We start from the raw sequence: 72,089 nt of genomic DNA, 5'->3' as shown, positions 1-72,089 counted from the left end.
ATACATATAGGGAAAAACAACCCCCCCCCCCCCTCCGGGCGGGTTAAATTTTGTCCACAGGGCTTTTATTTGAACAAACTTGGTAGTCACTCACTAGAAGATAGTTCATGCTTAATATCTAAACTCTAGCTCTTTGAGTTTTTTAAAAGAAGATTTTTTAAGTTTTTACTATATACATATAAGGAAAATCAATGATCCCCGGGGCGGGCCAACTTTAACCGCAATGCCCTTATTTGAACAAAAATGGTAGACACCCATTAGAAAATGTTTCATGCTAAATATCTAAGCTTTAGCTCTTAGGGTTTTTTTTTTAAAGAAGATATTTTAATTTTTTACTATATACATATAAGGAAAATCAATGATCCATGGGACGGGACGAATTTTGACCCCAGGGCCCTTATTTTAAAAAAAACTTGGTAGACACTTACTAGAAGATGTTTCATGCTAAATATCTTAGCTCTAACTCATAGTTTTTTTTTAAAGAAGATTTTTTAAGTTTTTACTATATACATAAAGGGAAAAACAATGACCCCCTGGGGTGGGGCCAATTTTGACCCTAGGGCTTTTATTTGAATAAACTTGGTAGACACTCACTAGAAGATGTTTCATGCTTGATATCTAAGCCCAACTATTTTTGCCTTTTAAAAGAAGATTTTTTAAGTTTTTACTATATACATATAAGGAAAATCAATGATCCATAAGGGCGGGGCCAATTTTAACCCCAGGGCCCTTATTTGAACAAAAATGGTAGACACCCATTAAAAGATGTTTCATGCTAAATATCTTAGCTTTAGCTCTTAGGGTTTTTTAAAAGAAGATATCTCAAGTTTTTACTATATACATTTAAGAAAAATCAATGATCCATTGGGCGAGGCCAATTTTGACCCTAGGGCCCTTATTTGAAAAAACTTGGTAGACACTTACTAGAAGATGTTTCATGCTAAATATCTTAGCTCTAGCTCATAGGGTTTTTTTAAGAAGATTTTTTAAGTTTTTACTATAAACATAAAGGGAAAAATGACCAACTGGGGTGGGCCAATTTTGACCACAGGGCTTTTATTTGAACAAGCTTGGTAGACACTCACTAGAAGATGTTTCATGCTTAATATCTAAGCTCTAGCTATTTGGGCTTTTTAAAAGAAGATTTTTTAAGTTTTACTATATACAAATAAGGAAAATCAATGACCCCCGGGGCGGGGCCAGTTTTGACCCCAGGACATTCATTTGAATAAACTAGGTAGACACTAACTAGATGATGTTTCATGCCAAATATTTAAGCTCTAGCTCTTTCGGTTTTCTAAAAGAAGATATTTTAAGTTTTTTCTTTCGGTTGCCATGGCAACCAGAGTTCTGCTTACATTTTTTTAAGTTGACTACCAAATGAACATTCTTGTGAACTTTGGATGGAATTGGCTTAGCGGTTTATGAGGAGGTGTCGTTTAAAGTAAAAGTTATCGGACGACGGACGGACGGACGGACGCCGGGCGAAAAGCGATCACAAAAGCTCACCCTGTCACTTTGTGACAGGTGAGCTAAAAATGGTATCTTAACAGATGATTTTCTTCAAATTTTACAGATGTGATTTATGTTCGACTTAAATATAAATAAACGAAAAAGTGTAATTGACTTTACCTTGTTATATACATATAGACAAAAGGCAAATAAAGATACAACGGTCACCAAACATTTATATACAATCGAATCTATTGCAAGAAAGTAAACATTGAGACAACAGATAAAGCATCACTTCTCTAGTTCTTTCTTCTATAATCTTATTCATAAAAATGACAAAATTTAAATAATATTATATAACGTTAAAGTTTTTTTTCCAAACAGCAAAACTTGTTTCATCTGTTTTCTTAAATACTAAATAAACTTCATGTATTTAAATATTTCAGAAGATTTGCTTTTTATACTGTTAATTCGTCTTATCGAAGCCGTTGTTTTCTAGGGCAAGAAATTTTACACGCATTGCTCAGTACTATAGTTTGTTCCAGGAACGAGTTCGAGAGTAATGTATAACTTTTGTCCTATTGAAAAGGTTCATACGTTGTCTAAGTCAAAACGTCTTTGTAACTTTATCTGTAGTTATATAATAAATGGAACATTTTATTTCGGCAGTAATAAGTACAAGAATAAATGTAATTATACTTTGTCATTAATTTGAATAAATTTGTCTAATTTAATATCTTGTATTTATTCAGAATTTTAAGAAAAAATAACTTACCATTCTGATTGGTCTTCTTCTCAACCGATCTCTGGCGAAAATATGCAAATCTTTCGCTTATTACAACTAGCGTAAACGTGGTTGAAATAGCTTCGATCGTGTCCTTTTATTAACATTATACCGGAAGTTGCCTTCTCACAGACGCACATGACTGTGTACTTTTGAATTAGTACTTTTTAACTAAAATGGAAAATCCAAATAGAAATGATACTTAAAAAATGCAACTCTCAGTTATACCTACTTCTCAGAATCAAGCAATACCTAGACTTACATGCAAGAAAACTATTCTAAGAAAAACAACGGCTGTTTGAAGTGTAATACATCTAACATTATTAGTCATACAATTGGAAAATGTTCTATTCTTGTTGTTTAAATATTTGTTTTGGTATCTTTCAAATTATCAATTTTGTGTTTCTTTTTTTTTTTTTGTCTAACTACAAAATGTATTTTGAAATTCGTCCAGCCGAAAATCATCATCCCATGGCTAGACTAGTTTGAAAGCATTGGATGAGCTATTTGCTTTTTTATACAATTTTTGATATGCAGGTTCATTAATGCAGGTCCTCTTATTTTTGTAGACGATTATAAACTATAGTTTCTTTGTTAAAAGCAAAATCCCTTTTGCTTTTAGGCCAGAGGTCTTCTATGGCAGACCTGATTTAACAAGATACCGAGCTAGACGCTCGAGATGTGCCAGCGTACAGTTTTGACGGAAGTGTAAAATTAACGTAGGCGAACATCTCTGATGAAAAAATGTTGTTCCAACAGTGAAAATGCTTCAAATCTCTTTAACGCGTCATGACTTTTGCTTCTCAGTCTTTTATATGATATTACAGGACGGAATCACACTTATTGCTTTATAAGTACAAACAATGGAGGTGTATGAGTTTCATTAAAAATTTTAAATGTATCTTGCCCGTGTACCCTTTCCTTTGTGGCGTTCTGCTGGGCGTCTTGCCGGTGGTTGCGGTCTTTGAACTCCTTGTTGATCTTGTTTTCATACTTTGCAACAACATTTTAAATGCACATTATGCCTTAGAATCGAATAAATTTTACTTCTTTAGAAAGGGCAAGCACTGGTTTTATAACATTTAAATTATGGTTTTAGAGCATGTTAGATGCTTGCGAAAGAAGTGCTAAATGTGAAGTTATTTGTCATGAAAATAGCAAAATGTGAACAAAATAGTATGTGTCTTCCATACAAAATACTTAACCACTATAACGGTACTAATTTCCAGAAAGCAACAAAAGTAAAATATAATTCAGGTAATTGGCCATTGAGTAACATTTAGAAACTATAACTGTACATGTACATCAAAAATGAAGAGTTTTGAGAAATAAAAGCATTTCTGGGATATAATGGGCCTTTAAGTAGCCTCTTCATCTATTTAATCTCAGTGATTGGGACATATTTACTATAAATTCATCTCAAGTATAAATTCATAAATATATTTCTTGTTACAAACTAAATTTAAACTGCTTAAGTAATGTGATTACAAAAGATTTACTTGGTATCTGCAGCAGTGCGATGAAATAACACACCATTAATTGTCGAGAACTTTTATATTACACGTGTTGAAATATTAGAAAATTGTGATTTTGTATTAGCCCAAAGGATCTTAGCCGTGATCGTTATATGTTTTTATGGAGACATCTTATTATTTAGAGGTAGATAGGACACAATGAACTAATTTATTCCCCAATAATTTAATGATAATGATATAATTGTCTCATTGGAATTCCTAATACATTTGCTACAATGTGAACCCAGTGATTTTTGTAAGAATATGCATTTGTTTTTAGGTAAAACGGTTAAAATGGAATTAAAACAAAAAATATTCAGAAAAAAATATAAAGACTTATGGAATAACACAGTCAATGTCTCCATTAAAAGCGAATCTATTTATTTTAAGCGAATTTATTTACATGTATTTATTTTATTCCACCCCTGACTGGCATATATAGGAATTATATCAAATATATTCATATTTATGTTACTGTCAACTAAATTGTTGCTCCTTTATACAGTATATATATCGACATTATAATTTAGTTATATTATTTAATATAACATTATAATTTATAGTGATATTATTTAATATAAAGATAATTTCAAAACACAGCGTATTATACTGATCACATAACCAATGATGTCATGTTTTAATGATGACATAACATATGATAATATCGATACAATACTTTAGCTCATACTATGAGAATTATGAAAAGATGTAGTGTTTAAAGCAGCATGTCTCCAGATTCATGCTGATTTTCATGAAAATTTTGAAAATGTCTTTAAAAGTAAAATACCGTGAAGTGAACAAAGAAAGTAATTTACACATTCCAGACGGCGCTTACAATCCACGTAAATTACCAAACAGAGGTCAATATATACATAAAATACCTCTTACTGCGTTAGTAACGCAGTAGAATTATAGTAATTTGAACTACAAAATCAGTCATTAATCGCACATAACATGTAAATAATCAATTTAATATTGAATCTTTTTACTTTTCTTAAGATCTTAAAACATTTTTTTCAAGATTGATTTTCTTGAAATATTTTGGCTGATCTGGAGGCGTGCAGCTTTAACAGAAATGTGATTCGGTTATAATTAATTATAGAACTATAGAATTCGCAATAAGAAGACATATAAAGTCAAAACTGTGACTGACAGAAGTACAATATAAAGAAACGAAAGACGAAATAATAACTTAACAAAATATAGATATATAATATAAAGAGGCTCTTTCGTTATTGAACCATTGAGAGCTTTCAAAAGTACGATAAGGGAAGTAGCACAATTAGTCCTATTTTAATGGTGTTGTAAACTAGTGATGGCTACCTTGTTTTGACTAAAGATAAGATAAGATATGATATAGTTTATTATCGTGACATGTGCATAAATGACATAGATACATAATATACAGATGAAAGAAAAGGCACCCGGCCCTTTGGGCCTATATGTCACCGGGAAATCAAAGATGTCATTATTTACATAATTCAATAAAGTTACTTCTTTTATACATAGGATGATCTGAAGTACATGTACAAAATACTGGTAATATATTTTCTTACGTTATCAAATATCAACAACTAATTAGTTACTATATAAAGGTACTTTGAGCGGCATATTACAATTATTGTGCTTATTATTATACATATATAATTTAGGCGACATATTACAAATATTGTAATTATCATAATACATATACAATGTATATACATTATTCAAGTACATAGCATTATATACATTTAAATTACATATACAACACTCGTTACTGAGAAGGTTGGGATTTGGAAAACAATTTACTTTTGAAAGTTTATATCACTTAGAATGTGTTACTGAACTGGTGAAAGAGTGATCACACTATTTAATATTCGAATAACAACAATATTACGTTACTGAACTTGCGTTAAATATATCGTGTATATGTATATAAAAAGAGGTATGGTTTCAATAATAGTACGGACACAGACGTATAGTGAAACAAAGAAAACTTTGAATTACAATATTACATAATTATATTATTCACACATTCATTGCAAAATGGGTTCATTTTAATTACATATACAAAACTATATGTATATAATGGTTTAAGTCAAAATTAGTTATCAAGGTTAATTGATTACTAAAAGAACAAGACACTTCTTCTGTTAAGGTATGCGGATATAAGAAATTTTGCAAGTTTTCTAGGGTAGTTTGAAACAATATGAGATAGTCTCTGATTCATGTCCATGAGAGGATCGTTAACGAAATCAAAAAGAGTTCTGAACGTATTTTCACGCAAGTCTTTATACTGTTCACACTGAAAAAGGAAGTGTTTCTCGTCTTCTACACGATTCGAGGTACAAAGTCTACATAATCTCTGATCAGGCTGTTCTCCAATGTAACGTCCTGTTTCAATTCTTAACGGTAGAATACCAGTTCTAAATTGACACAGTATCGATCTTTCGTTCTTGTTCAAGTTCAACAATACATAGTCTTCGCATTTAAAGCTGTCTTTAAATATTCGGTAAGTTCTTAGTTTTGGCACTGTTTGGACATCTTCTGACCAAATATTGGAATATTTGGTCACTATTAAACCGTTAGCATGTGATAAGTTGATAACTGTTCTATTGAGTTTAATCCAAGTGTAGTCATAACATGTTTTATGTCGGAAGACCAATTATTGTTGCATTTAGCGTAGTCAATATTGAACACTTTCTTTGTAATTCTCGAATCGTCCATCAATATTAATCTATTCCACAGTCGCAGAATATTTCCAAGTTTCAAGTTTCAAGTTTTCAAGTTACCATATATGGTTGAACCAAGACAGCGTCAATCTTAAATGGTTCTCACTCGCCTTCAAAAGAAACATTATAGATCAATATTTCCAAACCTGGAGCTCAACAGTTAATAACTCCACAAATTTCATGTATAAAACAATTAAGCATAACATACAACTAAATAAATACTTTACAATAATCCCAAACTATTACTGTCAAATAATAACACGATTCCGCACAAGAAACCACAAATGTCCCATTGAGGTGGGACGCTATCATAATATACCAATTAATGAAAGAATTTGCTTCCTATGTAATCACGGAATTGGGGATGAATATCATTATATTTTAGAATGCCATCACTTTAATGATAGTAGAATTAAGTTTATAAAGCCCTACTACTACAACAACCACAATACACTCAAATTTGACCAACTTTTCAATACTGAAAATAAAATAGAGCTAATTAAACTGAGTAAATTTATTGAAATTATCACCAAAACAGTAAAAACTTATTACACATGAAGTTTGATAATTACAACTAAATCAAATTAAGACATAAGATATGTTATATAAATAGGAAAATAAAAATAAACCATTTTATATGTACTTATTTCATACCCAGTCAGTAAGATCAAAGAAACTAACATATTACTATATATAAATAATATATGAATGTACTATATTATACATCAACATGTTAAATGTACTGTACAATATATGATGTAAAGTTATAAATTGTTTTAACATTATTAACTTACCTATATATGTATAATATTAAGATTGAAAACTCAATTTATAGACCTATGTATCCACAAAGCTGATTCAGATGTACATTTATATTGTTTTCTTTTTGCCTTGTTGCTATTTTACTGCATTTGCAGTATATTCTTTACACCTACATTATTATTACTAATTAATTAATTTTTTTTTGCACATAAGGATGTATGTTTTTTGTATTTTTTGTTTGTTTGTTTGTTTATTTTTTTTTTATTAATAGTTTTTATTTATTTATTTTTTTTTTTTACTCTTTATTGTTTAACATCCTTAACATTTATTTTATATTATTAACTCATAATGAGACATATTGTGCGAAACATTAATGAATAAATGAATAATTGAGTAAATGAATGAATAAATAAATAAACAATTTGAATTTTACATAATCATATTAATGTATGTGTTCATCTAATGTATATTTTTGCTATTGAGATTGTTCCTTACTTCAATACTGTATATACATAAATAAACAAGATAGTAGGTACTGTAAGTTGGTAAAATATTTGAAGGATGATGCTAAATTCTTCGGAATATCTTTTTATAATAGAACAATTCAAACACATGGAATCAATTTTGCATATTGCTGTAACATTTTTTTTTATGCACTTTATTGTAACTACTGTATTGTTTCTAACTTCTAAGTAAATAAAATTTATGATTAACCTTAGAAAAATATTTATACAATTCTTTACCATTTAATTTTCCATAATACTTTGGATATATATTTTTTTGCTGTCACTAACATGCATTATATTGTACAGGACAAAGTTTGTTTAAAAAACTTGAAGGAAATAAATTCATTTTCAATGTTAACAAATATTTACTGTAGTTTGGAATATGCATTTCAATTGAAAATTCGCCGTTTACTAGAAATTAAAATCCAAATTGTTGACAAGAAAACTGCCAGTTCAGCAGCCCTTCAAATTTCGCTTTCGTTTAAAGGACTGTACATAGTGGCCTGTTCACCAAATTGGACGGCCATGCACAATCCCTATACGTGTAAACAACTCAACAAAAATAATAAATAAAAATAAAATTCACTTACCTATTTCTACAGTTGTTATGCATGCCAACAGGAGATTGTGAGCATCTTATAATCGGACCCTCTTATAATTAATCCATCAAAAAAATTTCAAAATGACACAGTTCACTGATTTACATTTATTCCAAAAATGAATTACTGCCAGTTTCCACAGACCGCAGACAACATTTAATAACCCAGTACGAAGATGTCAACTTCTAATCCTTAATCTACGGAATTCCATAAACGACAGCCTACTGTTTACTGTCAACTGCCTACGGTCAACTGCTTACTGTCAACTGCTTACTCTTCAACTGCCTACTGTCAACTGCTTACTGTCAACTGCCTACTGTTCAACTGCTTACTTTCAACTGCTTAATGCTTACAGCGACTGTTTAATGCTTACTTGATGTTCATTGATGAATGCCAACTGTTACACCTGTCAAATACCCAAAACAGCCTGAAAGTAAATGTTGGCATTTTACGTACTTCTTCCAACATATAAACATATGTTATAGTGAGGCCGTTTGAAACAGTATTGGTCAAGGAATTACAGTACTCTGTATCATTAATGAAGACTTTGACTGAAAACCTTGGGACTCGTTACATTTATACATGTACATGTATAATTCTCGTTATACTAAGCAGAAATATAAGTATATATCTTTGCAGACATCTGGAACTTTTCCAAATCATAGACCTGTTAACTGTATAAAAATGTTATCAAACGAAATATTACATTTTGTTTCTGTCATTAAAATCTTGTTCGGTAATTTTGAGCTACCAAATAAAAACTGCTTGCTGAATTATTTATACATGTGTATCCCTGTTCAAGCTTGTAAAAGACAGTCATTTAGATACATCTACCATATAACATATATATTATTATATTTGTTCATTAGATATATTGACCCAGTATCCTAACTATATACTTAATGATATTTTTTAAAACGGAGGCCTTGTAATTTCAAGAACGTCGTTGATTTACATTTAAATTTACAACGGTCAGTTTTTATGTTCGCATTTTGAAATAATGCTATCATATTTTTTTTCGAAAATTATCTAGATAATGGTGCTCAAAACGATTTTCAGACAAAATTATATATACCAGTCACGTCTCGGATTACCAGTAGTTCATTTGATAACCGTTAAAGCGTACTGGAGAGTATACCAAATCATACATGGAACCGTTTAGTTGTATCTAAAAAGTTAATACTTGTTCTGGTGATTGTAGACCGTACATTTATACCTTAATTCTACAAAGCCTTAGATTTGACTCAAGAAATTGTTACTTTAGTAAGATGTTAAAAAAATATTCGACAGAAGCATGATGCCAAACATGTCAATTATTGTGTTATAATTGGAAAGTCGATGCATAATAAAATCATTGAAAGATCTTTGAGTTACGTGGACATTATTATTTAATACAAAGGAGTGTTAGTAATTGTTTAACGATATGATGAACTGCGGTATCCTAAATTTGAGGCCTTCCGCATGTAATTCTTTTAAGTTTTTGCAGTTTTGCCTGTGTTACATTCTGATTTTTATAACTTATTGATAAAGCATTAAAACCACAGGAAAGAAAACAGATCAATCAATATATTGCTGGACGGCTGTCTTTTTATTTCATTGTCTTTAGGTTAATTTGTAAAGCTGTTTTGAAGAGAAATATTCAGTTAACTTGCCAGATTTTGGAGCTTCAGGTGTATTTCTTATGGAACTAAAAATATAACTGTAATCTTCATCTTCCTAATACATACTTTTCGCGATCCTATGCATTTAAAATTGATGGACTAAGACACTATTGTGGACAATGTTGAATATCATTTTTTCCAACTTGGTCATTTTACAACATTCAACAAACAAACTTTGCTTTATGGTTAACATATATATAACATTTTCATTTCATTTTGTCATAATTTTGTTTTCCGGGAGAGCTAATCATGAACAAAATTACAAGAAAATTATGATATTTTATTTTTAAAGAATTTTTTTATTTACAATTAAAATGAAAAACAAAATACACTTATTGATTATAACACCAACATAAAAAAGTGTTTAGTCCCAATATATAAGACCAGTAAGCTAATATATTTTCTTGTATACACCGTTATTTAAAAATAAAATTATTACACGCCTGTAAAAAATCAAAATCTATATAACATATTTGTAAAGTTTCGGGGAAGTAATTAATATAAAAGCAGAATTATAAATTCAAAGTTCTGTTATGAATTATATAATTGTTATGAGATTAATCATATTAATGTAAATATACTCTGCAAATATTAATGATGTACATGTTGTAAGAAAATCTCTACACTTATCACGATGTCTTAGAACTGTTTACCTTAGTTGTCAAACTTCTAGAATAGTAATGACTTTCATTGGATGATTCTGGCAAATACGGAGGCAGATTTGCTCTATGGTTTTACTTGCGGTAATTGCAAAAAGAAGTAGAAAAGATAACCAACCTTAAAGTTCACTTTTAAGTGTGTTTGTTAACAAGATAATTATAAAAAATATATAAAAGATGGATTTTAAAACAAACACGTCAGAAAATATATTGTAACATCAACATGATCATTTTGTCTATCAGAAATTTTTAAGTAAATTTAAATAGTTAAGAATCTATTATTTTTCAGAGTTTTTCAATAGCACAATGGCTTTTTCATAAACGTAAAATAAGCTGATCCCAGCTGTAATTTATCACTTCATGTTTGCACTCTTTATGTCATTGAAATATTGAACGTTTTTGAAACAATTTGAATACAGTCAAGTTTGTCTTTGTTTATGCTTTCAGAAGGAAGCCAGTTAAACTCGTCTATAAGCACAAATACATTTATGTAGTCCTTTTCCTCTTCCATTGTAATTTCAATATTTTCATACAGGTGTATTGGTTCTGTTACTTGTCTGTGAAGTCAATGAAAGTATAGGCTGTTCCTCCATTGAAATGTTTCTGTCAGATTTATCATCCTCTGTACTGGAATAAAATTGATTCTATAATTAACCTTCAAAGCACATATCTTTGCAACATAAACTATCAAGAGTTGCAATCAACTTAACATAAATGCATAACATAACATCTAATAAGGAATTACACATTTATAAGCTATAACTAACAGCAAATGAAAACTGAACCAAAATGATCTTGTAAATGAACTCACACATGTTTGATTATGAGAGAATGTTTAGCCTAAATTCACCAGTGATTTCACCAGTATATTACAGATATTTGTTCTAGAAATGTTGTCAAATGAAAGTTAATAAACTATGAAAATTCTAAATAAAATAAGGGAGTGTTGACATAATGGTCCAGATCTCCGCCACTCAACCGAGGAATAGTGGGCTCAGGCCCGTCAATGTTGATTGTTTTGACACAGATTCTTTGTGAATAATGTATTATTAAGTTGATTTACCCTAAAATGAGTCCTATATTTGACAATTTATCAATTACCTGTGCAAGAGGCACGTGGAACCATTTCATAACATAATCAAAGCAGTGTGCAATGGTGGGACATACACAAGTCATTGCAATGAATTCGAAATTACAAATTATTAGGCTATAAAATAATCCTTTTTAATTTACTTACCATTGTTTTCCGCAAAGTTTACCTTCAACAAAATGGCGGGCGCACATGTGTGTACATTCGGAATACTTCTATTTGATCCATACATAAACTTAGACTGTCAATAAGCAGTTAGCAGTAGGCAGTGAGCAGCAGGCTGTCCAGTTAGCAGTAGGCAGTGAGCAGTAGGCTGTCGTTTATGGAATTCCGTATTAATCAGATTACATGTGATTAAGTCCGAGACAGACAAAATCCACGTTTTCCATGATATTAACCTCAACCTGACACAATGACACAATTTCTGCATAACCTGACTGACCTACATGACATAATTAATGGGTTTACACGGTGTGTAAATCAATCGACCAATCAAATAACCTGATTAAAATATCTACAGACCGGGTCGCGCATTATTAAAATCCATGAGTATGACTAGAATGGACTGGTATCAATATCATTAATTACGGAATAGATTTTTTTTTTCACTTTCGCATAAATTCCTTCAAGATCTTAAATAAAAGTTGTCCTCTGTGATTACGTGTATTATTAGAATTTGTTCTCATGTCTATGTTTATTACATACTGAGATATATTTAATAAAACTTGAGAATATTTCCCCATCGTCTGTGAACACTAGGTATCCACCCAGTGTCACCAACCATCGCAAGAATTGGCGTGAAGCGATGTAAACTAGTGATGGCTACCTTGTTTTGACTAATAGCCATCAAAATGTTATGTACAATGGAAAGGGGATTATATCACACATAAATAAAAGGTCAAACAGCCATCCACAAAAAAATCAAAATATTTGTGACTCGGAAGAAAATTAAAAAATGCATTGTTCACAATACTGAGGCTTTTGCCATTAAATCGTTCTATACGTTACACTAACATATATTTCGAAAGATTATTAGTTTAGCAAAAGGGCAATTATTATACTTTTAAGTCTTTTGTTTAAAATACAAAAAACTTAATATATTTTAAGTTATTATAATTACTTTTTCCTAGAATCACGGATTTATATTACATGTAATATAAATCCGTGCTAGAATTCAATGATGCAAGTTCCGCGTCTTCTCCTAATTGTTCCGTTCCTTACGCTTAAAGACAAATATGCCACATTTCATTAAAAGTTTATACTGTCATTTGAGTAAAATAAGAATTAGAACTGTATAAATGTAATTTCCCCCAATAAATACTTTTAGATGGGTTGTTTTAATTGAAAATGCAATTAATGCATTTACATCAATATTATTATTTCCTTAAAAGATTGATCATAATATTTACATTCATATGAGGAATCTATAATATTTCCGTCTGGTTGGAAATTGGAAATTAGAATACGACACCATTATTACAAAAACAAACAAGAATTTTCAGTATTTTTGAGAACCAATCAGTTTCTGAGCTTATAAACACATCAAATGAAATTAAAGCAGAGGATGAGCTTTTTTGCGAAACTCTAAAAAGTTAAACAATTGGCCTAGTGGTTAAGGCGTCCGCCTTCGGATCGGGGGGTCGAAGGTTCGAGCCCCACGGGCAGCGTTAATTCAATGATGAATGTTTCTCGTGGGACTCGTTCCGAAATGGCCGCTTCGTGAGCCGCGAGGTAGTTAAAATGAATGATTACCGATTTCTATCCACCTGTCGCCTGGCATAGTGGTAGGAGTTGGGAGGTACATGGTATGCAAAATGTGTCTCATAAGTCAGAAATGGCTGGCCCTTTCAGTAGGGGTGACACTATAATAAACAAGACCTTTACCTTTATAAAGTAATCATTTCATAAAAATAAGAGGCACTTGTTTCATATAGGAAGTGCTTCGTTACGTAAGTAAGTGTTTCAAAGAAACACTATGTAAAGTACAAATGGTCAAATAAAACATAGGTTAGTGAAACTAGTATTGACATGTGTTTATATATCATAAGTTATTTCTTCATTGACAATAATACAAATTTGCTTGTTCAAAGACAGTTTTTAGTGCATCTTAACAGAAACATGACATTTGTCAATTGGCAACAAAATAACCAATCAAATGAATTAAATTAATCATGCCAATACCTGCAGAATTTACCAACAGAACTATAGATATATCTTACGTATAAACACAAATATGACAAAAGTTTAATTGATTGGAGTTGCATAATTATTATGCTTTCGAACACCTGTTAAAATTTTGGATATTGCAATACTTAAAAAAAACTTTGAATAAATTAAACTTTATTTAGAAAAATATCATCTAATGTTTAAATCCATTCAATTGTCTACGTCTTCTTGATAGTTTTGACAGGAAAAGAAGAAAATATAACGAAGTAATTTACATCTATTTCTGATACAAGCATAAATCTCCAGAAAATAACATTTACTGCTATCCCCTTTTATTAATCAGTTTTATATACCAAATAACTGAATATTTTAAACAAAAATCTTGAAAATTAGAAATCCCTATGAAGAAATGAAGACATCAATGAAATGAAAATTGCAGACTCGGTTTAAATGAGTTTGTTCATTAGGGATAATGAAAAGGTGCAACATCCCCAGGCCCCCTAGCACCGGCTAAAGCGGTACTCAATCTTCAACACTTCATGTGTAGAGTCAATGATCCCGAAGGACCAGAAAAAAATAACAACACTTAAGAAAAGTACGGGCCAACTATTTACAGCTGTCACGTGTTATGCATGATAAATAAATTCATACTTTCAAAATCAAGTTCCATGACAAGCACATTTCTAGGGCGTATATCTGAATCCCTAATCATGTAGAACCTCATCCCTCTTCCTCCCCATCTAGATATCTTAACTAGTTTGTACGGTCTGAAGAACTAAAAAAAACTTTTGGAAGGGGACGGAACACTAACAACTTACAAAAATAAAAGTGTTTTAAATTCCTGGGGTTCTATATAGCTGTACGATATTGTTTGTCTGATGTGTAACTCACTAGTGCCCTGTCCTGGTTTTGTTTGGGGTCTTGCTGGGCTCTTGACCACTGGTCCTTGTTGCTGGGTCGTGTGGGGATTGCGTTCATTGAACTCCGCCTTTCCTTGTTGATCTTGTTTACCATATTTTTTTACTACACCTCTAGACACTTGATAGAAATCATGATCTTAAACTAGAAATAACGAGTTTTTAACTACATTTTTTATTTAACTTCATATAAAATTGTCGAAATACAATGTCTTTCATATTGCTTACACTTCATGTGAGAAAGCTTACCTAATTTTATCGAATTAGTCCTTTTGTCCAAATAAGAATTTTTTTATAATAAATATTTCAAAATATTTCTTTACTCTATTGCATTATGTGTACATATTTACAAATGTGTTTAACAGGCATTGTTAGGTTAACTTAACTGAAATATAGTCAGTATCGAGCATATGTAACTGTTAAATGCCGGGATTTTTGTGGTTGTTTTCAGAACAAAGTTTCAAGTTATCAAAAAATTTAATTTATAAATATTAATTTTTAGCTTCACTTCTCAGATTATTTAATAATACAGTAGCCTTTTTTTCAAAAAGTTACTGATAAGAGTGTAATTTCCGATAAAAAGGTATAAAGTACAATTCACATATTCGTGCGTTTTAACTTGTAAGCAACTTTATGCATGTGATTCTGATAACGCATGCCCAGTTGGTTCTTAAGATATCAATAAAAACTTGAAAACTGTAAACTTGCTTACATTCCGAGAAACGCTATCTTGAAAATGTACATTTTATATTCAATGATAAATTTATTGAAAGGGTCATTCGTAGACTTACGTGTTGTCTATAGCTCAAGTTATTTTATACATTTTTTAGGCAACTTTTATATAATTCTGATAACTCGGAAAACTGATATCAAAAAGTACATCTTATTAAAATCTTCTTAAAAGACAATAATGACTCATGTTTTATTTGTAATTCTTCAAACTGGAAACTACAGAATGCCAACCACTGCTCATTTTGATTGAGTTTGTTTATGGACCATAGTGGTACTGTCGACCCTCGTTAGCCCCGCCTTAACAGAACTCAACAGCTAATTATAATATGGTGCTATATTACCAAGATAAAAACATCTGCAGATGTGTTCGTTCATGAAAACTTCAATGTTACACTTCCACGACATTTAAATGACAAGCGGCGTCGGTTTCTAGTTGAGACTGTATTGATCATGGATCCTGTTCATATACGGTTTTTGTTTGTTTATAAAGTCTCTGATGCCTCTTCATGGCTAATGTAAAGCAGAAATGGGCATATGATAATCACAGCATTCCATAACCAAGCTGGGTAGCGTTCTCACACGAGAGTATTTAAAATCTGTTTTCGAGCTTCGAACCAACAGTAGTGACAGGCAAGTGGTTTAAAGTCAAACATCATAACCATTCACTCAAGGAAGGTACCGCCAGCATTAATATTATAAATCTGTACACAATCTACATCAAATAATTGAAATGTTATTTGCAATGTCCAAATAGTTCATGGTGGTGGTAGTTTTCACTCTGGATCACGACAGTATGCCACATTGAATTCACAAGAGCACAGTTCAGCCACCGCATCGTTCCTGGGCAGGCTGTCAAGCAGTTTACCAGTACTAGTTGCCTTCACTTTCGCAAGAAACTGAAACCTTCCCAGATAGCATTCTATATGGGACCCATGTGGGGCCCATATGGGCACCTATATGGGTCCCATTTGGGCTGCCCATATGGGCCCCATATAGGAAGTGCAACCGGGTTCCAAATGGGCCCCATCTGGGCGCCTTTATACCAAATATGGTTTCCAGGGCCCCCCACTGGGAGCCCATTTACACAAAAAGGGCCACAGGCCCATATGGCCCTTGTATAAATAGGGTTTTCAAAGGCACCCCAATATTTCCCATTGGGGTAGATTTGAATTCTGGGGTAATGTTTTTTTAAATTATTCCCAATTTATAATTTTTGCGGGAAAGTTAATAGCAACCGTTTCACGGATGATTTTGTACTTGCGTTAAATAAAGTGATTTTTTAATTCTTTTTCGGGAAACGAAATTTAGGGCAAAAGCCTTATGCCAAGAAAACTCCAAGATATGTTTTAACAATTAACTTTTTTTTAGAATCTATTTTATTAATGTATAATTATAATCGATTTCAAATTTCTTTTGGACCCCCTGTTCAAAAAAAACCCTTTTTATTAAAAAACTTAAAAAAGGGAAATAAAAAAAACCCGAAAAACTTACTTTTTGAAAATCCACAGAAAATTTTGACACTATTTTAAATTAAAAAATACAGAATATATTTTATTAAAAAAGTCCTGTATAAAAAAAACTTGGACATAAAAATAAAAACATTAAGGAAACTTTTTTAAAATTACGAACAAAATAAAAAATCTTTTTATAACATTATACCTTAAGATCACTATGGAAAAAAAAATATCGACACGGGAAAAATTAAGAACTTTCGAATCCAAAAAATATGTGTAAAAGTTTAATTTTTCGAAAATCAACTTTGCCCCAAACTTTTTAATTCTACATAATCATAGAAAAAAGTTTATGCATTTACTGTAATTTTACAAATTTCTATCTACCATTACTTTCATTTTCAATGATATAGATCTATATCAATTAATAAAAAAAGTTGTTCATTTACAACCATGTAATTACATTTGGTATGGTAGTTGGCTGAAGAAAAAATTTATTGCAGCTCGTGAAAAGTAACAAATATAATAAAACAAAACCTTGGGGACACAGTTCGAATACTGCTTAATAGCGTGTAAAACAAAATATGCAGCTAATGAAAAGTAACAAAAATAAACCAAAATCTTGGCACATTGAAATACGTTTATAGACATGTAACAAAAATAGCAGCTGATGAAAAGTAAAAAAATAATTTGTACAAGTTTGTAAATCATAATAATAAAAATGTGATATTACACCAAAGATCAAATTTGTTGTGAAAGAAATTCATTAAAAAAATTGTCAGTAAAAAAAAGTTGTTTCAGTAATTTCTCCGATATTAATCAAAGTTTCAACAATAACAAAATAAAAGATTACAAGAATCACATTGTAAGTATAACAACTTTATTTTAAAGGTTAATACCTATATCAATACATGTGTTCCCTGTTAGTGTCAAGTTTTGACAAGATGTTATAATTGTATTATTCAGTATCAAAAAACATTTCCCCAAGCATTTAATGTCTTGATTTAAATAGTAACAATGTTTTTTTTTTGTTTGTTTTCATTTTACGCCTTTTACGTCATATAGGGGCGGGTAGTTTCCTAACCATCGTTTCTGGAGAGTTACACCAGTACTAGACTACCTTCCTCCGTGCAATAACAATGTTTAATGGAAAAAAAAAACAACAGCATATAGACAACAGAAAAAACAGCATATAATGTCAACAACAAACATAACATTAGCAGCAGAATATACTGACTAGAAGGCTAAATTTGACTAGACAAGAATTTGCATTTACAAGAAAAGACATGCTATGCTGATTGACCTCCAAACATTAAAAATTTGCAACAAAAATATAACAAGATAAACAAATGAGCCACTTACTGTAGTTTCTGACCCTTATCACATTTTAAAAAATACCTTGATACATTTATTGACTTTCAATCAGTGGAATAACTTATATGCAGATGAAAGTAAAGGTTTGAAAATTTAAAATAAAAGTCATTTATCTTTTTATGCTTTTGAGTTATTACTGATGTATCCGTGAAAAATATATTTGATAATTTCACCAGTGAATGATTTAAAATTTCAAATTTTCTATTTGACGAGACTACTTTTTTAAAGATTTTATCATCATTTCAAATTTTCTTGAATTCAATAAATAATATCATGGCTATTCAAACCACGTTGATTGTCAAACTTAATTTTTTTTCAGCCAAGACTTCCTGTATTTTTATGAGAAATTGGACTTAAATTCAACTAAAATTGATGTTAACAGTGGTGAAAAAGATTTAATATTAACGTTAATATTGAGGAAATTTCATTTTAGCTAAAATAAAAAAACACTTTTTGTTTGTTGTGGTAAGATGTAATTTTATATCATTGAAAGCAACTTTAAAACAGTGTTCCAGAGCGCATAGCACTCATGAGAATATGTTTTAAAGCTCTCTTTGATGATATAAAATTTCATCTTACACACAAACAAACAATATCCCTATAAATTTGCATTTTTAAATTAAAAACATTCTAGTACTCTTCTTTCTTCCAGGTAAGTCTCTGACCTTTGTTTCTTGAATTCCTTCCCCCCATAAGCGGTCCCGCCCCCTGCCAGCCACTTTGACCCTCTATTTCAACATCCTTCCTCCTTGGCAGCCTTTGTCGCAAGTTCCTTTGGGACACTTCTACAAACAAACAATTCTTTCCCTTAAAAGAATGAAATGAAGTGAAATAAAGGTTATTGAAACCAATTCAAAGGTCATAAGCCACCTTGTAGCATTTTGAGTTAAAAATGAATATAATTTCTGCTATGTTTTACCAATAAGATGTTTGTTCATGGTTTACATGCTTTTAAACATATTCTTGTATCGCGCAGTCATTAACTGAGATCATTTATCGGTGATCAGAAAGTGTTAACGTTGAGCAAAATAACTTGCTTTACAGGAAGGTTTATTTTTATTTATCATCAAAAACAATGCATGGGACAAAACCACACAGCATGTAAAATATTCCTCTTATTAATTTCCTAAAGCTATCAAGATTTTCCTTATTAAAGCAATACCCGAAGACAATAACAAGATCTTGGCTAATTACTATTTTAAGACACCCTTTGCAAATTTTAAAAAATCACTTACTTACAATACATTCAGTATCTAGAGGCCCAAAATTTTTTCTTCCCTTCACCCAATATATTGAATTTTTTCCTTCATTTACATGTTTTTTTCATCAACGGTCAACATTTTTCCCCTACATCTGCCATCCCAAACTTTGAGAAAAACCCCCCTTTAAAAAAAAGCGAAAAAAATTTTTTTTAAATTTTTAAATTTTTAACCTACAATGATGGTGCAAGTACCATGAAAAAAATTTGAAATACTAAAAAAATATCTGCCAAAAAATTTTGGTTTAAAAATTTAAAAAATCTTTCTCATATTTTTCACCTGGGACAAACCTTGTGACGGCCCTTTATTTTTGTCCCTTCCCTGAGTTTTGGGGGGCACTTTACTTGTTTTTTTATACAAGTTTTTTCAATATTCAACAAAATTTTTTTGAAATTTTAAAAAACCTCAATTTGGTTTTTGGGGGACTAGCATTTCCTTTTTTTGAAAGCTGAAAATTTTTGTTTAATGTTACGTTTGCCTAATTAAAAATTAATGTTAAAAACGAGGCCCAACTCCCATGTTTGTGTCATCTAAATAGAATTAAACTGTTAAATTAAATCAAAATAAAAATCCCTTTTTAAATTCTAAAATTAATGCAGAAAATTTTTGTACTGTGATATTTCCAAAAAAATAGCAATGATTATACTTATCATCAAAATCCCCACAGAATTTGATTTCGCTTTGGCCCTGGATATGGGGGATATTTTTTTTAGTTACTAATGGGCAAATACTGACTCATATGTTACCCCCAAAAACATTGTCTTTATCTCCAGAAACTCATCGAAAGCTTCCCTGTCAGGATACGAAAGGGGAAAGAATATTTTTGGGGAAATTGCACCGTTGGTATCTGTGTGAATTAACACATTCGCTGCACCACCCTTTAATTCCATTCTTCCTCGCATATCTCCCAAATCGGAGAAATTTGTTAACACGCTGAAAAAGAAGGATTCATAATTTGGCCATATACTTTTAGACTATGTGAATTTAAAAGACCATGTCACAAAAAACCAACTAATGTTGCGCAGATGGGATCCAGACCACCTGCGACCATGCAGTTGTTCAGGATCTTGTTGTTACAAACCCCTTTAACAAGAGAAAACTGATAGGAACAGCAGGTTCCTGTCAGACTGCGCAGGCTGGTCGGATCCATGCTGGTCGCAAAACCATTTGTTGTTTTTGTCATACCCGGCTCAATGAAAAATTCCAATATTTTAAATTTTTTCCCTTGGCTTTAATGATAATTAACGCTAAATTCAAAAAAGGATTGTTGAGTGGCAAGGTCACAAAAGTGAAATGATAAGAAATCATGAATTAAACTTAAACATATTTTTGAGGCGCTAGGCATGTCTTTGGTGAAAAAATAAACATTCTTGACTCTTCAAGGGACGTAACTTGGATAACAGTAGGGGGTCAGGCAGAATATGCGCACAAATTCACATCATGATAAAAGACTAACACAAGAATCATCAATTTCTTTTGAATATTTTTTTAACTAGGGGCGTACCAAGGTGGAAACTTTCCATTTTTGGCTGTGTCACTCCAATCCAGCTTTGTATAAAATTTATTGACTTGGTTTTGAGAATATAACATTTAATAAGTATGTACTGTATAATAAATATATTATAGCTCCGAAGTTTATACTTACTGGGCCCAATAATCTGCCCACGGTATGGGTGTATCAGAAGCACCTTGATTGGAGAAGCACTTTCAACATCACTGCTGGCCTCTCGCAATGCCTGTGCAGATAAGCGAGGCGGAGATGAAAAGTAGGCTTTGTGACTCTTTGGCGTTGTTGCTTTTTCAATAAATTTGGGGGCTACTCTCTGTGCTGTCTATTTTTCATCGGCCCCCATCCGATTCATAAACCTTTGAGGCCTATTTTCAAAAAAAATGAAAAAACTTTAAAAATAATAAAAAAACATAGAAAGTGGTTATTTCGCCAAATGCAAATTTTTGCCCCCTAATCGGCTGGGAAAAAATTATAGTCTATGTTACGTACCCATTGTTGTGCGAATTTTTTTCAAGGTTTTAGCCGAAGCATTTTTTTTATAAGATCCGAAAATTGAAAAAAATTCAACATTCGGTTTTTCAAAAAGAAAACTGTGGCCGAAAAAAAATTGTGACAAAAAAAAATGATCAAAAACAAAGAAAAAATTGTGTTTGTTTTTAAGACATTTTGTTTTTTTTTTTTACCTAAAATCGGCCCAATCCACAACGCTTTTATCTCCTCCTGATACACCAAAAAACATGGTTCTGCTTTCCATTTTTCATTAAATTTCGGTCTCTGGTCTATTCTTTTCATCCTTTTTTTTGCTGTTCTGCGCATCTCTTCTGACGTAGATTATCGGTTTTCCAAGGTTTGGCACCTTTAGCGACGCCATTTTGTATACATGCGGCTTGGATAAAAGCGGACAGTCGGACCGATCGGAATAAAAAATTGTCGGACCTGATCAAAATTTATCGGACATGTCATCGGACCGGCGTATTTCGGAAGTCTGCTGATAGATATTTCATTGAAACGGGAAGGGCTAAAGACTTGGGGTCGGTCCCATTTGGAAGCTTTATACAAACGTGAAAGTGATAAAAAATTTTTTTTAATTGTCTGGACAATTGTTTTTTTTGACTTTTTAAAGATGAACACAGGTTTAATTTATCTATCGAGTCATATTTTTTCTTCCCAGGTCCGATACTCGGCCTGTGCAAACATAGGGCTTGGTTGGTACTTGGAAAAAATACTTGAATTTGTAATAATAAGTATTTGCATTTAATATTTTAAAATGCTTATGAATGAAATATTGGTACAAAAATGGAAGGGAACTTTTCTAAGCTGGAGGGGTCACTGGTTTCAAATGATGGTGTCCCTTTACAAAAGGATCTCTTTAAAAAATTTAGTCTAGATAAGAAACAATATTATTTAAAATGTTAGTGTCGACTCCGTCACAGTTAAGTTATTCAACAATAACAACATACAACGTCCATAGGTCAGCTAAAGTGCCTAATAGTGGGCGTTAAATTCTAGAAAATGTTCGCAAATTAAACTGACAAAAACTATCGCGAAATTACATGGCAAAGGCAAAACAAAACATAAATGACGTTTACACTTACCTACACACACAATAATCTGTAAGGATACTAATATGAAAGGTCGTTATGATCGAAAATCGTCGTTAAATGTTCCGAATTTGAACATGAAATATTGTTTTCGTGTACAATTTTACAATTTAACGTTTCAATACACAATTTGATTTTTAAGCGGCAGCGGAAATCACGTCTGCGCATGCTCGAAATAAAATTTTTCATCAAATGCTGATTTTTATAAATTATTTCTGAATTAATAGTCTAAAAAAAACACATTTTTTATATTTAGATTATAAAAATTAAAACCCAATATATAAAAACTAAACAAATTAATTTCTCGCACCTGCTCAGGCATGCTAATATTTATTGGGTTGCCCGAATGGGACCCATATTGGGTCCCTCATGGCTTGTATATATGTTAATGCTACGATTTTTATAAAAGATAATAGCAATTTATGCCAAGGTGGTCACACTATAGCTCAAAGTAAACAAGTTTCTAAATAAATAAATAAACGAAAAATCGTTTTTCCTGAAAGTGCTGTAATATGGGACCCATATGGGTCCAATATGGGCGTACCCAAATGGACTTGCCCATATTGGTCCCATATAGGTCCAATATGGGCATACCCATATGGGCTTGCCTAGATATAGCCCATATGGGTCCCATATATGCATGTTTGCTGGGTTTGTACATGCCAGAGCAGAGGTAAACTGCGAATGATCGTAGAAAGGATTTCATGATCAAGCAAAACGAAAGTGACCTGCGCCGTCCGGCAATCGAACCCGGGTCGCCCGATTCACAGTCCAATGCTCTTCCTATTGAGCTAACCTGATGGCTAAACAGTTTATGTAACGGAGTATTCTGTTATAGTATTGTAAATGTGTGTATGATAAAATAATCTACTATATTTTAAAATATGAAAACAATACGGGTTTAGTTGTATTATTTTAGGCACACAGGGAGATAAATCTGCAGTACGTACATAGTAAACTGCTGTAACATTGGCTGCAGAGTTGTCCCCCTTTAGTAGTTTCTTTTTAACTGAGTGCTATTTTTATTGTGTTAATTGCTTCCTTTTGATTATTTCTCAATATTTTACTTCCAAATATATTTTCAAAATTTTTACGAAAATAAGCATGAATCTGAACGTGTGCTGCTTTAAATCTGCAATCTCACTTTCTCACGGTTGCATTAGCTTTTTTCCAGTTAAGGCCAATTGGATGCACTCAGAAGAAAGAAGCATCACTTGACATCATATATGGAATAAATAATACATTGGTATGTGACAATGTTTTTATGTTCTTAATAATACTGCTTTACGAAAACAGTACAATATTAACTAATTATACCCTGAAAACTTTACTCCGGGCATTGTAGTTCCAGGTAAGAAAACTGTTTTCTTAAATAAGTCTGTATAAAGTAAATTACTATCAGGGCAGGGTCAATTATGACCACAGGGAGATGATATATTTTACATTTTAGAGGACCATGCTCTGGGCATTGTGGTTTTTGAAATTAAGAATTTATACACAAAAGTCCTTTTTTTAGCGCGCCTGTGACATACTTATGCATAAGACTGGAACCATTTATCTACCGTAACTTTTGAAGAAAGACATGTAAGGAATCATTCCTGTGATTAGTTAACATCCATCAAGTGATATAGGAGATGTTGTTTACTAGTACAGAAAATGTGGAAAAAGTCAGGAATGAGGTGTGTAGTGCTAATTTTCAACCTAAAGAATGACCTCAATAATCAAGGTTCACTTAAACTTATTAAGTTATTAACTCACCTGGCTTGATTAACTGTAAAATAACATAGTTCCGCATAATTTCCGCATAAGAAAAATTACAATGTAATTTAAATAGAACAATTTGTGTTTTTTACAGTATATTTTATTTTTTCAATTTTAGACATATTCACATTTGCTGCAAACAAACTCCATCTGCGGTCTATCTGGTATATCAACAATCAAAATTATCTGTTAATGATTTATAAAGTCTTTTGATTGTCGTCTGCTGCAATCTGTTTATTTGGTTCATGCTCATATCAAGAATATGAAGTTTACGAGTACGACGGCGGGTCTCTAAAGCGGTTTCGGCAGCCGTAACAATATCGTCTCCTTGAATACTGCAGAACCTGCAATAGGAAATATTAATCAATGTTATTTTATCTAAAACCTTCGTTTTTTAATTGAATTGAGGCTGAAATTATTAAGGATGCTAATTTGATATTACCAGTTGTCCTTGATTACTGTATGGTAAATCTACCAAAGTTCCCTACCTATGAATGAAAATTGAGCTTGTGAGTGTTTGGGTTTGTTAACCCTCGCCAACGGAAAGTGACCATATGGCCGAGAATATAATTGACCTAAAGTAGAACTTGTTGACTAAATTTGTTAATAACAAGAGCCTGTTGAACCAGGTGATGATCCCCCTAGTAGGTTTTGGACACAGAAAAGTATACCTCTTTAAGTATCTGAGTTATGTCCCTGAAAAAGGTCAAAGTGAAAAATATTAACAAGGGGCAATAACTCCAAAACTAGGCAAGGCAGAGTTAAGGTTTATTGCACTGCACTTGGGCTCTATCTACCTACAGAGTTTCATGTTGATATCTCTTATTGTTTTAGAGTTATGTCCTGGACAAAGTTCAAAGTGTAAAAATAAACAAAAGGCAATAATTCCAAAATAAAGCTAGGCAGAATTATTGTTCTTGTGCACTGCACATGTACTAAATGAGATTTATCTATCTACAAAGTTTCATGTTGATACCTCTTGTTATGTAATGTTATATAAATATTGTAATGTAAATATGTAAAATCAACACAAGAGCAAGGCAGGGCAAGTCAACACAAAAGCGAGACAGGATAAGTCAACAATATGTAAAGTCAACACAAGAGCAAGAAAGGACAAGAAAACAATATGTAAAGTCAACACGAAAGCAAGTTAGGAGAAGTCAATGATATGTATCTTCAACACAAGAGCAAGAAAGGACAAGACAACAATATCTAAAGTCAACACGACAGCAAGACAGGACAAGTCAACAATATGTAAATTCAACATGAGAGAAGGACACAACAAGTCAACAATATGAATAGTAAACACGAGAGCAAGGCAGGACAAGTCAACAATATGTAAAGTCAACACAAGAGCAAGAAAGGACACGAAAACATTGTGTGAAGTCAACATGAGAGCAAGTTAGGAAAAGTCAACACAAGAGCAAGACAGGACACATAAACAATATGTAAATCAACACAAGAGCAAGACAGGACAAGTCAACAATATGTAGGGTAAGCACAAGAGCAAGATAGGACAAGTCAACAATATGTAAAGTCAACACAAGAGCAAGACAGGACAAGTCAACAATATGTAAACTCAACCAGGAGCAAGGCAGGACAAGTCAGCAATATGCATAGTCTAGAGAGCAATGCAGGACAAGTCAACAATATGTATAGTCAACACAAGAGCAAGGCAGGACAAGTCAACAATATGTATAGTAAACACAAGAGCAAGACAGGACAAGTCAACAATATGAATAGTAAACACGAGAGCAAGGCAGGACAAGTCAACAATATGTATAGTAAACACGAGAGCAAGGCAGGACAAGTCAACAATATGTATAGTAAACACAAGAGCAAGACAGGACAAGTCAACAATATGTATAGTAAACACAAGAGCAAGGCAGGACAAGTCAACAATATGTAAATGTAACATAAGAGCAAGACAGGACAAGTTAACAATATGTAAACTCAACCTGAGAGCGAGACAGGACAAGTCAACAATATGTAAACTCAACACAAGAGCAAGACAAGACAAGTCAACAATATGTATAGTAAACACAAGAGCAAGACAGGACAAGTCAACAATATGTATAGTAAACACAAGAGCAAGGCAGGACAAGTCAACAATATGTAAAGTCAACACAAGAGCAAGACAAGACAAGTCAGCAACATGTAAACTCAACCAGGAGCAAGGCAGGACAAGTCAGCAATATGCATAGTCTAGAGGGCAAGGCAGGACAAGTCAACAATATGTATAGTCAACACAAGAGCAAGGCAGGACAAGTCAACAATATGTATAGTCAACACAAAAGCAAGACAGGATAAGTAAACAATATGTATAGTAAACACGAGAGCAAGGCATGACAAGTCAACAATATGACACCTTAGGGAATAATAATATCTGTCATACTGTATGTTGCGGTTCAGACCGCAAATATGTCAGATATTTTTTCTTGCTTATTCTACCACATTCCATAATATCTTAAATTCTTTACCTTAATAAAACAATTTTCCAAGAAAATTACACCCATAACAGTTAACTATTTTTTTACAACAGGGTATGAAATTACAACTTCATTCATAACAACAAAATAATGTTATCCTAAACATGCCATTATGAGGCAGCTTTTTTTGTAAACAAGAATGTCATCATATTTAGTGTGGACATTGGTAAGTAACCTACTTTTTAACAAAACCAGGATTTCTTAACACAGAACAAATATACCTTACCTAAGGTCAAGATTATTCACATAAGAATTCTCTGATGTCAATATCATTGTCAGCAAATCTTTGCCCACCTCAACTGTAAAAAAAAATTGATACAGGGCTAAAAGTGCTATTCTTTTCACGGGAAAAATTGCCAAAAAAAGATGTCTTAATGACATTTTAAAAACATTTATTAGGAAAAATCTGATTGTTCAAATCATATATTTGAAAAGTTTCTTTGCTGGTCAAACATAAATATATTTTCAAGATTTTCAAACATCATCACAGCTATGTATCAACTTTATCTATGAGCTATGGTCATAAAATGAAAAGGTGACTATCTTATACATGTTTATCAAACACTTGTATTTGGCTCTTGTGTATTTTACTAGAATGAATCACACTCGAGGCTTGGTAACTCGGCACTATCGCGCCTTATGAGATCCTATTTTATTTGTTCATTCCAGTCAAATTTAAGTTTCAGATCAAGGTTCTCCCATAATAACGCTATTGTATTGCAATAGGTGTATGATTTATCACATTTAACACAACTTTCTAATAAAAAGAGTCTCTCTCAGCTATGATACAGATGTATAAAAACTAATGACTTACCTAGATCTATTCCCTGTATAGACAATGTTTTCAGGTGCTTGCAGTTGTTTACAATTCTAACAAAGTCTTGTAAATTTGCTGAAAACAAAGTTGAAGTTTTTAAGTGGCCTATTCAAGAGACTATTACCACAAACAGGTCTTTTGATGGAAGTATTAATTACACATGGGGTTTGTTCTAACATTCTTTGCTTTCTGATGACTATGAATATGCCTTAATTGTAATTATTCTTATTGCTGGTGTTTTATTTGAAAATAAACATCACAAATTAGTTTCATTTGGATCTTCCAGGGCCCAAAATCTCGTGATATTCCATGGAATATATTAAATATAGGCTGGTTTAGTTATCACACTTTTGTTACCTCTTTTGTAAGTCACTTGTTAACGTTGACCACTCCAAATTTGTTATTGAATTGAGGCTAATACATGAGTTGAAGTATTGGTGTCAGGAATTTTTTACGAAAGACCTTTCAAATTCGACCTACTAAAGTTCTACTGTATCTTAAACAGCTACAATCACTACTATGTTGCTCTTTTTTCAGCTTGTTTATCTTTTAATATTATTTTTTCTAGCGTCTTACAGAGACAAAAGACATTCAATTATATTTTACTTAACATCTTTGGATGTGCTGAACTTGTAACATACATGTATGTCACATGACAGCCTCAGACATTCTGGTTCAAGTTATCATTATCTATGAACAAAAATCATATATTTAATTACATTTATAGGCTATAAGTATATTTCAAAAGCCGTCGGAAAAATATATATTTTACATATACAATTTAAGCGTAACATATGTTTAAATAGCCATAGACAGTTTCAGTGACTCTCAATGATTTATGGATGGTAGACCTTCAATACATTTCAGGCACAGGATCATTGTTTCATGTACGTGATGGCACAATGTGAAGAACCATTACCTTTCTTTTAACTACATGTTGCAAGATATTTACCTATGACAGAGTTCATAGGCCTTGGTGAGATTTGTGCCAAAAACCAATCTAACCAAATGAGTATTATTAACTTATAAAATATGAAAACTGAATATCTTAACTAAACAAAGTTTAGAAATTTACCAATATTTCCTGGGCCTTCTATTTTTAGATATGACAGTTTTGGTGCATCTACCAGTACCTTACATACATCCCAATGCCACCAGCTACATACAGTAGGTGTTGTTATTGATTGTATATTGCTGAAACATTGACAACAACTTTTATATCCTACAGATATAACAACATAGAATGCACAGACTTTATATTATGTGTAGAGGGACAAAATACATGTAGGATTCTACATGTATGTGCTTATTTGTGAGGTTTGGTTTCAAGTTAATGTTTCATTACACTTGAATTGTCAGTCAAATTATGGTAAGTAGGTACCTATAAAGTACTCCTGACTTAGATATTTAACTGACTTATTTTCAGTTGTTTTCTCTACTTGATTTATATGTAGACTTTTTTACTTGGATCAAGCATCACTTTACCAGTATTAAAGTCATATACCCACAGGAGGTTCCGCTGCCAGCGTTCGTTGATTCTTAAAAAGGTATTAACAAATTTTAATGCATATAAATGCTCACACATCTCCTGTCCGTACCAGTGGTGATGGATTAATGTTCTGGTACTTATCATTTTTCAACCAAATCATAAAGAATATGTAAAAGTTATGTCATACCAGAGATAATAAAATACAAATCCCAGATATAACAAAACATTTTACCTATTGAGCTAACAGGACATGGTCAGGATTTAGACTTAATACTTCCAAAATTTCCCTTACCAAGCTTTAAGAGCAAGAACTTGTTACTCATTATTGTTATAACTTGAAATGTTCACTATTCATTTACATACCTTTTAGCAAAAATATCTGTAAATTGCACCATTAAATTCAGATTTTCCTGAGATACATTTATACATGTATTGTTGAAATTCACACAAGATAAGCTTCTATTGCACTGTAAAAACTGTACAAACATGTGAGCCATTGCTTCTTCCTCTATCTGTGTGTTCAGAACTTCAAATTCTTCAACTGCATACATCTGCCCTGCGAATTATATTTTCAAATAAAGTAATTTTGAAACCTTCTATAATAGACCTGGGAAGTCTTATGAGTGCTTAAACAAAACAAGAGTCACCACCGAGAGATGTCTAGATACATGTCTAGTTCACTTGAAGGGCTATCCTTAAAGATTACTATGTTCAAGTTTGAAGACAATCCGTTCAAAAATAACAAAGTTATAGCCACGAATAGCAAAGAAACAAGCAAAATTTAGACATATGACCTTTAAGTTCAAGGTCATTTATGAAAAAGGTCAAGTTTCGGTGGCTATACTAAAAGGTCGTGTCCCAAGGGTTGTTGTGGCCAAGTATGAAAACAATACACCAAGAACATAAAAAGTTATATCAAGGTACAAGTTTGCGAACTGCAACGGCATCCGACAACAACAGCAACGCCAAAGTGACTGTAACAATACCTCTATTTTTTTTTTTTTCAAAAAATAAGTCAAGCTAAAAGTAATTATGTTCAATGTATTTTGGTCCTTAACCCTAACCATACTTAATATATATGAGCTGCGTCATGACAAAACCAACATAATGGGTTTGCCACCAGCATGGATCCAGACCAGCCTGCGCATCTGCGCAGTTTGATTAGGATCCATGCTGTTCGCTTACAAACCCTATAGCAAGTAGAGAAACTGATAGCAAACAGCATGGATCCTGATCAGACTGCGCGGATGATAGCGAACAGCATGGATCCTGATCAGACTGTGCGGATGCGCAGGCTGGTCTGGATCCATGCTGGTCGCAAACGCACTATGTTGGTTTTGTCGTGACGCGGTTCATATACTAAATATGGTCTTATCAATCTACAATCTCCACAAAATCATTTTTTTCATGGGAAATTTCAAAATATGTACTGACTGAATAGCCACCAGTGCATACTATGAACTGACAACATGTATGTGCCGTGAATTGTTCACTGAGTGGCTAGCAGGCCTACACCTATGGTTCCTCATATGACTCAAGTACTGCCTAGTTCCAGAGAGAGTATTCAGTGGTTGGTCAAAATAACTTTCAAAATTTTCAGTAAAGTCAAGCTCAAATAACAACATATTTCAGGGATTTTTTTAAAGGCTTATTTTATAGCCAATTGAAAATAGTATATCATTTTCCCAATCCGCAGGAAAAAATTCCCCCTTGAAAGTTGCAAAATTAAAATATTGAATAAAGAATTTTAAATCTTTGAAAATAAGGGCTTCTTCACTGTAATAGTGCTTAAATGTTTTAAGAGTAATTATTTGAATTCATTTAATCACTGCAAAATTTCAGTCATGCATTTTTCCCAATTTTTAACAACCATCGCTGAAATTCCCAATTCCATGGGTATGGGTCATACTCCCACACTCTTGGAAAAAATCCCTGTATTTATTGAAACTAAATGACTTAAAAATTAAGAAATTAAGAAATCAAGTTCAAAGACAATCTGTAAGTCTTGCTTCATTTTGAATTTGAATTCTTTCAAAACATACTTCTTAAAATCATAACCCTGAAAAACATTTCAATTTTTTTAGACTTCTTCCATTTCCAGTACTTACAACAGTTTTACAACTTACCTATATACTTTTGAGCATCAAATTTCCATTTCATACACCCATTAAATGTTAAACAAAGATATTTCATTGGTTCCAGCATAAGATCCCTGAAATGGATAAAAAAGTATTATTCTTATACTCTCTGAGAATTGACTTGCTGCAGCAATTATATGCTATAATCAATCTCTTATACACAAGCTTGTATTCCATTTATCTTTGTAATAGGCTTCAAAAGAAGCCCAAGCTCACATGGTTTTACAGGCAAATGATCGTAATATCAAAAGAAGCGACACTTATACTGAATAAAGATTGACAGAAAGAGACAATTCCTATAATACCCTTCCCACAATGCATCAGGGGATTAATACAGAATAAAAACAAGAACCGGTTGAACCGGGTGATGCTCCCCGAATAGGTTTTGGACACAGGAAGGTATACCTCTTGTAGTGTCAGAGTTATGTCACAGACAAAGTTCAAAGTGTAAAAACAACCCAAATGTTGTGCACGACACATTGTCTCAATATGGTGATCATTTTTGTGAAATAGTTGTAAAATCCGACTTCAAATAACGAAGTTATGGGCCGGACATGATTTTGCTGCAAGGTCATGCTGTGACCTTGACCTTCAAGGTAGCAACCCAAATGTTGCATGCGACACGTCGATTCAATATGGTGCTCATCTCTGTGAAATAGTTGTTAAGTCCGGCTACAAGTAACGAAGTTATGGGCCGGACACGATTTTGCTGCAAGGTCATGCATACCTTCACCTTCAAGGTAGCGACCCAAATGTTGTGCGCGACACGTCATCTCAATATGGTGATCATTTCTGTGAAATAGTTTAAAAATCTGACTTCAAATAAGGAAGTAATGGGCCAGACACGATTTTGCTGCAAGGTCATGCTGTGACCTTGACCTACAAGGTAGCGACCCAAATGTTGTGCACGACACATCATCTCAATATGATGATCATTTCTGTGAAATACTTTTAAAATCCAACTTCAAATAGCGAAGTAATGGGCCGGACACGATTTTGCTGCAAGGTCATACTGTGACCTTGACCTTCAAGGTAGCGACCCAAATGTTGCGCGTGACACGTCGTCTCAATATGGTGATCATTTCTGTGAAATAGTTTTAAAATCCGACTTCAAATAACGAAGTTATGGACCGGACACGATTTTGCTGCAAGGTCATGCTGTGACCTTGACCTTCAAGGTAGCGACCCAAATGTTGCGCGCCACACGTCGACTCAATATGGTGATCATTTCTGTGAAATATTTTTAAAATCCGACTTCAAATAATGAAGTTATGGACCGGACACGATTTTGCTGCAAGGTCATGCTGTGACCTTGACCTTCAAGGTAGCGACCAAAATGTTGCGCGCGACATGTCATCTCAATATGGTAATCATTTCTGTGAATTAGTTTTAAAATCCGACTTCAAATAACAAAGTTATGGGCCGGACACAAATTCGGGATGGACGTACTGACGGACAACCCGACGACTATATGCTCCCCCAAAATTTTTCAGGGAGCATAACAATATCTGTCCTTGAAAAATGCACTTCACTTTTTTCAGTGCTGGATAGTTAAAAAAAAGATAGAAAAGGGGGCATTATTACCTGTCCCTTAAAAATGCTTGTGAACAAGAACTTTTAAGTTTAAAGTTAATATCTTTGGTACTTTTTGAGAAATGTACCTTGACAAAAATAATTTACCAAGAAATTCAGTCATAAGGGAAATAACTGAGAGAAAAAAAAACATAATAAAGTTACCTGTCCTTTAGAAATGCATTTCAATTAAAATATTGGACAAATTTTCCATACTAGTACGAGTGATTAATTTTTCATATTTTTTTGAAAATAAAACAAATTGAGCTAAAAATACTTAATATAACAACATCAAATTTATACATGAAAAGTTAAATGTGAAAAACTTACCTGTAAACTACAAATAAACTGTCAATAAGTTCCTCTACAAGACACTCTGACAATATCTCCCCGGTCAATGTTAAATGAGTCAACTTTCTGAGAGCCTTGTTACACCAACCTTTACCATGCAGCGGACAAACTAAATAATATAAACTTTGTTATACTGTATTTGTATTAAAATCTGCATTATATATATCTTTAATAGACTTACACTGTAATATTTTTGGGTTTTCCCAGCTAATCAGGGGGTACAAACAATTTTTACAGTACAAATAATTCAATGCTTGTTTGTTTTTGTTTTTAAACCGGTTTTAACTCATTTTTGGTCATATCTCAGCAATTGAACACTGGATAACTAACCAGCAAGTGAACAACTACTAATCCCACATGAGATTTACATCAACAGTGAGAGACAAATGACATTGATTAAATCAAAAAACTTGATATTCAATCACTGAATCACAAAATATGTATTTATAAGAAAATATAGCCTTTATCTCTATTTTTATATATATTTTGTAAAAATTAAACTAAATGTCGTAGATCAATAGTCATAGAGAAATTAGGCCTTGTCCCAGGATCAAACCACCAACCCCGGGGTAACTAATCCAATGTTGTGCTAAGCCGGTGGATAAGAACTTGATAACCCTGGACAAATTAAAACCTTGTGGTGAGGGACAAGAGACCTTGAGTCTGAGACTTTAAACACTTAGTCACAAACGCCCCTTAATTATTCTGTAAGTTGTAAATATCCAATGTAGGATATACAAATACAAAGTTGATATAAATAATAATTAAAATCCTACCTGAAATTATATTTTCATATGATATTATATTCAATCTTTTAATACTGCTATCAAAGAATCTGTCACTCAGAAGAAATTGTATATCATCAGATCCTAGGCTGGCCTTCACACTTTCAACAGAACTTTTAAAGGATAAACAATGTTTTTTAGAGTGGTTTTCACTATTCTTATCATCATCACTATCATCATCATCATCAAGATCTTCCTCACAGCAATAATACTTGCTGAATAAATTAAAATTCTTAAAAGAAACACTTTTTAGTTGTTTACATGATCTCAAAAAATTGACTTCTTTAAATGTAAATGTTGGTGCTCCCCATACAATTAAGTGTTGAACAAGGTCTGACATTATCTTCTTGATTCTGACGGCTGTTAAAGTACCACATTTTTTCCACCGGAAAGTCAAACTTGGTGCAAATTTCAGATAAAAGCAAAGAGTCTCTTGGCATGTGACGTCATTTTCTGAAAGAAAGGGGAAAAATAATTCTCACAGTTACTTTATATTAATGTTACAAAATAAACAAATGTGAAGTAATTTGAAAAAATCATAGTTTTTAACTTTTACATTTAAGATCAAAGATTTCTGAATCAAAATTTTCATAGAGAAATCTAAATAAATGTATGAAACACTTTTACATTTAATTCTAGTGAATCTTCCTATTAGTATTATATATTCACAAACAATGTACTTAATCTGGTGACCTTGACCTTGCATATATTGACGTAGATTTGGCTGGCAAGACTCAGTAATACATGTACCTAAATTCAAGACGACCTTGACCACAGGGACCTGAGTTTTGCTAGGGACACACTGCCTCAAAATAATTATATTAAAATAGTCTGACGTAAGTGTGACATTGACCATTGACCTAGAGACAAACATTGTCTCATGGTGATGAACATATGTGTCAAGTAATATTTGAATTTATGCATTCATCTAGAAGGTAAGCACTGGACAGGGCTGTACTGCCAATCACCAGGGGTGATCCCATTAATTACACACCATTTTTATTTTTAAAATTGGGCATTAATAAAACTCACATTATTTTTGTTGTCATATATTTTATAAAACAATATTTATTTAATCAAACTGGTCTATGAACTTGTTAATTTTCTTTTAAACAAAATTTTTACTTTAAAGTCAAAGAAAACATAACATGATGATATAAATGTACTTCCAGTGAATGCTCTAAAATACACATGTTTCATTTGGAACAGATGTTAGATGTTTCATAAGAGTATTATATAAACATACCAAGTCCTACTTCCAGGCTTTTGTTCCCTTCTATAGCTGGGGCTGTTAAAAAGGCAGCTTCCCAAAAGAAAATTCCTTTCAAAATCATGCAGTTTTCCCCAAAAATTGAATTTAAATCAATTTTCAAATTTTTCTCCCCCTTTGCAAATAAACCGTATAACTTCCCACCAAAATTAAGGGTAGGGTTGCTTCGCCAACCTGTGAAAAAAGTCCTGCACTTACCCACACTCCACAAGGATGCCAATAGATTACTACAGTTATTTTGTAAATACTGGGCCTGGTAAGTATCACATATTGGATCTGCCACATGGTGTTCCCTCCATACAAAGTATCGTTTTCTCACGGCCATCTGCCCATATCTCTTCAAGAAATGTCTCTCCCATACATCACTTGTATCAATACCTTTATACAGCATAATAAAACTCATCTGTTATAATTGCTAATGTATGTACATGTAGTTAATTGTGCATATAATATTCAAATAAAAAAATTAGCACAATTCCTCATGATAACTCAAATTTCCAATATCCATGGTCATTTCAAGGGCTATACTGACAAAACACATCAGAAATGTCATTAATGTTTTTATCATAAAAATTTTTCAACCACATTTTGCTTTCAAAAAAACTATTTCACACAATAACACAACAACATATACATGTTCTTATAATTTGATATATCAACAATCTGTAACTTTTATGATTTAGACCATGACCACATTCAAACATAAATACTTAACAGTAAAATATGATATCTAGAAATGATTTCAAATAAATATTATACAGATAGTGTGATACAGATTGTCATGTTCTATAATTCTTTTACATTATAACTACCTAAACTTGAGGCACCATCAAAATGTCATGATAGCAATGCCTATTTCAATACAAGTTAGTTTACTTGTTATAAATTCATTTTTTATCAAGTTTATTTAATTTTTTTTTTTTTTGGTTGTGTTAAAAGTCACTTCAACACGGTTCAGGTCATAATTATGGCAACATTTTAGCTTTACTGGTGGAGGAAGACCCCAGGTGCCCCTCTGTGCATTATTTAAGGCACAAAATTTAATGGGCACCTGAGTAGAACCACCGACATTCCGTAGGCTAGCTGGATAGCTTCCTCACATGAAAGAATTCAAAGTCCCTGGTGAGATTCAACCCACAATAGAGTGACGCAAGTGGTTTGAGGTCAACAACCTTAACCACTCTGCCGCGGACATCTCTTATAAAGTTTAAGTCACACAGACAACATAAAAGTTAAACGACAATATTTCAGCTTTACAGGTAAATGAAGATCTTTGATTCCCTATTTGTATATTTTTTCATACACAAGCTAGCACTTGAGTAGAAGAAGTACCGAGGTTTCACTAGAAAGCTTCTTCACATGACAGATTACAAGTTCATAGCCAGGGCTTTTTTTCCTTCTATAGGAGGTGCTTCCCCAACAAAAAATTCTTTAAAATCATGCAGTTTTCCCAAAAATTTAATTTAAAACAAGTTTTTTCTTCCTCTTTTGTATAAAATATACCTTGAAATTTTCCTCCAAAATTAAGGGCAGGGCTGCTTCCCAAACCTGTGAAAAAAGCCCTAATAGCATGATTTGAGTTCACAAAGCTAACAGTCAAGTGACACACAACTCTCCCTCTTATTTAATCAGACTGTCAAAGAAAAAAGTTTGTACCTGCTTTTTCAAAAATAGAGCTGTACTTCAATAGGTCATGTACACTTAAAAACCATTTAAAATCTTCTAAAACATCAAAAGGAAGATCTGAAAAATAAATGATATTATCATAGTCTAAAGTATGTGCACGATCACAAAGGTCTGAACTATTCAGAGGTCATACATCTACATATGTATAATGAAAAGGACTAAAATTTATTGTACAGATGAGAGAGTGTTACAATCTCCTATGCATTAACATCCAAAAGCATAGATGTTAAAAAATTTTATATTACAATTTTACAAAATATAAATAATATTATAAACAATCTAAACTGCATATAAGCAGTCACCTATGTTTAACATGATCCTAGGACTGTATGTGACAGTAAAAATCAAATCCAACAAGAAGAAATTCATGTTTGTAAATTGTATCCTATTTATAATATGACCTTGTTTAGCATGGTAAACAGTTAAACTGCTTCTCTGATCAAATACCAATAACAGATAGTGACAGAAAATGCATATTATAAGAAAGATTCAAATGTATAGACATGGAATAAACATAATTTTTGCATAAAAACTGCACACACACATTAACAGAGAAGAAAACACACATCAACAGACAAAATCACATGAGCATGCTCCATTGTTAAATTAATTTGTTTTCTGGATCGCTCCTTTGACCCATCAACCACATCCAAGCAATGTCTTAGACAAGCATCCTGGCCAAGTTTGATGACAATTGAGTCAAAAATGTGACCTCTAGTGTGTTAAAAAGGTTTTCAATATTTGGGCAATGTGACCTAATTTTTGACTGGAGACAACCCATATTCAAACTTGACCTAGAAATCATCAAAACAACCTTCCTGAAAAATTTCCAGAATATTTGGATCAAAAACTGCAGCCAGTAGAGTGTTAACAAGCTTTTTCTATTTTTAGCTCCTGTGACCTAGTTTTTGACCGGAGATGACCCATCTTTGAACTTGACCTAGAAATCATCAAAACAACCTTCCTGACAAATTTTCAGAATATTTGGATCAAAACTGCAGCCACTAGAGTATTAACAAGCTTTTTCTATTTTTAGCTCCTGTGACCTAGTTTTTGACCGGAGATAACCCATCTTCGAATTTAACCTAGATATCATCAAAACAATTTTCCTGACAAATTTTCAGAATATTTGGATCAAAACTGCAGCCACTAGAGTATTAACAAGCTTTTTCTATTTTTAGCTCCTGTGACCTAGTTTTTGACCGGAGATAACCCATCTTCGAACTTGACCTAGAAATCATCAAAACAACTTTCCTGACAAATTTCCAGAATATTTGGATCAAAACTGCAGCCACTAGAGTGTTAACAAGCTTTTTCTATTTTTAGCTCCTGTGACCTAGTTTTTGACCGGTGAAGACCCATCTTCGAACTTGACCTAGAAATCATTAAAACAACCTTCCTGACAAATTTTCAGAATATTTGGATCAAAACTGCAGCCAGTAGAGTGTTAACAAGCTTTTTCTATTTTTAGCTCCTGTGACCTAGATTTTGACCGGAGATGACCCATCTTCGAACACGATCTGTATTTCATTGAGACAAACATTCTGACAAAGTTTGATAAGGATCCAATCAAAACTGTGACTGCTAGACTGTTAACAACCCAATTGTTGACGACGAACGACGCTTGACGACGGATGCCGGACATAGCCCCATCACTATACCTCACCTTGACCACTTTGTAGTCAGGTGAGCTAGAAACTAATTAAGAAAATGTTTATCAGTCAATGCCTAAAGAAGGCAGGATAGTTTTCTATAGTTACTGATATCAAAGTGGCTATGGTAAAATTTGCCTGATATGAATAGTGGCATACTGCAGGTTTATATTGTCAAATTTCATTGGATAACCGTAAACCATAATAATTTTATATAAACCATATACAAGGCTAGTGTCAATTTATCAATTACTTTCATTTTTTATAAACAAGAGGGCCATGATGGCCCTGGATCGCTCACCTGACACAACCGCATCCAAGCAATGTCTTAAACAAGCATCATGACCAAGTTTGATGACAACTGAGTCAAACATGTGACCTCTATTGTGTTATAAAGATTTTTCCATATTTGGGCAATGTGACCTAATTTTTGACCGGACACGACCCATATTCAAACTTGACATAGAAATCATCAAAACAACCTTCCTGACCAATTTCCTGGAAATTTGGATCAAAACTGCAGCCACTAGAGTGTTAAAAAAGATTTTTCTATTTTTAGCTCCTGTGACCTAGTTTTTTACCGGACATGACCAATCTTAGCAATTGACCCAGAAAACATCAAAACAGCATTCTTGACAAATTTCCAGAATATTTGAATCAAAACTGCAGCCACTAGAGTGTAAACAAGCTTTTTCTATTTTTAGCTCCTGTGACCTAGTTTTTGACCAGAGATGACCCATCTTCGAACTTGACCCAAAAACAATCAAAACAACCTTCCTGACAAATTTCCAGAATATTTGAATCAATACTGCAGCCACTAGAGTATTAACAAGCTTTTTCTATTTTTAGCTCCTGTGACCTAGTTTTTGACCGGAGATAACCCATCTTCAAACTTGACCTAGAAATCATCAAAACAACCTTCTTGACAAATTTCCAGAATATTTAGATGAAAACTGCAACCATTAGAGTGTTAACAAGCTTTTTCTATTTTTAGCTCCTGTGACCTAGTTTTTGACCTGAGATGACCCATCTTCCAACTTGACCTAGAAATCATCAAAACAACCTTTCTGACAAATTTCCAGAATGTTTGGATGAAAACTGCAACCATTAGAGTGTTAACAAGCTTTTTCTATTTTTAGCTCCTGTGACCTAGTTTTTGACCAGACATTACCCATCTTCGAACTTGACCTAGAAATCATCAAAACAACCTTCTTGACAAATTTCCAGAATATTTTAATCAAAACTGCAGCCACTAGAGTGTTAACAAGCTTTTTCTATTTTTAGCTCCTGTGACCTAGTTTTTGACCGGAGATAACCCATCTTCGAACTTGACCTAGAAATCATCAAAACAACCTTCCTGACAAATTTCCAAAATATTTGGATGAAAACTGCAGCCCCTAGAGTGTTAACAAGCTTTTTCTATTTTTAGCTCCTGTGACCTAGTTTTTGACCGGACATGACCCATCTTCGAACTTGATTTAGATATCATCAAAACAACCTTCCTGACAAATTTCCAGAATATTTGGATGAAAACTGTAGCCACTAGAGTGTTAACAAGCTTTTTCTATTTTTAGCTCCTGTGACCTAGTTTTTGACCGGAGATGACCCATCTTCGAACTTGATCTAGAAATCATCAAAACGACTTTCCTGACAAATTTCCAAAATATTTGGATGAAAACTGCAGGCACTAGAGTTTTAACAAGCTTTTTCTATTTTTAGCTCCTGTGACCTAGTTTTTGACCCGACATAACCCATCTTCGAACTTGATCTGTATTTCATTGAGACAAACATTCTGACAAAGTTTTATGATGATCCAATCAAAACTGTGACTGCTAGACTGTTAACAACCCAATTGTTAGAGTGTTAACAAGCTTTTTCTATTTTTAGCTCCTGTGACCTAGTTTTTGACCGGAGATAACCCATCTTCGAACTTGACCTAGATATCATTAAAACAACCTTCCTGACAAATTTCCAGAATATTTGGATGAAAACTGCAGCCTCTAGAGTGTTAACAAGCTTTTTCTATTTTTAGCTCCTGTGACCTAGTTTTTGACCCGAGATAACCCATCTTCGAACTCAATCTGTATTTCATTGAGACAAACATTCTGACAAAGTTTGATGATGATCCAATCAAAACTGTGACTGCTAGACTGTTAACAACCCAATTGTTGACGACGCACGACACACAACACACGACGCACGACGACGGACGCCGGACATAGCCCCATCACTATACCTCACCTTGACCACTTTGTGGTCAGGTGAGCTAAAAATAGAAGCAGTTTGCTGTATTATAAATTTATTATAAAGATATCTGACAGGTTATATGACCATATACCGGTAATAATAATATAAACAGTTGTTTGCAATATAACCTTACCTAGCAGCATGGGTTATATATACACAAGCAACAATTTATATACAATTGTAGGGCCATATAACCAGACAAAAATCTTTTACTTCATAATGTATACCGTAATATGAATGCACTTACAACAAAAATGTTCTGGGTTAAATAATGTACTGTTCTTTGAAAGTCTCTTGAAACATAAATTTCTGAGGGATAAGATATTTGTAATGCCATCTATATCCAGTGTGTGGAAAGCATATCTGTTGATAAACAAGAACCACATGGTGGATCCTGAAATACACAAGAAATTTGCTTTTAATGTTGCTGTTAACATAAGTCATCTTAAGTATATACTGAGATACTGTTAATTTGGGCGACAATCATAGAAGCCAGGATATAGTCACATCAAATAACAAAGTATCTTAACTTTTGAGTAGCTGAACTTACTTTCATTAACTTATGTTACAGGTATTAACTGTTCAAAGATTTAACCATCAATGTAAAGTGCACAAGGCCATCAATAATCTATGATATAGCAATCTGAACTGTATATGTTATAAGTGATCAATATATGCTCAATATAGCTAACACGGACCTAGTAAAGTGTAGACAATAAGACAATATTAGGAAGTGTGTAGGCTGTTCCTGCAAGTCCTTTTTAAGACCTAGAAATAACCTATTTTATGTTAACTCTTCATTAATCTGATATTTTGCTTTTTTTCATTTCAGATGTTATGTTAAAAAGCCTTGATAATATAAAAGGTAATAATGATAAATATAGAATGTAAAATAAGTTTTATTATTTGGACTAGGCTGTTCCTGACAGGGCCAAAAAGCCCTTCTTTGTAGAGGTCGAATATAGGCTGCTTCCCCAACCAAACTAGCCTCTTTTTTCCCACGTTTGGTCCTCAAAATTCCCCAGTCTTTAGAAATTTCCCATAGAATTTAGAACAAAATAAAACTAGAACTATGGCTGAATGCGATTCATACCCCCACCAATGTCCTTGACAGAAGACAACTTGGAAAGGTGGTTAAGGGAATAACTTTAGTGGCACAAATACATAAAAAGAAATTTTCTCTGGTGAAAAAAGACTAATTGTACAGGTAATAGTATAAATATATACTATCAAATCATGTTTGAAACAGTAACAAATAACCTTTCATTTTCCCAATGTACTAAACATTTGATAAGTCAATTTTTGACCTTCAAGTGTGGCCTTGACCTAAAGCTGGCACAAGGGTAAGATGGGTTCTGCACATTGCCCAGTTGGGGTGAACATTTGAGTAAAGTTTGAAGAAAATCCTTCCAGTAGTATAGAATTTATAGGGCGACACGACATATTGTCTAGTATTGATTGTATGTACTTAAAAAGGGGCATTTCTTTGTCAAAATGCAATACAGAGTTATGAAACTTGACCTGCATATCTTATTTGTGACACCTCATGTATCTTTTAAGTTTCAAGCAAATACATGTGCTAGTTTCAGAAATATTCAAATACATGTTAAAATTTAAGAATATTTTCTAAGTCAATTTTTGACTTTCAAGTGTGACCTTGACCTTAAGTCGGCAAAAGGGTTCTGCACATGGGTTCTGCACATTACCTTGTTGAGGTGAACATTTGAGCCAAGATTGAAGAAAATCTTTCAATTAGAGTAGGACTTACAGAGCGGACACGACATACTGTGTAATATTTGATTGTTTGATATTTGACCTTCAATTGTGACCTTGACCTTGAGCTGACACATGTGCAACATGGGTTCTGCACATCCCCTTGTTGAGGTGAACATTTGAGCCAAGTTTGAAGAAAATCTTTCAATTAGTGTAGGACTTACAGAGCGGACACAACATACTGTGTAATATTTGATTGTTTGATATTTGACCTTCAATCTTGACCTTGAGCTGACACATGGGCAACATGGGTTCTGCACATCCCCTTGTTGAGGTGAACATTTGAGACAAGTTGAAGAAAATCCTTCAATTGGTATAGGATCTATAGAGCGGACAAGAAAATGGAGACGGACCGACGTGACAAAGCGAATCCATTACAGCCCCAATATATTTAGCGACGACAACGTTTTGCCTATTATTCGTTTTGCCATCTTGCTCAATTGACCTTTTCGAAAACCTAGCTAAACACCGTTTTCCGGTACGTTACCGTTTTACCTCTGGGGAATTACACCAAATGAAGTACATAACACTGTTACATGATATTTCAATTTTTCTATCATTATTTAACCGTTTAAGTTGAAAAAATTTATGTTTTTGAAAATTATCAATATTCTTTTAATATCTATTGCAAATTATTAAAAAAAAAAAAAGTTATTTATAGTGAAAATCAATAAAATTCAAACAGACATAGTGGAATCCTCCATAATAAATAAGGTTATTTTCTGCGTAAACTTGTGTATTTACTTTATTTTTTGTATGGAATTATTCATACAATGACAGTGATTTTTCTCACTTAATTGGGAAGAGGCCTTAGCCTCTTGATTTTGGGAAAAATTATCGCTAAAATTGCTTATTTGGGAAGAAAAAAGCAGGTTTAAGTTAAGATTTTTGGGAAAACTGCATGATTTTAAAGAAAATTTCAATTGGGAAGAGGCCCTTTTTCGGAGTCTGTTAATTAAGTAGGAAAATCACTGAATGATATTTAATTATTTTCTTATAAAAAAATAACTGTTTTATTTCAATTTAATTTTAAAAAAGGCCGAAAACATCGAGTTCACTATTACACTCCATTAGGTGAATTCCCCAGAGCTATGTACAGAAAGTACCGGAAAACGGCGTTTAGCTAGGTTTTCGAATTCGTGAATGATTATGATACAATTTCGAAAAAAATCCTACATAAACAAAGATTTATACATTTCTTTAATAGAAGAATACATCTATTCAATAAGTCTGTAGATTTGAATTATCGCTAAATGATTTTGTATTGCCGAAAGTTCTCATGAAAATGCCAGTAATTTACTACCTCATACAAGATCCGCCATATTGTTTACATTGACACCGATGTAAAAAACCGTTAAATCACGCGTTAACAGGGACTTGTGGGTAATCAGTCATCCATGAGCTTGCAGACGATTTATTTGGTGACCTCTGTGTGTTTGCCCTACCCTTCCCTATTATAAACCCTAAACAAGGTTAGCTTTTAATAAAGTTTCCTTTTAAAAGGAAAGGCTTGCACAGTTGTGCCTTCATCCCAACCCTTTAAAATTGTTTTTTTTTTTTGGTTTCAATTTAATTATTATCACATTTTTTTTTTGAATTACGGTATTTGTATATCATAAAGGGTTTATTTAGTTCTCTTATCTCTATTGTATAAAACTAATAAAGAAAATGATCAATCGTAAAAATACTAACGTGATACTGAAGGAAAACAAGTGTGCACATTTCATTTCCCCTTTTTCGCAGCGAAATCATTCCTTTGCTTTATAGACAAGTAAATGCACTAAAATACTTCGTTACGTGGTACCAATTAATAAGCATGTATCAACTATGTTACACGATCACAAATAGACGATGCGCTATGTGGCAAGGTTAATGATATGCATGGGCTATTTTTAGATTACCTCACCAGTTCAGTAGATCTAAATATAACTCGATCATGCGTGATTTGGTAAGCAGGACCACCCTTTGAAGACGGAATACTACTACCATTCTCTATTGTATAAAACTAATACAGACAAAAAACAATTATAAAAGAAACTAACTTTTGCGTCTTGAAAAACAATTGAAACGGAACAATTTCGTTTATAATTTATTACGGTAATCAAGTAAAAATAGAAATCCTATTTATATAAACAAACTGGGATTACCGAAGTAACTAAAATAGCTTAGATTTCCGTTATATTACTTCGTCTGATTCCGCAGTATGACGGAATCGCCCGAATTGTCACGATTGCAATCGGAACTACATCGGCTATTATCATTAATCCGAAGAGTGACGGAAAAGGCCGAAAGGTTGCGATTGGCACGATTGCGGCTGGTTTCCCGTTCAATCATGCACCAACAGATGTAAGCAGGAAACCACCTAACCGGAACAAGTTTTCCATATGAAATGGCTGCAAGCCAAAAAAGCTAGTAGCGACTCGCTTCGTAATTTTTTTCCATGGGTGTGTTTAAATATAATAAAGTTTCCTTTTAAAAGGAAAGGCTTGCACAGTTGTGCCTTCATCCCAAGTTGAAACCAGGGCCGGCAAAATCAATTGTCCGAGTTGCCCGAGTAGTAAAATTGTCGGTCCGGGCAAGAAAAATTCTGCAGTTTACTTGTCCGTGGACAAGTAAATTTCGGCGGCTAAAAGAGGAATTCTGAAGAAACTAGAAATGTGTCCATAGGACACGGATGCCCCCACACGCCACTGTTCTGTCAATCTTATGACTCTAGGTCAAATATTTTTTGGACTACATGTGCCACAAGTTGAAAACTAAAAATCAACAAAGGGCCATAATTCTGTTAAATTTGGTCGCAGCAAAAATTCCTACCTTTACTACCATCTACACATAAAGGTTGTTAATCCCTGGAAGTTTAAGCAAAATCTGCCATCCGGTTTAAGAGGAGTTGCATTCACAAAATTTCTATATAGTATATAGTGAAAAAATCAACAAAGGGCCATAATTCTGTAAAATTTGGTCGCAGCGAAAATTCCTTCCTTTACTACCATCTTCACCTTAAGGTTGTTCATCCCTGTAAGTTTAAGCAAAATCTGCCATGCGGTTTAAGAGGAGTTGCGTTCACAAAATTTCTACATAGTATATAGTGAAAAAATCAACAAAGGGCCATAATTCTGTTAAATTTGGTTGCAGCAAAAATTCCTTCCTTTACTGCCATCTACACATAAAGGTTGTTCATCCTTGGAAGTTTAAGCAAAATCTGCCATCCGGTTTAAGAGGAGTTGCATTCACAAAATTTCTATATAGTATATAGTGAAAAAATCAACAAAGGGCCATAATTCTGTAAAATTTGGTCGCAGCGAAAATTCCTTCCTTTACTACCATCTTCACCTTAAGGTTGTTCATCCCTGTAAGTTTAAGCAAAATCTGCCATGCGGTTTAAGAGGAGTTGCGTTCACAAAATTTCTACATAGTATATAGTGAAAAAATCAACAAAGGGCCATAATTCTGTTAAATTTGGTCGCAGCAAAAATTCCTTCCTTTACTGCCATCTACACATTAAGGTTGTTCATCCCTGTAAGTTTAAGCAAAATCTGCCATGCGGTTTAAGAGGAGTTGCGTTCACAAAATTTCTACATTGTATATAGTGAAAAAATCAACAAAGGGCCATAATTCTGTTAAATTTGGTCGCAGCAAAAATTCCTTCCTTTACTACCATCTACACATTAAGGTTGTTCATCCCTGTAAGTTTAAGCAAAATCTGCCATGCGGTTTAAGAGGAGTTGCGTTCACAAAATTTCTACATAGTATATAGTGAAAAAATCAACAAAGGGCCATAATTCTGTTAAATTTGGTCGCAGCAAAAATTCCTTCCTTTACTACCATCTACACATTAAGGTTGTTCATCCCTGTAAGTTTAAGCAAAATCTGCCATCCGGTTTAAGAGGAGTTGCGTTCACAAGATTTCGGGACGTACGGACGGACTGACGGACGGACGGACTGACTGACGGACGGACGGACAAGTGCAACGCTATATGCTCCCACATTGTGGGGGCATAAAAATCTACTTCTTTTCTAATAGATCTAAATCAGAAGGAAAATCACACATTTAATACGAAAACTAGTGTGTGAAGTGTGGTGTCATTCACGAGGGCATTCCGTGCATATATGGTGTTACTATTTTAAGTGTTTACATAAATAGCTACCAACCAGGCTTGGGGTTTTCCTTACGTCATGCAGTTACTGCATGCGCGCGGCAATTAACTAATTATTGAGGGTACATGTTTGTTTTGGTTTATGACTGCGACTTAGCCTCTGCAATCAAATATTTTCGGTAGCAACGGGGTTCTGCCATAAAATTGAATTGGAAGCTGTGGTCTTTTCAAGCGCATATATTGTTTAGATAGCAGACACAGCATCAATCCCGCAACAATTGCCTTTGAAATACCGCTGTGTTGTATGAAAATTAAATACATTGTATAATTTTTCCAGGTCATTCGGAAATATTTACGGTCATATCGGCAATTTGACTGCTTGAATTTATGTGGACAAAGTCATTTTATAATTTATTTTATGTAAAGATTTCTTGTGAAAATGCCTTTGTTTTTGAATGTCTAATACTGGTGTTAATGTATACATGTCAGTTTCATCGTCGCAGATGATAATGATGTCAAAATTTTCACAATTCATCTGCTGCAACCAAGCGTATATACGTATATGATATGACATTCTGTGGCAATCATAAAATTTTATATCGTTAAAAAAGCCAGATGTCATCAATTTGACAAATCTAAAAAGAGTACATATGATTTTTAACAGGATTAAATGAATATTATATAGATGAATAGAATAAGGAGTGAATAAATAAGAAATGGTACCAGAGTGCAAAAAAATGAAGACAATATTTTAGAGCAATTTGGGTGCAAGGAAAACTGAAAAAGTGCTGGCAAAAGACCAATGCTACTTCCAGTAAAAATAAATATACACAATTTGTCCATCACTGTCGTTCTACTTTAATCTACTGCCGTTAACATTTTATAAATATATTATATTATAATCATAATATATTATATTATTAAACATATGGCATAGAATGTTTAAAAAAATTGAAAGAAAGTTCATAATCATATTGCTCTTCTTTATTGACATTTGCAGTAAATATTAAATTTAAATATAAATACGGACAAGTGAACATCGAGTACGGACAAGTAAATTTCTTAGGTTACTTGTCCGTGGACAAGTACAATTTTCTGAGATTTTGCCGGCCCTGCCAACCCTTTAAAATTGTTTGGTTTTTTTGGTTTCAATTTATTATCACATTTTTTTTAATAACGGTATTTGTATATCATAAAGGGTTTATTAAGTTTATTTATTTTTTTTATTTTTTTTTTGGAAAAACGAATATTTTTTGTCAAAACGATTTGAAATCTATTCTCTATTGTATAAAACTAATAAAGAAAATGATCAATCGTAAAACGTGGAGATTTATCTATCATACTGAAAGGAAACAAGTGTGCACATTTCATTTCCCCTTTTTCGCAGAGAAATCATTCGTTTGCTTTATAGACAAGTAAATGCACTAAAATACTTCGTTACGTGGTACCAATTAATAAGCATGTATCAACTATGTTACACGATCACAAATACGATGCACTATCTGTAGATGTTAATGATATGCATGGGCTATTTTGAAGACGGAATACTACTACAGTACAGACAAAAAACAAAACAATTATAAAAGAAACTAACTTTTGCGTCTTGAAAAACAATTGAAACGGAACAATTTCGTTTATAATTTATTACGGTTTAAACCGATAAATCGAGTAAAAATAGAAATCCTATTTATATAATCAAACTGGGATTACCGAAGTAACTAAAATAGCTTAGATTTCTGTAATATTACTTCGTCTGATTCCGCAGTATGACGGAATCGCCCGAATTGTCACGGTTGCAATCGGAACTACATCGGCTATTATCATTAATCCGAAGAGTGACGGAAAAGGCCGAAAAGTTGCGATTGGCACGATTGCAGCTGGTTTCCCGTTCAATCATGCACCAACATATGTGAGCAGGAAACCACCTAACCGGATCAAGTTTTCCAAATGAAATGGCTTGCAGCCGTAAAAATGACAGTTCTGTTAGCCGAAGAGACTTCAGCGAGCATAAAAAAGTGACATATAAAGTTACGGAAGCCAGTTCTCTCAGTTTAACAAAGAGGAATATGGGTATATATGAAGACGCATGTAAATAGAATGAAGTCCCTATGTCTATGCACATTTACTATATGGCCTGTTGACCTTGACCAAAAAAAAAATGTTAGATAGGTAGAATTTATACAGATGTCTCTTTATACGAAGTTAAGTTGTAATATGTAATTTAGTATTGTAATGAGTGACAGACACAAGTCCTAAAGTAAACACAAGTTGTCAATCAATTCAGCCAGAAAAGCCGGGTTGGTATTAAAAATATATCGATCCCGGAAATTGACCAGTCTAACAAGATGTTTTCAGATAAGCCGGGATCATATTAAAACATATAGGGATCCCGGGAAATGACCAGTTCAAGAATATTGTTTTCAGAAAAGCCGGGATCGTATTAAATATATAGAGATCCCAGGAATTGGCCAGTTCAAGAATATAGTTTTCAGAAAAGCTGGGATCCTATTAAAACATATAGGGATCCCGGGAATTGACCAGTTCAAGAATATAGTTTTCAGAAAAGCCGGGATCGTATAAAAATATATAGAGGTCCCAGGAATTGGCCAGGTCAAGAATAAAGTTTTCAAAAAACTGGGATCGTATTAAAACATATAGGAATCCCGGGATTTGACCAATTCAAGAATATAGTCTTTGATTTTTCCAATTAATTAGGCATATAATTGTTAGTATTGTGATTTCCGCCTTTTAAGTTTGTTAATAAATAACTCCAAATATATCTATATCCTAAGTTAAATTAATTTAACGTTCATTACATACAATAAAAAAACAAAAACTTAACGTTTAATGGCCTTCATTACGACAATAATCAACACAAATATAGTTTATTAGTTTTTCCTCTATATCTAATACGATCCCGGATCCCGGGCGTCCCGGATCCCGGCCAGTTAATACATACACTAAATACCTGAAAGGATAAAATGACCGGATAAAAATAAAAAATGCACAGAACCAGATGTACACTTATGTTAATTAACCAAACGAAAACTTACTACAGAGACAACAGGTGAAATCGCTGAATCAAAAGTCAGTGTCAATACATGTATGATTTATTGAAAAGAATTCATGGAAACAAACATTTTCATCATCATTATATCTTTGCGCTCAAAGCAATACTTGCTGCTTTTTAAAAATGGCGTGAAAATTGATGTTTTTTTTTGACGCTATGTAAGATTAATTTTGATTGGCTAAATAATTTTGGATCCTAGCCCTGACAGATAAATTTTGTAGAAAGCTGGAAGCCAAGCTTCGATTAAATTTTTGGATGGATTCGGAGTTTTAGGTTGTTTCTCAGTAAAATCCTAACGTAATACCGGCTCGCCACGCGTTGTCAGGCGTCATAAAATATACATTTTCTCAGGGACTGCAATATTTTACTCCGGTTTACGCACGAAAATGATAAATTTTAACCTTTTCCCTTGCTAATGAGTGGGGCCCCGTGCGTGCGTAAATAGCACTCGCAAGCCCCGGCAATGCATATTTAAAACATGTGGTAATCCGCGGACAAACTCCTCACACTGATTACCTCCCTTGGCAGAATCACTGCCTTCACAGACGTCACCTGATGATGAAAGTCACATGACGTAGCGTCGAAATTCAAATGTAAACATCGACCGTTACATACACGGGGGGGGGGGGGAATCACGTGACTTTGTATAGTAATACCCACGAGAAAATGGCTACTGCAGAGCCCCGGTAAGTACCTTATTATGTTAAATTAAGGTGACAAACGTTTCTTAAATCAAAACAAAACCTAGCGTATCATATGCGCGTTAATTTTCTTCAAATGACAATGTAAAGTGCAATATCCTACGTTTTGTGGTTTTTGAGAACATTGTTTGAATTGATTGAAAATTGCACATTCAGCGATAGTAATTCGCACGAGGCGATATAATTTGGTACCAAAATAAAGGAAAATAAGCTTACTTTCTGCACTGAAGACACAAAATCAATCATTTTATTAACATCTGTTATCGTAGAAGTCCATATTAAATATATTCTCGAAGGTATGTAGCCTACAAATGTTCTTTGCAGGTGTATAGTAAGTAAAACGAACAATTTCTGGATAGTAAGTCGCACGAAAACAAAATAGTAAGTTTCACGCACAGTTTCCATTAGCATACATGTACATTAAAAGAAAGTTAAAGTCCATATGTAAAGAGATAGAAAATACTTATTTCAATTATTCAAAATCAAATATTTCGCTTTTTGTCTATAGATCGAATGCTTAATTGGTTGTAATCATAATATATCAAATGAACTTTTGATGGGATTTGATATTACACGGCTCAGTGTTATTTTTCTGTTGCGATAGTAGTTCTTTGACCTCTGCAGTTTCAGGTGTGTCTTGGCCCTCATTTTACTGTAATTAGAAAGAAGATGAACAAATATAATTGCTTGTTAATTGGTATGGTGATGTTTATTAACTGAATGCTGATGTTTTTATATGGTGGTATTTGTTACATTTAGTCACTATGCTACTTAATTTATGAAAATATATTGAAAAATTCGCAAGAACAAAATAACTTCCTCCAAAAAAAAGAAAGACAAAAAAAAACAACAATGATACAGTGATACAAGATATGATTAAAGGCACATTTTGCCTCAGAAATCCATATTGTTTTATTCTTCAGAAATGTCTAATATGTGTTTGATAATGTTTTAGATAAAGGATAAATGGCATTATATAGTATGTTATTACAACTGAAAAAGATAGCGCTGAACATTTAGTGATGTGTCGTAAAGGTAGCGAAATATAAACAAAGTAGTATTTTGACTTCCATACAAAATACTTATTTACTAAAGGTATACAAATTGCCAACAGAACTTAGATGCAAGACATAGTTTGAGTATCTAGCAAATGAGTATGTTTTCGGAAAGTGTAACAAGATACCAAAAATAAACATATTTTTTTAAATAAAAATGATAGCACAATTGACCTTTAAAGAAAAACGAATATTTGAAATTAAACGGTCAAAGATATTTACACTTTTTAAAGTGAAGGCAGGTGGAGTAAAAAAAATATTTACATAAAACAGTCTTAGATGCTGGGTTTCAAATCACACCGTCAATGTCGGGACACCTGAGTTAAAGCGCCGACGTTTTGTTAGCTAGTTCGATGAAAGAATTCAAGGACTCTGGTCGGACTAGAATCCATAGCAGTGAGAAGCATGTGTATAAAAATCAGGGATATTAAACACTCGACCATGGACGCTCTGAATATCTTATTTACTTAAAGTAAGAGTTTACGACGCAACACATGTGCACATGGTAAGAAAATAAGCTTATAGTAAAACATAACGTTTTAACAAAACTTCTTGGGTTAATTTATAAAATCTGCCAGTGTATAAAAGAATAAATTTAATAAAAACGTGGTATACCAGTTCTATGATGGCATTAAATATCAATGTGAAATGGCGAATGTCTTCTCCTTTGCGTTTTTTGTCCAAATTGCAGGTACTGAAAAGTAAATGATGGTGTTGTAATATTTCCTTCTGTACAGTTATTTCTTTATATAGCTAGTTCTAAGGATAACGGATGTGGGTACAGTCTAACGTGAAAAGGGGCCAAGTGTAACGTACATTGTTGATTATCAATGTCAATGTCTCATTTTTTTAAAAAAAATTTAAGTTAAGTAATCTTTAATGAAATTATATGAATATGAATACATGTATTATGAAATAATATGAATAATATTAAAATACTCTCTAAATATTTGTTTCTCTGTCACCGTAGACGGAACACACTTGCAAATTTGAAACCAAATAATTATAAAATAATTTCGTCACATTTAAGCAAGTTATTGGAAACTATGCGTGAATCTTACTATTTTGTTTTCGTGTAACTTACTATCCAGAAATTGTTCGTTTTACTTACTAAACACTTGCAAAGAACATTTGTAGGCTACAGACCTTCAAACAAAATTTTATATGGAATTCTACAAGAACAGATGTCAATAAAATGATTGATTTGGTGTCTTAAGTGCAAAAAGAAGGCTTATTTTCCTTTATTTTGGTACCAAGTTATATCGCTTCGTGCGAATTACTATGGCTGAATGTTCAATTTTCACACAATTCAAACAATGTTCTCAAAAACCACAAAACGTAGGATAATGCACTTTGTATTACCATTTGAAGAAAATTATCGCGCATACAGGCTGTCAACCAATTCCTATATTCCTATAAAACTCCTATATTTTGGGTCGGAATCCTATATTTTAAAAAGCCTCCTATTTTTCCTATATTCTCCTATATTTTGAATATTTTTCCTATATTTGTTTTTAAATATATTGTCGAGGAATTAAAAGAGATTTAAATTTTGGTACTGCTTTTGGCCTTTTGTATTTTACAGGTAAGAGAATGTGTATGCCTGCATCAGCATCACATTACTATGCTCAAGGTTGCTGTGCTCCTCATAGCCATCTGCATGGTCACCATGAAAAGCAGTGCATCAGTATGTCAACTTTATTTCAGGTGACCATTCAGATGATGGTCATGCATTGCTGTAACTTTCTGCCGGGATGCTGATGCTGTGGTTCAAAGCTAATGCAGGCTGTCCGCTGTGTCCCTTAAATTCCTAAAAAAATCCTAATTTTTTCAGTTTGGCTAAAATTCCTAAAAAAGTGAAAAATTCAAAGGGAATTCCTAAAGATGCCCTATTTTTTCACTGAAATTCCTCATTTTTTTATCTTTTGCTATAAACATACTTATAACATGTAACCCTGTCAAAGTAATCACGGACATAACTAAGTCGACCATGTTTTGAACATGGTCCTGAAACTCAAATCATAACCATAAGAGTCCACTTATTCTGGAATATTTTGACACTCTTTTGCCAACTCCAGATATCTTGAATTTTATGTTTGTTCATTTTATCCAAATTTCTGAAGTGGTCCATTTATATCATATCATATTTAAAAATGATCATTATGAAGCTGTTGTAACACAATCTTAATTAAAAACATGAATAAATCGTTGCCAAAAATTAATGTACAATTTGTTTACTTTATTTAAATCTGCATAATATCAAAACAACATTGTAAAGTACTGAATGGGTTAACGTAGACTTTGAAAAATTAATTCTTTCCCTCATACTTATTTATCCTTTTCGATGTCTTTGTAGGAGAAATTGTTTATTTTGCCACAAAGTTTTCAATTTCATTCAATTCTTGTTCTTTCATTCATATGGTGCAATTTAGGAAAATGCAGACTCATATAATTAATCACACTCAAAAATAATTTGGCAGTTCAGTAATATAATGCTCATTTCCAATTACAATGTACACACATTTTGCAATTATGTGATCTAGATAAACTGCAATTGAATGGTCTGTGTGATGAACTTTTTTGATGTGCAATTCTTTGTGTTGATTATAGATGCTTCCCATTTATTCAAATGACTGCACTAAGGCAAATGCCTTTTTCCTTTCTACTTGTACAAAAAATTTCATTTGTCCATATTCAAAAGCTGCATTGTGCAAGAATTTCACTGTATAAGAATTCCTTTTAGACACTTGTGGTTATAAAATTCCCAAAACATAGGTAAAACATGTTCTTTTTGACATGTTCAGCCAGTTTAAAAATATGGTTTGAACGTGATTTGACTAAGACCATTTCCGCAGGGGAGGCAGTTGACCAGTGAGTCCACACTGGTAGCACCTTTGCTCTAACTAAACTAGAACATTATTTGTGAGTTACTTTTGTGTCAAATATGCAAAGATTAGCCCTCATCCAGGTCCTTTGTGACCTGAGTTTACTTAGTTATAAAATTACAAATTTTAGCCGTAAAATTTCTATTACGTACACTAACATTCCTAATTTTAGCCCTAAAATTTCTGAAATATTACCCTAAAATTCGCCCTAATTTTATGTCGGAAGGTGCTGGACAGCCTGCTAATGGTGTCCTTCACTTATACGGTAGACATTTCATTGTAGAAACAGCATGTGTAAAAGTAAGAATAATTTACATTTATATAAGCATTTGTAAGTTAAACAATTTAAGTTGAAAACTCCTATTTTTTGCCTCAAAATGGTCCAAAAACTCCTATATTTCCTGCAAAAATATTCCTATATTCCTCCTTTATTTTGGATAAGACCTGGTTGACAGCCTGCGCATATGATACGCTAGGTTTTGTTTTGATTTAAGAAACGTTCGTCACCTTTATTTAACATAATAAGGTACTTACCGGGGCTCAGCAGTAGCCATTTTCTCGTGGGTATTACTATACAAAATCACGTGATTCCCCCCGTGTACATAGAAAATCTTACGTCATTTTTCTCTTTCTGTTTTATTTTTAACTTTTTGTACCTACGTCCGTTATATTTTATCAAAAAATTATCTAAAGTATACAAAATAATGAAAAATAAATTAAAAAGCTAAAAAATATAAATATCCAAATATTGATATTGGCAGAGATCTCTGTGAGTGAGACTAAAATAAGTTTCCTTTTAAAAGGAAAGGCTTGCACAGTTGTGCCTTCATCCCAACCCTTAAAAATTGTTGTTGTTTTTTTTTTGGTTTCAATTTATTATCACAATTTTTTTGAATTACGGTATTTGTATATCATACAGGGTTTATTTAGTTGTTTTTATTTTTGTAAAAACGAATATTTTTTGTCATCTATTCTCTATTGTATAAAACTTATAAAGAAAATAATCAATCGTAAAAATACTAACGTGGAGATCTATCTATCATACTGAAAGGAAACAAGTGTGCACATTTCATTTCCACTTTTTTCGCAGAGAAATCATTCGTTTGCAGCTTTATAGACAAGTAAATGCGCTAAAATAGATCTACTTCGTTACGTGGTACCAATTTGATAAGCATAGACCATTCTTAATATTATACAGCTATTTTTAGAACATGAACCAGAACGAGGCGTAACTGGCAAGCTGATAAGCCAGTATAAGCTGTGTATACAATGAAATCGACTTATCTTTGGTTCCTAACATTAATTTCTCATTTGTAGAGTTGTATATTAATCAAGACAAAGTTAATCCCTCTATAAAGAATTCAATTATATTTATGAGGTATCCATTTATGGTTTAAGAAGTGAGTAAGAGAAGAGATTTTTTTTACTTTCGGTTTCAATTTTGCTGTCCAAACATAATATAAGTTTTATAGATATAAATCGGTGGTGTCTTGTATTATATAATCTTTGTTGTTCTGTTATTTATGGATTCTTGATGCCAGCATAAAGGTAATTGCAAATTGAATCTTACAGATAAGCCCCTAATGACCTGTGGTAAATCTTTATCAGATGTGTATTGAGTGGATTATATCAAACATTTATTGACTCAGTTATAAAGACCGTTTACTATAGTTTCTGCCTGTATACATGTACTTTATGAATTTTAATTTGTACTTCCAATACTACCAGCGCAATATAATTAAGGGAAATGCCATAGATTACAGAGAAAGAATGAATTTTCTTATTTATTTCAAAATTTTAATCAAGACTAAACTTTAAAACTTCCTAATATTATATTGTTTTTATTATCCTTTTTTTATTGAAAACCAATTTAAATATACATATAACAAGAGGGCCATGATGGCCCTGAAGTCGCTCACCTGTATGACACCCCTGGGGCCAGGCCAGTTTTGACCCTAGGGCTTTTATTTGAACAAACTTTGTAGACACTTTCTAGAAGATGTTTCATGCTAAATATCTAAACTCTAGCTATTTGGGTTTTTTCAAAGAAGATTTTAAGTTTTTGCTATACACATATAAAGAAAATCAATGACCCCCAGGGCTGGGCCAATTTTGACCCCAGGTCTTTTATTTGAACAAACTTTGTAGACACTCACTAAAAGATGTTTCATGCTTAATATCTTAACTCTAGCTATTTGGGTTTTTTCAAAGAAGATTTTTTAAGTTTTTGCTATACACATATAAGGAAAATCAATGACCCCTGGGGCGGTGCCAATTTTGAACCCAGGGCTTTTATTTGAACAAACTTTGTAGACACCTATTAGAACATGTTTGATGCTAAATATCTTAGCCATAGCTCTTTGAGTTCTTTAAAAGAAGATTTTTTAAGTTTTTACTATATGCATATAGGGAAAATCAATGACCCCCCGGGGCGGGGCCAATTTTGACCCCAGGGCTTTTATTTGAACAAACTTGGTAGACACCTATTAGAACATGTTTCATGCTAAATATCTTAACTCTAACTCTTTTGGTTCTTTAAAAGAAGATTTTTTAAGTTTTTACTATATGCATATAGGGAAAATCAATGACCCCCTGGGGCGGGGCCTATTTTGACCCCAGGGCTTTTATTTGAACAAACTTGGTAGACACCTATTAGAACATGTTTGATGCTCAATATCTTAGCTATAGCTCTTTGAGTTCTTTAAAAGAAGATTTTTTAAGTTTTTACTATATGCATATAAGGAAAATCAATGACCCCCCGGGGCGGGGCCAATTTTGACCCCAGGGCTTTTATTTGAACAAACTTGGTAGACACCCATTAGAACATGTTTCATGCTAAATATCTTAGCCCTAGCTCTTTGGGTTCTTTAAAAGAAGATTTTTTAAGTTTTTACTATATGCATATAGGGAAAATCAATGACCCCCCAGGGCGGGGCCAATTTTGACCCCAGGGCTTTTATTTGAACAAACTTGGTAGACACTCACTAGAAGATGTTTCATGCCAAATATCTAAGCTCTAGCTCTTACGTTTTTTTTAAAGAAGATATTTAAAGTTTTTTCTTTCCGTTGCCATGGCAACCAGAGTTCTGCATGGAATTAAATTCTTTGAACAATTTTTAAAGGTGACCACCAAAGGAACATTCCTGTGAAGTTTGGATGAAATTGGCTCAGTGGTTTATGAGGAGATGTCATTTAAAGTAAAAGTTTACGGACGGACGCCGGACGGACGCCGGACGAAAAGCGATCACAAAAGCTCACCCTGTCACTTTGTGACAGGTGAGCTAAAAACCAACACATCATCACCAGTTTCAAAAAGTTTTATTAGATCTCAACATCTAACATGCATCCATTAAACAATGACACAAATGCAAACGTGTGCATGTTCCTTTGTAATTTCAATACAAACTCAGCTGAGTTGCGGGGTCGTTACATCTTTTTGGTCTCCTCCAGTTCAAGCCTCATGAAGCATATTTAATTATCATTTCCTTCCTGTGTTTCTGTAGACCCATAAGATGTAGATGGTTGGCCAGTGGTACTTGTTGCATTATCTTCTTCATCTTCATTATAGACAATGCTGAAAGATATATATTTTACCAAAACATATTATTTATTCAATATCAGTGACAATTTAAATGATTTTTTTCTATATTTAAAGCAAATACATTTATTAAACATAAATAAGCATTATTATATGTATTTAAATGAAATGATGAATATGTGTGTTAAATCAGTGACTTTATCATTAAGATTTCCTATCAATGAGCATTTTCTTTGGTGAAAGAATTTTTCTTCTAAGTGGCCTTCTTAATTGGAGTCGTTTGTTCAACCCAATTAATCACTGGTGGAATAGAACCATTTTTAAGTGGAGTCCAGTTGTAATCTTCAGTGTAAAATGTTTGGAACACACCACAGTAGATGCAGTGACCCTAAAATATACAATATATTTTTATAATAAGGAATGATATGGTAACTTTTATAGTCAGCTTCAATCCTCTATTTGTGTCATATATTTGAACTGATAATAATTTACAATTTGCAAGTTTCAATTGTTACAACTGTTGGATTAAAAGCAAGCAGTTCTCCCATTATTTTATTCTAAATTTACAAAATCAGTATTTTTACAAAAATATTATTCTATTCATATAGTGGTCAAAGTTTACAAAATATTATTTTAGGTGCTTACCTTTTACAATGACCCTTTATCCCTTCTTATCTTAGAAAGTTAGTCATCCATAAAGTGTTGTGTGTTTTTTTTAAATCTTTATCCTTTGGAATATGGTAAATTATATTTACCACAAGAATAGCACATTGGGACACATAAATGATAATAAGAACTTTTCTTTATTAACACCCAACATCGTGGCTATATAGTGAGATAAGAGTGGTCAGTGTGTTTACATTCGTGCCATTTAAACCTCGTTCTGGTTCTGGAATTCCAGGTATGCATATAATTTGAGAAAGGTCTATGTTCACAGATACGATGCGCTATCAGCATGTGGTAAGGTTAATGATATGCATGGGCTATTTTTAGATTACCTCACCAAGTTCAGTAGATCTAAATATAACTCGATCATGCACTAATATTCTGTGTGATTTGGACCACCCTTTGAAGACGGAATACTACTACAGTCAACATCCTCTATTGTATAAAACTAATACAGACAAAAAACAATTATAAAAGAAATCTTGAAAAAGAATTGAAACGGAACAATTTCGTTTATAATTTATTACGGTTTAAACCAATAAATCAAGTAAAAATAGAAATCCTATTTATATAAACAAACTGGGATTACCGAAGTAACTAAAATAGCTTAGATTTCCGTAATATTACTTCGTCTGATTCCGCAGTATGACGGAATCGCCCGAATTGTCACGATTGCAATCGGAACTACATCGGCTATTATTATTATTAATCCGAAGAGTGACGGAAAAGGCCGAAAAGTTGCGATTGGCACGATTGCAGCTGGTTTCCCGTTCAATCATGCACTTACAAATGTAAGCAGAAAACCACCTAACCGGAACAAGTTTTCCAAAACAGATGCAGCCACAGCTGCAAGCCAAAAAGGATTGGAGCACCACACTAAATACCGTATTCCGGTATATATCGGACAAGGCGCTTGAATGATAAAATGCTAAAATCTTGCCTTTTTACCCAACGGAATGACCTTAAACAGGTCTAATTCATCTTTTCACACCTTACCAACTCTATTACAAGTGGAGAAACTGACAGCGAACAGCATGGATCCTGATCAGACTGCGCGGATGCGCAGGCTGGTCTGAATCCATGCTGGTCGCAAACGCACTATGTTGGTTTTGTTGTGACACGGCTCATATATTATGTTATCATTTGTGATGATCATTATAAACATTGGTTCAAAGATTCACACAATATGGTGCATATCCCATTCATATTTGGTGTTACAAAAGCATATGTAAACAAGAATTTGTAACAGAGTTACCAACGTCCCCCGCCTTATGAAGCATAAAATTGTACTATTTCAAAAGATTGAGGTATGGATTTCAGGACTTTCAGTCCAAAATTATGATCAATGCTAGATCTGCAAATGCAACAATAAATTTATTAAAGAAATACTAGTAAAATGAAACACGGAATTTAAAATTCTATCATGTTAACCTTTGGCCTCTAGGTGTGACCTTGACCTTGGAGGTAGGGGTGCAGGTGTTGTGCATGACATATCGTCTTATAATTATAACTATTAATGCCAAGTATTTTCAAAATCCCTTGAACTATGAAGAAGTTATAGATCGGACACAAAATATACCCTATAACAGGTTATGTTAATCTTTGACCTCCAAGTTTTCCCTTGGAGGTAGGGACCCATGTTTTGCGCCTGGCATATCATCTCATTATTGTAATTATTTGTTCAAAGTATTTTAAGCTTAAATCCTTGATGTATGAAAAGGTTATGGACTGGACACAAAATATACCCTATAACAGACTATGTAAATATTTGACCTCTAAGTGTGACCTTGACATTGGAGGTAGGGACATAGGTGTTGTGCATGACATATCATCTTATCATTGTGACTATTTGCGCCAAGTATTTTAAAAATCCCTTGATCTATGAAGAAGTTATGGACGAGATACAAAATATACCATATAACAGATTCTGTTAACCTTTGACCTCTAAGTGTGACATTGACCTTACAGGTAGGGGTGTAGGTGTTGTGCATGACATATCGTTTTATTATTGTGACTATTTGTGCCAAGTTATTTCAAAATCTCTTGAACTATGAAGATCGGACACAAAATATACCCTTTAACAGACTATGTTTATTTTTTACCTTTAAGTGTCACCTTGACCTTTGAGGTAAGGAGGCAGGTGTTGCACATGACACATCGTCTTACTATAGTGACTATTTTCAAAATCCTTTGATCTATGAAAAAGTTATGGACCGGACACAGAATGTACCCTATAACAGACTATGTTTATCTTTGACCTCCAAGTGTGACCTTGACCTTGGAGGTAGGTGACCGGTCGATGCGCATGACACATCGTCTCATTATTGTAAACAATTGGGGCAAGTATTTACAAAATCCCTTCAAAGATAAGAAAGTTATGGACCTCACAACATATACCCTCAAATAGACAATGTTGACCTTGAATGACACGACATATACCCTCAAATAGACAATGTTGACATTGAATGAGCAAGTGCGACCTTGACCCTGGAGGTAGGGGTCTGGTTGTGCGATAACACATTGTCTTATTATAACAGTCTTATTATAACAAACATTTGTGCCAAGTTATTTCAAATTCCTTTGATAAATGACAAAGTTATGGACCGGACGCAAAGTGTGACGTACGGACGCACTCACAGGACAGTAATTATGTGGCTACTCTATTGTTCTCTCTTTTGTTCTTTTTAGCCACACAAAAGAAAATAGCCACAAAAAAGCATTACGGAATTAATAACATCAAAGAGAAAGAACAGTTACCTAGGAGAGTAATAATGTGGCTACTCTATTGTTCTCTTTAGCCACACAAAAGAAAATAGCCACATAAAAGCATTATGGACTAAATGACATCAAAGAGAAAGAACAGTTACCTATTGTCCCTCTAGCCACATAATAACTGTCCTGTGAGTGCGGACAGACGGAGCCTATTTCTATATCCCCCTTTTTTTCTTCGAAAAGGCGGGGGACAAATAACCAATCAAATGAATTAAATTAATCATGCCAATACCTGCAGAATTTACTAACAGAATTATAGATATATCTTATGTATAAACACAAATTTGACAAAAGTTTTATTTATTAGAGTTGCATATTTTGCTTTCCAACATTTAAAATTTTTAATATTGCAATACTTAAAAAAAAACAATTGTGAATGAATTAAACTTTATTTAGAAAAAAATATCATCAAATGTTTAAATAAATTCAATGGTCTACGTCTTCTTGATGTTTTGAAAGGAAAGGAGAAAATATAACAAAGTAATTTACATCTATTTCTGATACAAGCATAAATCTCGAGAAAATAACATTTACTGCAATCCGCTTTTATTTATTAGTTTTATATACCAAATAGCTGAATATTTTAAACAAAAACCATGAAAATGAGAAATGCCTAGGGTGAAATGAAAACATCAATGAAATGAAAATTGCAGACTCGGTTTAAATGAGTTTGTTCATTAGGGATAATGAAAAGGTACAACATCCCCCAGGCACCCTAGCACGAGCTAAAGCGGTACTCAATCTTAAACACTTCATGTGTAGAATCAATGATCCCGAAGGACTAGAAAAAACACTTAAGAAAAGTACGGGCCAACTATTTACAGCTGTCACGTGCTATGCATGATAAATACATTTATACTTTCAGGAAAATAAATTCATACTTTCAGGACGACGATATTTTTTGAATTACTTCATTAGTACAATTAAATATAGACAAGTAACATATTTTTTTCTTCTTTACGAATCTTATTATTGATCAAACAAGCACGATCTGCAGTTATTCTAATAACTATTATAATACATTTATTGAAAGGGTCATTTGCAGACTTACGTGTTGTCTATAGCTCAAGTTATTTTATACATTTATTAGGCAACTTTTATATAATTCTGATAACTCGGAAAACTGATATGACAAGCGGCGTCGGTTTCTTGTCGAGACTTATTGATCATATACGGTTTTTGCTTTTTGTTTGATTTCAAAGTCTCAGGTACCCCTTCATCACCAATGGACATATGATAATCACCGCCTTCCATAACCAAGCTGGGTAGCGTTCTCAAATGAGAGTATTTAAAATCTCTTTTCGAGCGTCGAACCAGTGACAGGCAAGTGGTTTAAAGTCAGCGTTCATAACCATTCAATTAAGGAAGGTACCGCCAGCATTAATATTATAAGTCTGTACACAATCTACATCAAATAAATGAAATGTTATTTGCAACGTCCAAATAGTTCATGGTGGTGGTGGTGTTGGTAGTTTTCACTCCGGATCACGACAGTATGCCATATTGAATTCACCAGAGCACAGTTCATGTTCCGTGGCAGGCTGTCAAGCAGTTTACCAGTACTAGTTGCCTTCACTTTGGCAAGAAACTGAAACTTCTGTACATGCCAGAGCAGAGGTACACTGCGAATGATCGTAGAAAGGATTTCATGATCAATCACAACGAAAGGTCGCCCGATTCACAGTCCAACGTTCTTCCTATTCAGCTAACCCGACGGCTAAAAAGTTCCTGTAACTGAGTATTCTGTTATAGTATTGTAAATGTGTGTATGATAACAAAATCTACTATAATTTAAAATATGAAAACAATACGGGTTTAGTTGTATTATTCTATTTGAACCAAAAATTAGATGCTGGCTACGTTTTTTAAAGGCACAAAGGGAGATAAATCTGCAGTACGTACATAGTATAGTAAACTGCTGTAACATTGGCTGCAGAGTTGTCCCCCTTTAGTAGTTTCTTTTTAACTTCTTTTCTTTTTGAGTGGGGTTTTTATTGTGTTAATTGATTCCTTTTGATTATTTCTCAATATTTTACTTCTAAATATATTTTCAAGATTTTACAAAAATAAGCATGAATCTGAAGGATGCCGCGTTAAATCTGCAATTCTCACTTTCTCACGGTTGCAACAAACGTAGCTTTTTTCCAGTTAAGGCCATCATATAAAAAAAATACATGTTTTAATGTTCTTAATTATACTGCTTTGTGAAATCAGTGCAATATGCACCATATATACCGTGAAACCATTACTCTGGGCATTGTAGTTCCAGGTAAGAAAACTGTTTTCTTAAATAAGTCTTTATAAAGTAAATTACTATCAGGGCAGGGTCAATTATGACCACAGGGAGATGATATATTTTACATTTTAGAGGACCATGCTCTGGGCATTGTGGTTTTTGAAATTAAGAATTTATACACAAAAGTCTTTTTTTAGCGCCTGTGACATACTTATGCATAAGACTGGAACCATTTATCTACCGTAACTTTTGAAGAAAGACATTTAAGGATCATTCCTGTGAATTAGTTAACATCCATCAAGTGATATAGGAGATGTTGTTTACTAGTACAGAAAATGTGGAAAAGTCAGGAAAAGGACAGATGAACGGTGGTGTAGTGCTAATTTTCAACCTAAAGAATGACCTCAATAATCAAGGTCACTTAAACTTATTAAGTTATTAACTCACCTGGCTTGATTAACTGTAAAATAACATAGTTCCGCATAATTTCCGCATAAGAAAATTACAAATGTAATTTAAATAGAACAATTTGTGTTTTTTACAGTATATTTTATTTTTCAATTTTAGACATATTTCACATTTGTGCAACAAACTCCATCTGCGGTCTATCTGGTATATCAACAATCAAAATATCTGTCAATGATTTATAAAGTCTTTTGATTGTCGTCTGCTGCAATCTGTTTATTTTGTTCATGCTCATATCAAGAATATGAAGTTTACGAGTACGATGGCGGGTCTCTAAAGAGGTTTCGGCAGCCGTAACAATATCGTCTCCTTGAATACTGCAGAACCTGCAATAGGAAATATTTATCAATGTAATTATATCTTAAAGCCTTCGGTATTGAATTGAATTGAGGCTGAAATTATTAAGGGTGCTAATTTGATATTACCAGTTGTCCTTGATTACTGCATGGTAAAATCTACCAATGTTCCCATGAATTACATGTACATCTTACTGATAATTGAGCTTGTAAGTGTTTGGGTTTGTTTACCCTCCCCCATCGGAAAAAGGCCATATGGGCGAGCATGTAATTGAGCTAAGGTATTCATGAAGTTATATAACAATGAAAATGACGAAACGAAAATCAATAACTAAAAAAGTACTTTTCATTAAATCAAAACAAGTGACTGAATTTGTTAATAAAACAGGTTTTCCACCATTAATAATTACAGGTTTTCCGCCATTAATAATTAATTAAAACTGAGAAATGTCAAAGGACTTCTATACAGTAGATAATTCCACTTTTACTCACCAGTTGAAATAATAAGAAAGTGCAATATACAAAGTGCAATATATAATATTCAATCACAAAAGTCGCAGTTGTGTGGGAGGCCATTTGATGATAACAGTTATTTAACAATTATGCAGAAATCCCATGAGGATTGTGGATATATATAATGTTCAACATATGAAAACAGGCACAGAGGTCCAAATATTTTAGATGCCATTAACCTTCTTTAATGGACTCTGCACCCAGGTTCCATTTATAGAACTGTTCATTTTAAGTTTTTGGGATATCAAGACAAAAATTTAAAGTCACTAAGTGGGCCAGAAATAAGTAATATGTAAAGTCAACATGAGAGCAAGGCATAACAAGTAAATAATATGTAGTCAATAAGAGAGCAAGGTAGGACAAGTCAAAACAATATGTAAAGTCAACACAAGAGAAAGAAAAGACGAGTCAAAAGATGTAAAGTAAACATGATATAAAGGCAGGACAAGTCAATTATATGTAAAGTCAACATGAGAGCAAGGCAAAAGAAGTCAAAAGATGTAAAGTCAATACAAGAGCAAGGCAGAACAAGTAAATAATATGTCAAGTCAACACAAGAGAAAGGCAGGACAAGTCAACAATATGTAGTCATTACAAGAGCAAAGCAGGACAAGTCAACAATATGTAAAGTTAATACGAGAGCAAGGTAGGACAAGTCAACAATATGTAATGTCAACATGAGAGCTAGACAGGACAAGTAAAAGATATGTAAAGTCAACACAAGAGCAAAGCAGGACAAGTTAACAATATGTAAAGTCAACACAAGAGCAAGGTAGGACAAGTCAACATTATGTAAAGTCAACATGAGAGCTAGGCAGGACACGTCAACAATATGTAAAGTTAACAGGAGAGGATAGTGGGTTAAAGTTACCAAATAATTGATTTTTCATTAGTATTGACCAGACATGGGGCGATTACTTGACAATTGTAATCGATTAAATTATGATTATTTGTCAAAATGCTTGATTAAATTAAATTACTGATTACTCCATTTTGACATTGTTATTGATTAAATTACTGATTACTGACAGTAGTAATAAGATTACATTTATGATTACTGATTACATGTACATAAGGTAAGAAATGAAATGGTTCAACACTATCGTTTTATTGAACATTTCAATACAAAAAATGTACAAAAAAAAAACAACTTAGTTTTACAGTAATTAACTCAGTCTACATATGTACATGTGTTGCCTCCTATTTACTAAGCTATATTCTCATATTACATTTAATGTTCATTAGTTTTTCAAATGTATTTGGTTTCAGGAGGCACCTCGTAGGAGTAAAGATTTTTCCAGCAATGCTGAATACTTTTTGCTTCTACATGGACTTAACAATACCAAAATGTAACAGAAAATATAAACATATCTCACTTTTGTCAGGCCACTTTTGTCAGTAATTGCAGCTTATACTTGCTCTTTACTGAACCTGTTAATTCTTCTCAATAAGTGATACTATTAATATACCTATCCAGGCCGGTGTATGGACATAATCCCGTTCGGACAAAATCCCCTTCATGTATTTTTGTATTTCCGGACATAATCCCCTTCATGGATGGACATAATCCCCTTCATGTGTGAAGGAAAAAACTGGTTATTAGATTGAGGTATGTCGGCGGGCGGGCGTAAACAATTTCTTCTGTGCGCAACTCCTTCTACATTTCTCAACAGATTTTGACCAAACTTTCACAGAAGCTTTCTTATCAAGTGCCCTGGCGCATATTGTCGGGGTTTTGTGATTGGATAATATTTGACCTAATTATGGCCCTTTGTTTTTTTTCCTTATATAGAATATATAGTGAACAATTTCTTTCATGCGCAACTCCTACATTTCTCAACGGATTTTGACCAAACTTTCACAGAAGCTTTGTCATCAAGTGCCCTGGGGCATACTGTCAGGGTTTTGTGAATGGATAATATTTGACCTAATTATGGCCCTTTGTTTTTTTTTTTCTTATATAGAATATATAGTGAACAATTTCTTCTGTGCGCAACTCCTCCTACATTTCTCAACAGATTTTGACCAAACTTTCACAGAAGCTTTGTCATCAAGTGCCCTGGGGCATATTGTCGGGGTTTTGCGATTAGATTATATTTGACCTAATTATGGCCCTTTGTTTTTTTTTCTTATATAGAATATAGTGAACAATTTCTTCTGTGCTGAACTCCTCCTACAATTTTCTCAACGGATTTTGACCAAACTTTCACAGAAGCTTTGTCATCAAGTGCCCTGGGGCATATTGTCGGGGTTTTGTGATTGGATAATATTTGACCTAATTATGGCCCTTTTTTTTTCCTTATATAGAATATATAGTGAACAATTTCTTTCGTGCGCAACTCCTACATTTCTCAACAGATTTTGACCAAACTTTCTCAGAAGCTTAGTCATCAAGTGCCCTGGCACATATTGTCTGGGTTTTGTGATTGGATAATATTTGACCTAATTATGGTCCTTTGTTTTTTTTCCTTATACAGAATTATCAATATATAGTGAACAATTTCTTCTGTGCTGAACTCGTCCTACATTTCTCAACAGATTTTGACCAAACTTTCACAGACGCTTTGTCATCAAGTGCACTGGCGCACATTTTCGGAGTTTTGTGATTGGATAATTTTTGACCTAATTATGGCCTTTGTTTTTTTTCCTTATACAGAATGTATAGTGGACACTTCTTCTGTGGCAATTCCTCCTACATTATTCATGTTTTACATTGCACATAGTTACATTGTTTGTTGCCTGTATTTGTATTTCAAATACAACATATTTATCTACAATGGTGATAATTGAAAACCTGGTTTCATGGCATTGCCATGTTTCTTGTAAACCTTTATATGTACGTTTGTTCAGCAATTTTTTTTAGCTTAACATGTATTTTAATCAAACATGCATTCATTGTGATTACTGATTAATTGGTCATGTAATTGATTAAATTATGATTAAATTACAGGAAAAAAATTATGATTACTGATTACTCAAAAAATTGTAATCGATTAAATTAAATTAAATTACTATACTATTGACGCATTTGAAAATCAATATACAAGTAAGTAGTAAATATGTATGAATTGGTAAAAAGATATACTTGACAGTAATAAACTAGAGGTTGTGTCTAATTTTGACAAGAAAAGTGTAAGAACAAACATTTCGTGCTCATAATCGTTACAAGTTATATTATTTTCTCCATACAGAGTAGTTTGGAATTACTGCTCATACAATAGCAAACAATAACATGACATCTTGGGGCATAAATATTTCTAACTGATGTACACTTAGAAATGGCAGCTTTCTTGGAAACAAGAATTCCATCATGATTACTCTACTTTTAAACAAAACAAGGATTTCTCATCACAGGACAAATATACCTTACCTAAGGTCAAGATTGTTCACACAAGAATTCTCTGATGTCAATATCACCGTCAGCAAATCTTTGCCCACTTCAACTGTAAGATAAAAATTGATGCAGAGCTAAGGGCACTTCTTTTCACTGGAAAAATTTCCAAAAAAGATGCCTAAATGACTTTTTAGAAACATTTATTACAAAATATCTTATTATTAGAAAAGTTTCTTTGCTGGTCAACATAAATATATTTTCATAAAGATTTTCAAACATCACAGCTATGTATCAACTTTATCTATGAGTTATGGTCATAAAATGAAAAGATGCCTTTATCTTATACCTGTATATCAAACACTTGTATTTGCCTCTCATGTAGTTTACAAGAACATATCACTCTCGAGGCGTGGTAACTTGGCACTACCGCGTCTCATGAGATCCTAATCTATTTGTCCAGTCAAGTCAAATAGAAGTCCCAGATCATGGTTCTCCCATAATAACCCTATTGTATTGCAACTGGTATAAGATTTCTCAGCTATGATACAGATAAAAGAAAACTAATGACTTACCTAGATCTATTTCCTGTATAGACAATGTCTTTAGGTGCTTGCAGTTGTTTACAATTCTAACAAAGTCTTGTATATTTGCTGAAAACAATGTTGAAGTTTTTAAGTGGCCTGCGTTAATTCAAGAGCATATTACCAGAAACAGGTCTTTTGATGGAAGTATTAATTACACTTGGAGTTTGTTCTAACATGCTTTGCTTTCTGATGACTGAGAATATGCTTTAATTGTAATTATTCTAATTGCTGGTGCTTTATTTGAAAATTAATATCACAAATTAGTTTCGTTTTGGATCTTCCAAGGCCCAAAATCTCTTGATATTCCATGGAATATATCAAATATAGGCTGGTTTAGTTATCACACTTTTTTTACCTCTTTTGTAAGTCTCTTGTTAACGTTGACCACTCCAAATTTCTTATTGAATTGAGGCTAATACATGAGTTGAAGTATTGGTGTCAGGAATTTTTTATGAAAGACCTTTCAAATTCGACCTACTAAAGTTCTACTGTATCTTAAACAGCTACAATCACTACTACGTCGCTCTTTTTTGAGCTTTTTTATCTTTTAATTTTATCTTTTCTAGCATTTTACAGAGACAAAAGACATTAAATTATATTTTACTTAACCGCTTTGGGTGTGCTGAACTTGTAACATACATGTATGTCACATATAACTTTATACTGACAGCCTTCAGGTTATCATAATCTATGAACAACAAGCATTTGATAGTATTGCGGGCAATACAGTAGTCCCCTACCGGTCCCTCAAAAAGTTCTTTAATTGTCATACACTCCTGTGTATTGCCATTTATAATAAATTTGAGGATGAAGTCTGTATTTGAAAATATCAACCACAAAACATAATAAAATAAGTTTGTCTATATCACAGTAATGTGTTAAGTTTCCATGCTTAGTAAGGAAATTATGTTTATACAACCTTGTCATATTATTACGATGTGGGATTTTTAAAGTAAATCCTATAAGGAATGAAGAAGTTGGAGTTGAAAATACCAGTTTCTCGAAAAAAATCTAAGTTCAAGGGGGACATAATTCTGGAAATAGTCTTGCTAGAGTATTTAACCTTCTCAAAAATGTCGAGTGATAATAAGAAACATATATATGAAGTTTGAAGTAGATACATTAGGAAATAAAAGAAGTTATTTAAAAAAAGACAACATTTTTTCCCCTAAAAAATCTAAGTTCAAGGGAGGTAATACTGATATTTTTTGTGCTTAGAGTTATAAAACCTTGTCACATATGATGTGGTTGATGACCAGAAACTTATATTTAAAGTTTGAAGTAAACACCTTAAGAAATAAAGAACATATATAGTGAAAAAGCTGAAAAATTTAAATCAGTAATCTTGAAATTCAGGCTATTTGTTGCCATAGCAACAAGAATTTTCAACATAGGAAGAAAAGAAAAATATGTGCATAATCTCCAGACTGCCATCTACCCATATTTCAAGTTTCATAAAAATATTTTCAGTACTTTTTGAGTTATCACTGGATCCAGTTTATGTGTTAAATTTGCCATATTTTCAGACTATTTGTTGCCATAGCAACCAGAATTTTCAACATAGGAAGAAAAAAAAAAGACGTGCATAATCTCCATACTGCCATCTATCCATATATCAAGTTTCATAAAAATATTTTCAGTACTTTTTGCGTTATCGCGGGATCCAGTTTTGTGGACGGACGGACTGACGGACTGACAGACAGACAGACGGACAGACAGACGGACAGACAGACAGACGGACAGACGGACGGAGGGTAAACCTAAAGTCCCCTCCGGTTAAACCGGTAGGGGACTAAAAATCATATACTTACATACATTGATAGGCTATACATATTTTTTAAAAGCTGTGGGAAAAAAATATATTTTAGATATACAATTTAGGCATAACTTATGTTTAAAATTTTAAATAGCCAAATACAGTTTCAATGATTCTCCAGGCTTTACGGATGGTAGACCTTCAAAACATTTCAGGCACAGGATCATTGTTTCAGGCACATAAAGGCACAATGTAAAGAACCATAAACCTTCTGTAAAGTAGCTATAATGAGTGAATTCAAAATCCTTGGTGAGATTTGTGCCAAAAACCAATCTAACCCAATGATTATTATTAACTTATAAAATATGAATACTGAATATCTTAACTAAACAAAGTTTATAAATTTACCAATATTTCCTGGGCCTTCTATTTTTAGATAAGCAAGTTTTGGTGCATCTACCAGTACCTTACAAACATCCCAACGCCACCAGCTACATACAGTAGGTGTTGTTATTGACTGTATATTGCTGAAACGTTGACAACAACTTTTATATCCTACAGATATAACAACATAGAATGCAGAAAATTTATATTATATGTAGAGGGACAAAATACATGTAGGATTCTACATGTATGTGCTTATTTGTGAGGTTTGGTTTCAAGTTAATGTTTTATAACACTTGAATTGTCTGTCAAATTATGGTAAGCAGGTACCTATAAAGGACTCCTGACTTAGGTATTTTACTGACTTATTTCCTGCTGTTTTCTGTATTTAATTTCTCTACTTTTACTTGGATCAAGCATAACTTTACCAGTATTTAAGTCATATACCCGCAGGAGGTTCCACTGCCAGCGTTCGTTGATTCTTAAAAAAGTATTAACAAATTTAAATGCATGTAAATGCTCATACATCTCCTGTCTGTACCAGTGGTGATGGATTAATGTTCTGTAACTTATCATTTTAAACCAAATCATAAAGAATATATTAAAGTTATATCATACCAGAGATAATAAAATACAAATCCCAGATATAACAAAATATTTTACCTATTGAGCAAACAGGACATGGTCAGGATTTAGATTTAATACTTCCCAAATTTCCCTTACCAAGCTTTAAGAGCAAGAACCATTTACTCATTATTATTATAACTTGAACTGTTCACTATTCATTTACATACCTCTTAGCAAAAATATCTGTAAATTGCACCATTAAATTCAGATTTTCCTGAGATACGTTTATACATGTATTGTTGAAATTTACACAAGATAGGCTTCTATTGCACTGTAAAAACTGTACAAACATGTGAGCCATTACTTCTTCCTCTATCTGTGTGTTCAGA

General features: G+C 33.0%; 2 protein-coding genes and 1 long non-coding RNA gene across 3 annotated transcripts; all 3 read right to left on the bottom strand.

The window, feature by feature from the left end:
* Positions 1-24,656: 24,656 nt before the first annotated feature.
* LOC132756562 (uncharacterized) lies at positions 24,657-50,418 on the bottom strand. The gene is made up of 12 exons (XM_060747661.1): positions 50,350-50,418; positions 41,256-41,402; positions 37,080-37,166; positions 35,622-35,801; positions 34,145-34,606; positions 33,348-33,477; positions 31,434-31,519; positions 29,671-29,863; positions 28,894-29,012; positions 27,816-27,893; positions 27,228-27,300; positions 24,657-24,856 (listed from the first exon to the last, which is right to left on the bottom strand). The coding sequence occupies exons 2-12, from the start codon at positions 41,392-41,394 to the stop codon at positions 24,682-24,684; spliced, it is 1,722 nt and encodes a 573-aa protein (XP_060603644.1). The 5' UTR covers positions 41,395-41,402; positions 50,350-50,418; the 3' UTR covers positions 24,657-24,681.
* A 604-nt stretch (positions 50,419-51,022) lies between these two features.
* LOC132756564 (uncharacterized) lies at positions 51,023-55,188 on the bottom strand. Its single transcript, XR_009629344.1, has 3 exons — positions 55,124-55,188; positions 52,320-52,398; positions 51,023-51,301 (listed from the first exon to the last, which is right to left on the bottom strand). It is a non-coding gene; the product is annotated as an uncharacterized LOC132756564 (long non-coding RNA).
* Positions 55,189-64,342: 9,154 nt separating this feature from the next.
* LOC132756563 (uncharacterized) lies at positions 64,343-72,065 on the bottom strand. The gene is made up of 5 exons (XM_060747663.1): positions 71,928-72,065; positions 71,158-71,276; positions 68,982-69,059; positions 68,446-68,518; positions 64,343-64,592 (listed from the first exon to the last, which is right to left on the bottom strand). The coding sequence occupies exons 1-5, from the start codon at positions 72,059-72,061 to the stop codon at positions 64,376-64,378; spliced, it is 621 nt and encodes a 206-aa protein (XP_060603646.1). The 5' UTR covers positions 72,062-72,065; the 3' UTR covers positions 64,343-64,375.
* Between the last annotated feature and the right edge of the window lie 24 nt (positions 72,066-72,089).

This window comes from Ruditapes philippinarum, unplaced genomic scaffold, assembly GCF_026571515.1.
Source record: "Ruditapes philippinarum isolate M1 unplaced genomic scaffold, ASM2657151v2 ctg8689_1_1_1_1, whole genome shotgun sequence".
In the NCBI taxonomy this organism is placed as follows: Eukaryota; Metazoa; Mollusca; class Bivalvia; order Venerida; family Veneridae; genus Ruditapes; species Ruditapes philippinarum.
Note: the sequence above shows the minus strand (reverse complement) of the source record. Positions and strands in the feature narration are given on the sequence as shown.

What these genes read in the sequence shown, in the direction of transcription:
- LOC132756563 (XM_060747663.1), bottom strand. Translation starts at nt 72,061, where the DNA reads ATGGCTCACATGTTTGTACAGTTTTTACAGTGCAATAGAAGCCTATCT. An exon ending in AGAAGGCCCAGGAAATATTG is followed by an intron (nt 69,060 to 71,157) that starts GTAAATTTATAA and finishes CATTGTTTTCAG; the next exon opens with CAAATATACAAGACTTTGTT. An exon ending in TATACAGGAAATAGATCTAG is followed by an intron (nt 68,519 to 68,981) that starts GTAAGTCATTAG and finishes TTTATCTTACAG; the next exon opens with TTGAAGTGGGCAAAGATTTG.
- LOC132756562 (XM_060747661.1), bottom strand. Translation starts at nt 41,394, where the DNA reads ATGTGGTTCTTGTTTATCAACAGATATGCTTTCCACACACTGGATATA. An exon ending in TAACCCAGAACATTTTTGTT is followed by an intron (nt 37,167 to 41,255) that starts GTAAGTGCATTC and finishes TTTATTTTTCAG; the next exon opens with ATCTTCCTTTTGATGTTTTA. An exon ending in CTCTATTTTTGAAAAAGCAG is followed by an intron (nt 35,802 to 37,079) that starts GTACAAACTTTT and finishes TGCTGTATAAAG; the next exon opens with GTATTGATACAAGTGATGTA.